The 53,394-nt window shown below is 37.1% G+C and overlaps 3 protein-coding genes and 1 pseudogene across 3 annotated transcripts; 2 read left to right on the top strand and 2 right to left on the bottom strand.

Annotated features, from left to right (window-relative positions):
* Positions 1-9,428: 9,428 nt before the first annotated feature.
* LOC135695960 (ras-related protein Rab-28) lies at positions 9,429-31,832 on the bottom strand. Its single transcript, XM_065215192.2, has 8 exons — positions 31,306-31,832; positions 24,465-24,561; positions 22,247-22,335; positions 20,852-20,981; positions 19,731-19,803; positions 17,453-17,483; positions 13,139-13,216; positions 9,429-11,402 (listed from the first exon to the last, which is right to left on the bottom strand). Exons 1-8 carry the CDS (start codon positions 31,384-31,386, stop codon positions 11,307-11,309), a joined length of 675 nt encoding a protein of 224 aa, XP_065071264.1. The 5' UTR covers positions 31,387-31,832; the 3' UTR covers positions 9,429-11,306.
* A 7,513-nt stretch (positions 31,833-39,345) lies between these two features.
* Positions 39,346-40,911, top strand: LOC135696361 (b(0,+)-type amino acid transporter 1). The gene has a single exon (XM_065215733.2). The coding sequence runs from the start codon at positions 39,346-39,348 to the stop codon at positions 40,909-40,911; it is 1,566 nt and encodes a 521-aa protein (XP_065071805.2).
* Positions 40,912-45,070: 4,159 nt separating this feature from the next.
* LOC148958538 (uncharacterized) lies at positions 45,071-45,663 on the top strand (annotated as a pseudogene).
* Positions 45,664-46,745: 1,082 nt separating this feature from the next.
* LOC148958537 (uncharacterized) lies at positions 46,746-47,633 on the bottom strand (the record flags this gene model as incomplete). Its single annotated transcript, XM_089112472.1, has 1 exon — positions 46,746-47,633. A coding segment is annotated over one exon (888 nt), but the record flags the coding sequence as incomplete, so codon positions are not given.
* Positions 47,634-53,394: the final 5,761 nt, after the last annotated feature.

The following is a 53,394-nucleotide window of genomic DNA, read 5'->3' as shown; positions in this document are numbered from 1 at the left end:
TTCTCCAAAAATAGTACCCCCAGTTCCGCATGTTTTTTCAAATGGTACAAACAATTACGCCTATATTTCAAAAACTGACACCGATAATTCCGCACTTTTCAGAAAAAGTAACCTTCAAATAACAGCACGTTACCGTACCTCAAACCTATTACGTTACCACCCCCCTCCCCCCACCCAGAACAGAACAAAAACACATCAGACTCTTCTTTAGACTGAGGTATTCAATCGTTCCATTAACATCAGCTCAGCTGACTTTCAGTCTTCAATGGTCGACACATAACGGTGGAAAGTTCTTAAGTGCAATCAAAGAGATGTACGCAACGAAGAAAACAAGTGACAAGAAATCTGGAAAATTCAAAGAAATGGTAAATTTTTGAGTTAACTGCAACCGTAAATCCTACTACAGCACAAGCTGGACCACAAAATTATGATAATGCTTCTAACCTGGATGTCGCTGACAGGTTTATCTGTCGGATTGAGAAGTATTTCTAAAAATCCGGAACTTCTTATCACAGAATTACGATAAAATGGGTCTGAAGTCTCCTCCCGTAAAACCAGAGTATTTAAAACAGCAGATGGAAGTATTCAAAAAAGGCCTCCACAAAACAGATAATACAGGAGACACGAAGAGGATTAACTACCACATTCTAAAGATCTGTAAATGCTGGCAAAATTCTTGATTCTTATATGACAGTTATCTTCATTGCCACTTCAACCGTTCATAATATAGAACAACTGGCAATTATGCTCTACAAGTACCGTAAAAGCTCTATCAAGCCCCCTTTCTCTATTAAACCCTCTCTCTCTATTAAGTCCCCTCTCTCTATTAAGCCCCCTCTCTAATAAGCCCCTCCTTATCAAGCAAAACTTAAAATAAGCCCCCACTCTCTTTCAAGCCCCCCTCATTAGTCTTTGTTGTCAAACAAGAAAAACATAGAAAAACATGCGCATTTAGTGGGTCTCTTAACGGGTGTGATGATAATAAGATCGAATGCATTAAATACGGCCCATGTAAAGACTTACTTGTGCGCCTAAAAATTCAGTCGAAATTTGCTTAGAAGATGTCCCAGGGTTATAAATTGATTCTGGCGATTCTGATGAAGATAAGGACTTATAATTGATAATTGATTAAGTAGGCTTTCGAAGTTTACTGAGAAGGAATTTTAAAAACATTTTTTGCTTCAAATTTTTAATAAGCCCCCTCTCTGTAATAAGCCCCCTCTCTTTTAAGCCCCCCTTTTAGGACTGAAAAAAATAAGCTCTTCATAGAGCTTTTACGGTAGTTTGGGTGCAAGAAGCTGGATGGATGTCGGAAGTGGTTCAAAGTTAGGGGGCGCAGGAGCGATGGGAAGCAGCGATGGGGGCAGCGATGGGGAGCAGCGATGGGGAGCAGCGATGGGGGGCAGTAATGCGGAGCAGTGATGGGGAACAGTGATGGGGAACAGTGATGGGGAGCAGTGATGCGGAGCACTGATTTGGGCAGTAATGTAGGCCTTAGGGAGGGGGGGGGGTATGTTGGCAGGAACCGCAGAGTAGGCATTCTTTACTAGTAGGCAAAATGTGAAAGAATTAGGAAATGGACCAACAGTCAAACCTTAATTGTTTAAACCCTTCACCATCAATTTCCCCAAAGCTCCGCCGTGCCGTTCAGAAATCAAAAGCAGCTCGTCTGGTTTTAGAAGTTACTTGAAACTTAAAGCAAAATTTGTGAAATGCCATAGGAAACAGTTTTAATACTACAGAACAGATTAGTATGAAAATAAAAAACGTACTTGCACATATTTCTCAAAAACCTTAAACAAAAACACAACATATAATATATCTCATTCATATGAAACAGAAGGTCTATTTTATTATTTTATTATTATTTTATTTTAAACAGAAGGTCTATTACCGCTAAAATATGCAGGATGTTTTGAAAGAGCACTCTATATTCTATATAAATTATTAGGGGAAAAATAAATGGTCTGTAAGACTTCATGTTATTACTCTAAATCTACTAATATAAAAAGACAGCATTTGGAATTTGAAGGCTCAAATTTGCACAAACAAATATTATCAAGGGTACAATTACGTTGACATGACAACATTTACAGATTTTTATCAAAGTTCTAACCAAACCATATCATAAAAATAGCTACAAAGTCTTGATAGTCGTTACTATCTAAAAAAGGCAGTTGAACAATTAATATTTTTAGAACTTTTCGGGTAAACTTATGTAATTTAGAACACGTTTTCAGCCTAGCTTTTTCAGGATGCCTATTAACTTATGTAGCATTGCAAATTCTTCCTTTCAATTTTAGCAATGAACTTGTATCAAACATCTTGGATTTGATTACTGTAGGGTTAAAACATGCCCTGCTTATACAGAGATAGGCAAAAACAAGCCCTAAAAAATGCGGCAAGCACTTTTTGTCAGTTGAAATATGATTGAAAGATTAAAAGTGAGAAAAAGCTTAAAAGACAGAAAAGTGAAGCATGAAAATTCTGAAACTCCTTTTAAAAAAGTCAGCCAAATTTCTTCAAAACCCTGAGACAAAAATCTGGCAGAATGCCCTTACAAAAGTCCCTTTAATCTTTAGCAGACCATTTTCAAAGACCATTTTCAGCCCGCAATGTTTAAGCATCAGGGTGAATATTAACTCGGAAACTACTAAAGTTGGAATTACTAGAATCTAAGGACGGCTTGGAGCCTTGGATCTGCGGTACCCTCAAGGCATAAAATTTGTTACAAAATTTCGAAAGTTTCATTACTTGCTTCCAGAATTTTTTCTAAAGCGTGTATAAAAGACCTAAAAAATTCTAACTTCTATTGCCCCTTGCGCGGCAAAGTTGTCATCAAACTTTAGATGTGAGATCAACAGATAAAGACATACGAGTATTTTTTTTGGAAAGACAATAGACGATGAAAAGAAATTCCACAAGGATACTTCCTAAGCTCATTTTTGTTCAAATTGCCTGTTGATCATTGTCAACGTATTATGCAGAAATTCTTTCGATTGACTTTCCTTGAAAAAGTACCCACCCTCGAATAAGCGCCCTCTACAATATTCGCTTCCCCTCAACGGTCCATAATATAGAAAAGCGCTCTCCTAGTTGATAGTTGATAGTTCCAGAGACCATAAGACACATTGTTTCAAGGCTGATCGACCTTGGATTGCCAGAGCGAAATGGGAGAAGGTCGTGCCAACTTGAAAATCCATTTCAAATTTTGATGAATTCAGACGTAGAAGATGCAACGTATAGTAGAATAAGATATGGACAATTACAACTTTATTACCAAAAAGTGAAGTATTGGCTGAAACTTTTAGGGACACTCGAATTTGTGTCAAATTGCTTTTATAACAATCATTCTTGAAAGTTGTAATAAACACCCTATCTGGAATATGTGTATTATGGAGGAAATACGGTATGCAGATGCTTTCCCCCAGGCTCCAAACGTTGCAGTTAGAATTCAGAAAATGTTATTCCTTCATTCGGAAAATTCCCTCAAGCCTTGAAAACCGTATGGTGGCAATCATGGGATGAGAGTAAAGGTTCTTGCCAAGTTTAGAGTCAAATTACGGTGGTTTACGGTTAGGGTTGGGGTTTTTGGGTTACATTTCTGGCTAGGATCAGGGTTTATTTAAGTCGTATAAGACTTACTGTCTCAAAAGAGAACCAAGACCTTCACATCGGTCAATTAAATCTTGTTTTGTGGCACCAGAAGGCTATCATTGCGACGCCTTAGTTTTACGATTGTGTTTGACATACACAAAATTTACCATGTTCTATCTTGCCAAGTATGATGTTCTTTGATAACAGCTCTTTGCTTCAGACTGGCCAATAAAAAATGTCCTAAACAAAGTCGTCTGTATTGTTACTATAACCAAGAAACATCCATTGCTGTAATTAATCCGAAGATTATGTGTGAGACTATTTGATATGAGTCATCAGTCTATTAATTACAGCACACTCTGGTCTAGCGAATCAAAATATATCTTTATAAATGTTATCAATGCGATGAAGATAAACCACGACGGGGGCGCATTCTGGTTATTTAGTAGCATTTGTATCAGACATTAAAGACAGCGCTCTTTGATGATTATGAATGGGACTTTATCGCCCAAGATAACACGAAAGACAAAAACGACACCATACATGAGGCGCGATAAAGGCTAGAAGCTTCCTGCTACCATCAGGTTATATTACGTGGATTTGGAAGGAAAAAGCCGGTGAACAGGCGTCGGTGCAATACTAATGAAAGTTGTTGGTTCATGTTCCTATATACCGGGATATCTATAACAAAAAGCGCTAGTAGTTATTGCAATATTGATTCATCTATTCTAAAAATTCACAAAGAACGGTGAGTGCATATTTAGTTGTTTTTGATTATATGCTACACAACATCAGACCAATATTGACCGAAAATCCTAAGTATTAGCATATTCATATCTTATTTTGCTTAAACAATTCATACTAGTGAAGCACCCTTGGTTTATGCGTAAGCGAATCCGGGTTAGGAGGACCATGTTTCGAGCACCTGTTGTTTATTATCACTGTTGTATACGCATATACGTATATGCCTCCCAGTTAAAGAGCACTTTTTCGACAGTAGCGTAGTTTGATCTTCCAGGCTAGATGTGTGGAGGGTCCTCAAAAGTAAAATTACCAACGAAGACACAGATGAAAAAATATTTTGGTGCCATTTCACCAACATATAGGCGTTTTTACCGACCAACTACGGACTTTGTTGGCCAACTGAAGGTTTACTGACCACCCCCTGTAAAACTGGGTGTGGCATTTGAAGACTTCTGGCAGGGATTTTAGATTCATTCCCACGATCGTCTACACTCTATAAAGCTTATAAACATGTTCACATTTTCTTATCTTGTATCAACTGCTTGCTGTAATTTGAGATTTATTGTTAATTTGTTATGAAGGTACTAGGTAGTTATGTTAACTTGCAAATGTGTTGGCGATGGGCCATTTCGGCCTACAAGCCTTATATATATAAAAAGATAAAGTGATTTTGTTGCACTGGTAAGTAGTTTTACACTGGTAAGTAGTTTTACACTTGTACACTAAATTATTTTTTATAAGAATAATGTTTATATGAAAATTCAGGTGCAGAACCATCAAATGTTTTAGTATATTAAAAGAATATTGATCAGTCTCAACTCGCAAATTTGCGTCGAATTTTTCAGCAGTTGCCTGTTTTGCAATGCTCATAACAGAGGATTTCAGAATTGACTTATCTTGTTTTCGAAAAGCGTGGTTTTTATTCAAAAACGGGCGCTTTTCCCCCTGAAACAATATCAGATTTGAAAAAAAAATAATACTTTAAGAATATATTCAGGCTCAAAATTAAAATTTCTCAAGAATATCGAAGGTGGACGAAATTGATAATATTCTAATAAAAAAAGTGTTTATGAAGCCTTGATTGCCAATATTAAATTTTGTCATAGTTGCAGAAATGTAACAGTAATCAATTGCAAAAGTTTTCCATTTACATGTGTTAATAGTTTGAAATCGAGCAGGTTTCCCATAACCGTCAGGTTACCCTCATCATATACAAATAGTTTTTTAAATTTTTATGAGTAGTTGTACAAATGTTGATTGGTAATCATTATAGACTATTCTAAGGACTTTCTCGTGGATCCTGTTAATTTGTTGTTATTTTTCCAACTACAAAATGTCCATTAAGGGGGCAGTAATTTAACAATGATGTGATAAACGTTTTCGTCGAAAGCAGGGGCATACCTACCGGGGTGTGCGTGTGTATGTGGGGGTATGTGGGTACCCCCACCCACTTTTGTAAAATTGGTCGGTCAATTTTACGGATGGTTGGTAAATGCTATAGATTGTCGGTAGATGCGTATCTTGATAGCACGTGGAAGGATCTCATTTGCTCATAATTGACAAAATCATATTGATAAAACAGTTAAAATTCACAATATGTAAATCAAAAATAGGTTTTACATTGACTAGCAAGAGTTGAATTTTGGTCGGTAAAATCACCTGTTTACACCCCCCCCCCAACATTCCAACTCGTCACGGTACGCCCCTGATCACAAGTAATGGTTAGAATCCACTCATGTAAGAGGTAATTCTTGCAAGAGCGTTTACCTTTTTATTTGCTTCTTTGCAGAGATTCTTAATGTGTTCGTCAAATTCTAATTGCTCATCCAGTGTTAAACCAAGTAACTTAGCGCTTTGACTTTCTTTAATTATAGTTTCATTGGTATTTACGTCAGCTGTTTTCGATTTAGAACAGTTAACGCATTGGTCTCATAATGCATTAGTCTCAATTTAGTACTAATACATTGTCACTGACCCGTTTGATGAGAAGTGTGAGTTCAGATTCCAAATCTTGATTTAGCTCATTTATATTACCATTTAGTATTTACCATTTAGTTATACATATATTACATTTTTTCACGCAGACGGTCATTGACGTATATACTAAAAAGCAATGGACCTAAAATGGATCCTTGTGGGACACCTTCTTCATTTTCATCTAATCACTATTAACAAAGATCATTTTTACTCTTTGCGTTCAATTTTCAAAGTAGCGATGCATAAATTTGATTGCATTATTACTAAAAAACCATATGATTTCAATCTAGCCAAAAGAAGTTTATGAGGTAGACACCCGCAACGCATATAAAATTTACTACGTTTTGCTAGTGTTAAACAAGCCATGTTTGCAATAATTTATATGTTACAGCATCTACGAAAAAGACACCGATCATCAGGTACGGAGACAAGTTGGCTGATTACTTGTATAGCCTCGATCCGGTTCTGCACGATCGTCGCATACTCGAGACACGCAATGTCATTTTAACAACGTCAGTAAAGAATTTCTATGTTTACATCTATATTTCGCTGATAAGTATAGGCGATTTTTTAACCAAAATCCACTTTGCTCCCTAAACAGGAAACTTGGATTGAATGGATGTGGTAAGATCAGGAAACGGCTCGCTGGGCTCTCTGAAACGTACATTCGCGTATCGATTTTCTGCAGTGATTGTGAAAGAATCTTATTCCTATATATTTCGCATGGTTTATATTAACAATATCAGACAAACATTTGCATGATATTCTAAAAAACGATTTGGTTTCACAGACTTTCGGATATATTCCTTTGCAGATGAAAAGAGGGGAATTATATCAAACGTGCGCAAACGAACATCGAGGTTGACTGGAGTAGTTTAAAATTTAAATACGGATGTCGCTACAACGGATGAATATTATAGAAAATACTGAGGTGCACTCCTGTAGATTGTAGAACTATGTATATATGTATATATATATGCAAGGCGCGGAACTGCATGGACAAAGTTCACATATGCAACTCTATCCGCTTGGGCAAAGATCCTATATATAGAGTTAGAGCTTGGTGCCTGGGGAGGTGAACACTTGCAGTATGGTTTTATAGGAGTGTGTTGCCACACCTTTCAAAGCCAGATAGATCAATAGAGCAAATTTTTCCTAAATTAAATCCATCCCCAGATTTGCATGGTTAGGCGAATAATATATACTTGTAGCTGATTGAAGAGACTAACTATTCCAAGACAGAATTCGTATGGAAATGACCCAATCGTAGGTTATTGGTGGCACAAATGTAACCATTCAAAAGTTTTTATTGAGTAATTTTGACCCATTCTTAGGTTTTTTCCTTGAGAACCCCAATTACTTCTGCCGTATATCCCTAGTATGTCCCGATAAGAGAGTATCCCTCTGGGGGCTTGCTTCCAAATAAACTTCATATCTACTATGTCCAAAAGGGCATCTTTTCCTTGGATTACTGGTACAAATTCGGTCAAAAACTGTCCTTTTCTTTATCAGTATCGCTCTGCAGAGGGAACACCTTTTTAGAGAACACCATGCACAAATGAATATGGGTGTGTTTTGCAGGCTTTACGTTCTCAAACACAGAGCCTTTGGTCCGTAGTTCCTCTTCATTTGTTTATCAGACTACAAAATCCGAGTGGATTCTTTGGTTTTAAAGTGATCTTATCATCATCACGGCTATGGATCATCATATAAAACAATCCTTCATTGACTTTGTCATCAAATAGAATTGATTTGGGTATTATAATCTCTTGACAGATGTAATTTTGGATTTTATTAAAATGTTCGACTTTTGAATTGCCTGGGCAACAGCTTACTGGAATGATTGTTTCCACCCACCGTTCATTCCTTTCGACATTTTTTACTTCTGGATGGCAAAAACCACCAGTTAAAACTTGCAAGTTTGGTTTTCGAAAGGTACAACTCCAGCAAAAGGTCCTCTGAACACAAAGTACTGTTTAAAAATGAAGGGTTTCTGAAAAAGTAGCAGATAGTAGTTACAACCACACAGATACATGCAACAGGAAGAAAATAGATAAAACTGAACGAAGAATATTTTGAAGAGAGTAGGGAGAATAATATACGAAATCTTGTGTAGCGCACGAGGCCTTCTTGCAGGCTACGACCCATGTGACTATGAACTTTCCGGTCCTCAGTATCAGAGCGAGGCAGTTGGGTAATGACAGACTTCCATGGATGACATAAAAGGGCTATCTCCCATTCAAATTATTTACCGGTACATGTGCGCACTTTCTTGATACCTAATCAGTGCATCAGTGCGATTAAAACCCCTCTTTCTTCTTCGAGCAATATAAGAACCTAAAGAGCAATGCGGGAGGTAACGACTGCAAAGTTTTGATAGAAATAAGCAAAGACCAGTAAGCTTTCTTTAACTAATTAAGTAATCACAGGTGTCTAAGGAAACATAAGCAATCACAAGTCGATTTTTAATGCTATTTACAGTGTTTCTTAAAACGACCAAAAGTGTACGAAAACGGAAACGAAATGAAAGTATCTCTGCTACCGTCGTTGAGCCTCCTACAGCACAAGCATAATGAGCATTAACAAAATGCTTGCTGGTTGATCAGAAGAACTGCATCCAGCTTCAGCTAAAAACAAGAATCTCTTTCCTCATTCAAAAAACTGTAGCTTTATAATAGCGCGTTGCCAAATTTCAGCTTTCAACTTCGTTTCGAAGTCTCTCTAAACCCCACCCAAATCAAATGCAAGGCCACACCTATAAGAGATTCGTTTTAAATAAAGGCAACGATAAATCTATGTTACTTGAAACGAAATGAGACAACTCGTTTCATCTTTTCACCAAGTCTCATTCTCTTGGAAAAACTTTCGATGTGTTTTATTGAACAGAAAACGTTACCATTAAAAAAACATCCTTGTAAACGCTGAACAAGATACGCAAAGCTGAGATTTTCTGGCATATCGTAGGGCTGGCATATCGGGAAGGGGAGTAGTTGTGCTTGAATGTCAAGATAACAAAACATCGTTTTTCCCTATTAGTTTTCTATGTTGTTTTGTTTTAAAAAAGCGGCGCAGAAGTGCAAAGATACAGCAGGAAAGAAATCAAATCGGAGTATTAATATTCTAATGAATAAAATCCATCGTGAGTCACCACAACGTGCACAATCATACTTTGCTAACAGACCTTTCAAGAACAAATACTTTATCAAATAAATACAAAAAGACGTTTAACATCAAAGTATCAATTTACAAATTAGTGGCGACCGTTAAAAATGCTTAGCTAATAACAAAAGTGGTTGGGCAATGGGTGATGACTTGAAATGGGTGATGATAGCGAAGGGGCAACGTCTGTGTTTGGTGTAAGAAGCAAGTTGTTTGGCTTCAAGAAAAGAACAACGGTTTGGGTGAAAGCCGTGTTTGCACAGCCTTTTTTGGGCACAATAGCAATGATGATAAGATTAAAAAGGGTGATAATTGAAATGTGAAGATCTCACAACATCAAAACCACTGAATTCTTAGAGAGGAAAAACTTACAACGTTTCTATTTGCATGTCAAAGATATTTCAAAACTACATGTTTTCTTTCTGCCTAAAGTGACCTAAAGGAATCTAGCTTTCTGCCTAAAGTATTTGAGTCGATAACGGTCAACTCAGGCCATATTCATACTGTGCCGTCCCAATTTATTCAGACAAATTTGTCCTATGGGCGGCCCTTTTACAATAGATTGAACAAATCCTATCCACCTTTGGCTTGGACCACACTTGTACTGTCGGGGCATGCACAAACGATTGTGTGACAAAAGCAACAACAACCTGGCCATGTCTCACTTCTTTTCAGTTAGCTGGAGGCCGTCTTATCAGAACTTCACTTTCTGCGCACAAACAAATTTTTGCTAGGTTCTTTGTCGTCACAAGATGATAAAGATGCTCGGATATACCAGGTCTAGTGTAAACGCACCGCCTATTAGGACAAATTCTATCGAGAAAAAATTTGCTCGGGTCAAGTGTAAACGGGGTCTAAGGATACTTAGGGTGTAAGGATATTTACGTTTTTACATTACATGATCTGAAAGACATTTCTGTCTTAAAGACAGTAGTTGTCTAGGGTTGACTTGTCATACACATCGTGTTACACCTCATTTGAAACAGGACATTTCTCCACTTGAAGAAGAAGATTGAGCTCTTTGTCTTATCAAATAAATTTGCTTCTACAAAACAGACAGAACGAAGCTAACTGTCCCTAGAGCAAGCTAGCCTTACTGGACTAAATGTCTCGCTGCTGCTTATTCTTGACATCAAAGGCTTCAGCTGTGTCTTTTGTGCCCTTGCTATACTTTCAGGCATCTCCTATGTTGCTTTTGATCGAGACTCGTAGCACTGGTCACTTGCGCATGAATTTTCAAGTATAGACGGACGCTCGTTGATGCCAGAGTACAATAGAGGAATGATGACTGGCGGATACTTCAAAATGACGTCATATGAACCAGACCCCAAAAACGAAAAAATACCGAGGAGCCAAATCCAGCCTGAATTTTAACGGTGGGAAAAGGCTTCCATTTTTGTTGCAAATCATACGAATGAACAGCCAAGAGACGAGCAGCTAATTTTTCAACGGCAGCTTGAAAATTACGTAAAATTCGCACAAGCCACTTCTCGTGAGCAATGCGATCAGTTTTGCGATACACCAATCAAATGCTTGAACCCACGCTTGAATAGGGCTTTTTTAAGAAAAAATGGAACTGAAAACGTTTCGAAAACAATTACATTCCTCATGAGGATCCGTTTCCTATCAGCAGTGAGCAGAGGAAGCCTATCCTTAGATACAGCACCCTGTTTTGTTTGTATCTGGTGATCCATTCGTCTTACGAAAGGAAGGTAGACACAAGTGCTTGCAAATTAGGTTAGCTTTGATGCAGTTTCGCATCCTGTTCGTTATAGTTAGAAAAACATCGAACAAGTCACTTACATTTTGAACTAATCAGCAACCAAGTGTTATTGCAGAACACAAAAAGAGCTCTTAGTCTGTGGCTGCACAGGCTTTGCTGGTTGAAGGTTATTGTAGTTCACAATTTCTGCTTTGATAACACGCTAAAATTCTGTTAAGAACACAAACAATCGCGTTTATAGGTTTACCAAGGTATATTTCTAGATCTATGATATAGTAACTACCGGTAAAAAAACACTAAAAAACATAAAAATGATCATCAGTTTCATTGCGGGTTGTCTAAGTAATACCAAAAACACGTAGATCAAAATTCGCTCGCACCAACATATCTGAGTAAGTCGTACAGCCAGAAAGCAGTTTTCAGTTAGAGGCAACAATTCTTTACAAAAATTCCTTAGAAATAAAACGATGGCAGTCAGCCAAAGCATAAAAAATTTATTCAAGAATCAGAAATGAAATGTAGTCCCAAATTAGAAAGGGTCTTTGGACACCTCATTGCATTTGGGCATTGCATATGGCTTTAACCTTTTACCTAAGTGAATCAAGGGTGGAAGTGATGTCATTTATAACCAATATTTTCTTTATTGGTACCAAGAGAGAACTGAATGCATTATTTAGGATACAATTAAACAATACTTGTATAATATACTGCATGAAACTTATGTAACATTTCATCATTTTTGATAAACAAAGAAAGCTTCATTTTAAGAATTTCCCTCTTCATATATTCAGATGTTCTGTGAATCGAAGTTAGCGAAGTAGGCATGTCTTGAAACTAAGTTATAAGCATCATGGGGGTAGTTAGGACTTTGAGGGGAGGGGCAACTTTTTTTCCAACATATAGAAATGGCATTATCAAAAATAATGACAGAGGTAATGCACAAACATGTACAAACCAACACAGTCATGGGAGAGAGGATCAAGAGGCAGCATGTGCATGTTTTCAAACTCAGTACGATCTGCAAACATTTTTGGGACCTTCTTAAATATTGAGGCCCCTCTGTTCCCTTCTTGCTACCCCCTGATAAGCATAAGCATAAGCATGAGCCTTTGAAAGAGAAGTCCCCGTTTTACAGGACAGTTTGTATTCAACAGTCAATATTCAACTGTGTACGTTAAAAGGTTTCAAAATATATATAACGAAATTACTTTTGAATACAGCATGAGACAGTCACCCATAATTTTGTGAACTTTTGCTTTTGCGTTTTAACAATTTTCATTTTGTGAATGTCAATCATACATTACAGTGATGTCAAAAATATGTATACGTCCTAATACGATTTGCAGATGAAAAGCGAATAGGGGGCCAGTTTTTTCATACTAGCCCAGACTCTTCCACCTCCATATACTTGCATCTTTAATAACCAAACATAAGATAAAAAATGCAAAAATCGTTACCTCTGACCTCAAGATAGTCCGCAAAAAACCTCCAAATGGCAAAAAAGCAGTTCCGGAAAACCATGTTTTTGGGGTACTACCTCATAATTCCCTACACCCCCAAACTCCCAGTTTTCGTATTCGATTATAAAATTTACAGATACAGTCCCTTGCAAAAAGAATGTTTCAAATATCTCCCCTTCTTCTCGAGTTATTAGAAGTTCACTTCTCATGAAAATCCAAGCAAAATGATTTACTTAAAAAATCGAAGCTTTCAAAAACTTATCTCATAAATATTTGTTATCACTGCCATCGTCTTATTTGCTCATAGCAGCAATAAGCATCCTTTCATCATTCTAAACCTTCTTATCCTTAAGCTTTCAGATTTTTGATTGCGTGCGTGTAGCCGAAAAGGATGCAGTGTAATTAAATCGACCCAATATTTCAGGATCGCAGATAATATCGTTTTAAACATTAATAATGTGACTTAATGAGAGGATACGGATGTTTTCTCCACTTCAGCTTTGGATAATTTCACTCCAAGAATTTCCGCAGCGATTTTCCTGAAGCAATAGTCGACCTAAGGGAAGGACGCGAATATCAGAATATATAACTAAAGCCAAGGTACATCCTTGACTATCGCAAAACGCTGTATAGGAATTATGGTATTTAATGAGATTTCAAACTAATGATAATGGTATGAAAACATTAAATGTCTAGACGTCAAAATCGTGTCAGCATGGAAAAGACGGCTATAGCAACTAAAAATAGGATCAAGTCAGCGATTGGATAAAACGGGAAATATTAGCATAGCACAGGAATAATGTGTAGGGATGAGTGTAAATACAGCGGGTATGTGGGCCAAAACGAAAAAGTTGATAAAATGAAAGGACGTTTGGAGCCTAAAGGCGGAATACAACACGAAACCTGGGAGCGGTTTACCAATAGAAAAGGCCAACAAAATTTCGACAACAACACGACCTTCAATATCAAAAGCTGTGTATTTTATGGGCGTTGCGCCTCTGTACTATTAATATATGGATTTTTTAAGATATGAAACAGTAACACGAAGTAAAGGAACATACAAAAAGAAGACTTCAAATTAGTTTGGACAGGATCACAATGGGGAATAAAGAGAATTGAAAATACGATGGAATCAATGCAATAGGAATGATGAATCATATATAAAGCTAAAACAAGTAAAAACTGAAAAATAACATAAGGGAATACAAGCAAGCCTAGATTCGGAAAAACAAGATCAATAATATTTCAGATGATTAGAGTGATTTTAAATGTTAAAAGCTTACATTATATTACTTAAGCTGAGAATAATTACTGGCTGGTTAATTTAGAATTTAAACAAAAAAGCAAACATAAAAAGGTAGAATTTGAATTTTTGTTGTACTAAAATCAAACTCAACAGCTACTAAAACTTGTCACTGCAGCTTTAAGAGGAAATTTCCAAAAGGTGTCTTCATTAGCAGCTTCTTCCCTAAATTAACATATCAAAGATTTGTTCAATAATCAATTCTACTCGCTGTTTACAAATTTTGTTTTACACTCGTTTTTATAACAAAATTGTTTATAAGAATATTCAAGCTCAGAATCATCCAAGTTTTAAGAATCTTGCAAATTTGTGTTTCCTTTTTCAGCAGTTGTCTGTTTTGCGATGGTCATAGCAGGGAATCTCAGAACTGACACATCTCGTTTTTAAAAATATGTCTAAGAGTGGGGGTTTTCCCCTTAAACCATATCAGATTTTAAAAACATGAGAATACTTTAAGAATATATTCAGGGTCAAAGAAAAAATTACTTAATAATATCCAGGCTGGAAAAAATGGCTAATCTCTCCCTAAAGTATTCAAATAAAAAGATAAATAGAAAAATAATAAAAAAATCTGTTCAAAAAACTTAAGAAGTTAGTGCCCTGCTTTATTTGGACTGATCGACGAAAGCAGAGATTCAAGGACCTAGCAAAGCTTGTCGGATTTCCTTCCTTTTCACAGGTGAAAAGATAAAGTCTTTTGCATTGAGCACTGAAACCACCCACCCAACCAGAAAGCTGGCACTTTATGACAGCAATAGCATGGGTTTTATGGGTTTGAAGTATGGCAAGATACCACTCCAAACTTTATTGTGGAAAGCTGCGAGGTTGCATGCGCCTAGCAACCAATTTACGGGTTATTGTTAATGCATAATTTTTTCTTTATTATGTCACTAACTAATTATGCTAATGTTATCATAACGGAGAGTTCATATTATTCACAGAGAGGTTATAACACAGTTATCTACGTTTCATGTATTATGTTTTTCGCGTCAGTAGTTACGAGTAGAGTTTGAACTAACATGAATGTAGATTGATTGCAAGGAAAATGTTTCAGATAAAATTTGACTTCTTCTTTGTCGTTGCCTAAGAGTGTAACCAGCTGGGTGTTGGGTTATGAAGTTCCCAACATCAATAAAGTGAATAAAGGAATGTGCTGGAAAGAGCCCACACATAAGCAACGAAGACTGGATAAATAAAAGAGATCACTTGGTTCTATTTGTGCATCAGATGACGGCGCTATTATGCACAATATAAGCAGCAACGGTTCTATTTTGAACAGTATGGTGATCTCGAAAGCAATACTGACTCACACATATCCCTACAGTGGTTAGAGAGAGATAAAGAGCTTTTCTGGTAGAAAACTCTAATTCAAAAAAGTAAACCTTGATAAGGAAGTAGGAAACACTGTCACCCTTCATGCACTCGATATCGAATAAGACTTGAAGCCACAGTTTCCGATGAGATTTCAACAGAAGCGCGAATGAACATCCCTATCTGTGGAGGTCAAACGGAACCTGGCTGGCATGTTTTACATTTACAGATGCCTGTGGCTCAATGTTGGTAAGACAACGGGACTCGTAATTAGAAAGCCAACAGAACAGTCCATTCTCTATTTCTGTACGTGAGCAGAGTGGATCTCTGATACAAATAATTAAGGATTGTGAGTTTCCAAAGGTCTAATTACGATTATTCGTAAATGATTCGCATGAATTCTGAAGATTATTATAGACTCGAAAACATTAATTTTTCTTGAACCTTTGAAAATAGCAGCTTAATTTGACCTCCCAACAAATTCTTGATTTAAATTGCCAAAACATTTTTAATTTTACTCGCCTTGCTATGAAAGAATAACGAAAGAATCATTTTTGAGTTTGATCATCGTTTTTACGTCTGTAATTCAATTACGGTATATCCTCTAAAAAACGGCGTTTATTACAAAATCAAACCTTTGGAGGCGGCGTTTTATAGAGTGTGGCGTTTTTAAGAGAGTGGCGTTAATTACAAAATGGAAAGTATGTCAAATGAAAAATGAAAAGAAAAGTGCGATAAAAATATAAGACAAACGCAGATTTGACAAGAAAAGACAAAAACAGACTAAGGTGAAAAATTCTCCTTAAGATATTCAGTTTTAATAAAAGTTTCCTTCAGGTATCAAAGACAACAAAATTACCCAAGAACAGGGAAAGGCTGTTCGACAAATCGTTACCAGCCAGTTCTTAATCATCTCTTTTCGCTCTTTTCACTTTTGCGCGAGATAGGAAAATTTGAAAGTCAGACACAAGGAGACTAACTTGAGACAAATGCACAGTGTGGGATCTTGAACAACATATCCATCCTGTTTTCTTCATAGACAGATAGATACAGTTCTCATTTGAATCTTTAATATTTGCACAGCATTATATTCAATAGGGTTACTTGCACTTGCAAAGAGGGTGACATAGTTGGTAGAGAGAACTATGGAAACATTGGTCTTCCTTGTCTGGCTTGCTTGTCAAAAGAAAACCAATAAGCCCAAGTTTTTTTCAGTTTAATATTTGACAGACACTATTTGAAGTCTCTAAAATTGACTGCCAAATGGCTCTAGTCAGTCAGAAGTGCTCGTGACATCACTTTGTGAGACAAATGCTTTGTGAGTGATCACAGGCAGGGTTTCAGGAAAACCAATAACCGACAGATCAACAAAGTGCTATTAGTAGAAGCATTATGAATAGCTTTTAAATCCAGATTTACTTCCATTGACCATTTTATAAGAAACAAGAATCAATTACAAGAAAAAAAAGAATTATAAGAAACACTTTTCCAAGAACGTTAAGTTGTGGTTGCTCATGAAGTCTTATGGTTTTCTGTGGTCTCTTACATGACTTGGTATGTAGCTCAGATCCCTGAAGCTGGTTGTCTGGTTTTATTATACACCACAATGATAAACGATTGAATCAAAGAGAAAAGGTACAATTAAATTAGGAGCCAAGGTGTGGATTCCAAGTAATCACGCACAACTGGAATTTGGCACAGCTGAGGCGCCTTCGTCTGATCTTGAGTTAGATGTGTTTTCCCTTATGTCATTGTGATCAACATGATAGTAAGCCTTGTATATGATAGCTATGAGAATCGATGTAGCGACAGCCAAAGATTTTGAAAACCACTTTATTGAATGACAATGAGTTTGAAAACCACTGTACCGTGAGGTAGAACAAGCAGAAATATAAATTTTTTATGTGAATGGTCAGTTTACTTAAAGATGACTTTTTTACCTGGCTGCTAAGTAACAAGAAATTAGGTCCCACAACATGAGTCATCTACGTTCTTTATATAAGAACCAATAAATTGGTCTTCAGGCTGTTCTTGATTTCTCTATCTTTAAAGCTAAATTGCTTATAATTTGGTCAGGTATTGTTCTCAATAACATATAATAATAAACAAATAATAATAAAAAAGAATGCAAAAAGAAAAAGAACAAACAAGAGAAAACAGCAAAGAATTCATATTTACCTGATCGCCCGTTTTTGCGGATATGAAAAAGCTAAAAAATAAAATCCAAATAATAATTACAAGTGGAAATATTGTTTCCCACAAGAACTTATGAAAATTCTTACAGCTGCTTGAAAATCAGCATAGCTACTTGAAAGTTGGCTCTTAAAATCTCAAAATTTCTAAAACTTTTCATGCCATACACTTGAATACTGAACATGCAGTCAACATGTCATATATCATTACTAAAATAATTAACATTCTTAATAATTAACATGTGATAACATTCTCGATATACTGGGGAAGGGGTTCACCTGCCATAAGTGGGGTAACTAGGTAAAGATTCGATCTCCTTAAAATTTAGGATATAATCTATGTGAATACACTATCTGCAAGTATCATCAACTCAAATATGTACCAGGTTACACATATACTACCTATTTTTAATCAACGCCAGTTCTTATAAGAGAAATATGAAACAATTATTCCATTGGATATTCCAAGGCTGAAAAAATGAGCAAAGGTACAAAAAAGGAAATCAAGCATAAAAATCAATCACAAAAAAAGGACCGCTATAGATTAAATCGGTATTGAAATTGCTGATTAACTGGTTAAAGCTTTGAAGAAATGATTTAGAATGTATTTGATATGTTCAATTGAAAAGAAACCTGTTTAATGAGCAAATACTTATGAAAAATTGAATTATTTTGTTTCTATATGTTTTGTTGGGTAAAGCTTACTTGAAACTTTTGACAACTTCTAAGAAACTCAAAAAGAGCAAGCTCTGTATGAAAGAGCATTTGAACTTCAAAAAATGTGTGCACATATACTGAAAATTTCTTGAAATATTTTTAACGATGGTTGGGGGAAAAAGTAAAGAAAAATTCATTTTTCAGACCGAAACAGGCTATAATAACTACACAATTCACTACACAGCACAAACTTAGAGTTAAATATCCAAAATGTTGATGTTAGCAGCACTTTGATAAGCACTAAATAATACATTTTTCCATTAAACGATGAGCATTTTGTTAGTCAAAAGCATTTTAAAATGTTCATGTGGTCGAAGAAATTTTCATGAAAAAGAAAAAAAAATAAAATGAATGTATTAGAAACAAAACTCGTCGCGAAAGAGAACAGCCACCTCGGTCTTGCAAATCTAAAATTACAACTAAAACCTGCGATTCTGCCATCGGGCAGCATTCACTGGAAAACCCAGATTGTGCAAAAAACTACAATGGCGACATGTTTCGGATTATTGGTAAAACCTGATCGTCGCTCATCTAGCAGGTTTTGGAATCTATCTACATAAGTACGAAAAACCGCTACTGTGTAGCCAAAAGGAGTTCGTTTTCACCTTTGGACTCCATTGGTAACATTCTCAATAGGCAAGCGGCACTGATTGGTCAACCTCAACAGTCATGTGCTCGTGTTTGTGATTGGCCTATTTCGATCCACAACTGGGTATACATATTTCCTAGCGTAGAGTTTGCGATCTATGTTCTGACGTTTTAGACTCTAAAGAGTGTCAGACGAAAAGCTTTAGTTTATTCAAATGTTTGCTTTTTTCAAAGCCATTTCAAAATGAATTTAGAAATAATTAGTACCACCGCACAATTTATTAAATAACACTTAACGGTATCGAATTTTACAATAAAGAAACAACAACGTGAAAACAAATAGAAAAAGTTCTGATTTGGTTTTTTCGAAATATTCAACTAGCGAAAAACGTGTCATAGCATATCTTAAAATTAGGCCAATCAGCAAAATCTAGCTTTGTTTGTTTCCTCTACAACTGATGAAAACGTCACTGAGCACGGCACTCTCTCACGGAAGCCTCGTTCTTTCCTTTAACGAAAGATTTTAACATTGAAACCCTATCTTATTAGGAAATGGCTGGTGAATGTTGCTCAGTTTTCTAGCACTGGTAGCTGAACGGAGTACAATATATTCTTGAAGGATGCTTTGAACTGTTGAATTCTTTGAAACCTCAATGCTACTTTATGACAAATATTTTATGATGTACTGTATCATCTACCATTCTAGTGCAACACAAAGTAGCGACCGTTTCATATAAATGTTCATTCACAAAAGCATTTGTCAAGATATTCAAAAAATGCCCAGCAAAATAATGATAAAAATGGAAATTTTTTTGTGAATCTATGACAAAAATTGGTTTGGTTGGTGCCTTAATTTAATGCTGTGTAGTCAAGTTCTTTGGAGAGCCGAGTAACATCTGGTTTAGGGAGCTATTGTGCATGATGTTTGTCAATACTACAGAACATTGCTAAACATTTACCTGTGCATGTTGTTAGTCAAGGCAAACTCTGCATGTTTCTCTGCCTTTACGATACGCATGTGCTCCAAATCAACTAGAAAGAAATTTAAGAACAGCTTACAAAACGAGAACTAAAAATGTATTCAAACTAACCCAAATAATTACCAAAAAAACTCCAGCAATCATTGCTGCCTAGCGTTTCGCTGAATATCCTAACCTTAATTTGGATCTTCCTAAACTGCAACTTTCTTGATTGTATTTTGAAAGTTCAAGAAACAACAATCAATTTTACTTGAATAGCATACACAGAATGATTCTAAGTCTCCTGAAAACATTTTCAACCATTTAAAGAGTTATCTTTATTGATGAATAATATTTAATCAGGCTTGCAGAACGCGTGACCCACGGGTCACATTGTGTGATGTCTGATGTGGCCTGCCCCGTGACCAAAGGTGTTGGAGAACTACAATGTATTTACTTAGATTGTAACAGAGAAATTTAATCGTATGATTCATGAGATCACATTAAAGTGCGCGCACTAACGCACACGCTCTTTAAGCGAGTTCCAGTTCAATGCAGTGAACCTATCTTTTCTGTGCCCAAACTATGAACACTTGCTTTAAATATTCAAGATAGGCACACCCCATATTTCAAAAATACGGAGAGAAGAGGCATATGGTGAACTTTGTGAACGAAATTTTAAATTATCGTAGACAGCCAATTTTTTCATAATTCAGCATAATGAATCTGTTTTATGTTTGATTTGTTTGGGTATAAATCGCAGTGCGGAAGGAAAACAAAATAGCTAGGCACAATAACACAAACAGTAATCTTAAGTTGGACGGCCAGTTACATCTTCAAGGGAAAATCTCTAGTCAACAATCCACGAGCAAATCAAATTTTTACAGTTCAGATTGCGCTACAAAGGCATACCATGGTTTACTTTTCATTTTGGGAGCACATTCAAATAAACAAATAAGAAGACTGATCACAGAAGCAGACTCAGGTTCACATGGGAGCGATTGCATATCGTTCCAATAGCGTTCTAAATTTTGCAAAAAAAAGAACTGTTGAGACGGGAACGGAACAATCACTAGTAGTTCTCTGCCAAAGAGCCAATATGGTACACGTAATGGACTCACCTTTGTTTCCCACAAGTGCCAGATAAGGTAGTTTAGCATCTGGACCCACTGTGCTCTTGATAACATCCACCCAGTCGCTGACGTTTTCAAAACTGCTGTGATTCGTAACATCATAGATCAAAAGCACGGCCTGAAAGAAGAAACAATCGTTAATACAAGAATCCATGTTAAAACGATCTTTCGACTGTCTTACAATTCTAAAAACATATTCTCCTTTCATAATCATCAGTATCTTAGCCACGTTAAGATAATTCGATGCAGACTGAGTGCTGATAATTAATTAGACTTCATAATAACTTGAATTTGTCTTGCTTTAAAAATTTTTTTCAGCATCGTTATTATTTTCAAGCCTTGGTTATTCCAAAAAATGTTCTACCTGTAAAAGGTTCGAGCAATGGGACTTTGCCTACAAGGACAAATTCAACTGAATTTAGCTTAAGATATTTTATTTCTTAAACGAAATTCGGGTTGAATGCTTTTAAAATATGTCATTGACGAACATTTGAAAAATTGCTATTGATGTCAAGCAAAACGAGGCAAAGGATTTCTTATCAACCGACCTCATTCTTCTTCATTGTTAAAGTTAAAGTTTATCTTTCTTCTAAGCGACGGGAGGAAAAATTGACAGTTAGAAAATCTTTTCAGAAAGAAATTAGAGAAATTCCTGATATGGAGATGAGCCACAGTAAGCTCAACATGGTTCATGACTTCTCATTACGGAAGCTGATTGGTTCTCTTTATAGTTATGAAGAAGAAGAGGAAAATTTTTTTTCTTCATGTTCTAAATTCTGTTGTACCAGGCAAATGGTTATTCATTTTATTATTTGCTGGACTGGGCAAAACTGTCATAAATACCGTATCAAAGATTGGAATAATTTAAAATAATACGATAATTTCTTCACTACTACTGTGCGAAAGACTTGGTCTTAATTCAGACAATGACGCTTTGGTTATTCAGGAAAATATTTTTGCTTGCTTGTGCTGTAGTCCTTTCTCCTGATTTCTGATCCTCTCTACCTGGCCTGATTCTAATAAATAGATAGAGGGTGGATTCCCAGAAAATAGATAGAGGGTGGATTCTGAAATGTTACGAAAACGCTGCAAGAACGGTTGGTTTTAATACTGTTTCGCAAAAACGATGTAGATTCGCTAAAACGACTCATTTACGCCAAGACGTGTTTTAACTATCAAACTAATTTATTTCATTCTGGTACTCAAATCATTAGCTAACTATATCATCCTGTTGCTGAAATGGTTCATAGTAATAGAAATTCGCCGCATTGCAAGCCTCTGCAAAGCTAGCCGAGTATAGGATCACCTGGCTATAACGAGTTATAAACTCGAGAACGACATACAGTATATAATGACAAATACGAAATATTTTCTTATAAATACCTGTGCTCCAAAAAGGTAGGTTTCCAGCATGTTGCCACCAAGCTGCTGTCCACCAATGTCCCAAACTTGCAATGTGACATTGATATGGCCTGAAAGAGCAAACACATTAAAAAGGGTTTCCGTCAGAAAGATATCTAAAAGAACTTCACCATGAAAATAAAACACATTTCTTTAATAAAAGGATATCTCACTTGAAACATATGCCGGGCAAAGGGCGGTGGAACAGATAATATTTGTGCTCTTACAGAAAAACATATCATCAACAGAGAAGTAACTGATAGAGAGAAAAATGGCATATTTTGTGAAATGGCAAATGGCGTGAATTAAAAGATACGTTTCAGTTTTCAGCTTCAGTTTCAGTTTATTTATATCTAAATTCACTACATACAATCTTATGAATAACAATACCAACAAGTAACAAAACTACAAGGAAATAAAACACTATTACAGAATATTAATACAATGATATGGAAAATTGATACAATATACGCTAACAAAGAGAAAAACATGATAGATTGTATGGAGGGAATTACTTAAAGGAGGAGCTCGTTATTGCTTTTCAATTACAAATTGGATTTCTGCAGTGCACCTTTTAAAGATAAGAGGCATAAAAAACCCCATATATCTAATATCTAAGAGATAGAATTTTTGCGTTGTTTTAGTCAGATTCAGAATTACAGGAGCTTTCATTTGATACCGAAATCTTTGTTGTAGCTAGTAAAAATCAGGAGCTAAGAGAATCTGGGTGTGGTCCAAATGCCCCCGGTTTTGGAAATTTTGCAATTTTTGACCTGTCATAACTCGAAAACGAATTGACCTAGAGCCCTAAAATTTTGGGTGTGAGCTTTTCTTATAGAGCCCTACACCTATGCAAATTATCAGCAAAATCTATGAGGGTCACTGTGCAAATGAGGTTTTTCTGGGTACACTTGACATTGAATGTCCCTAAGAACAACTTGGTGAAGTTTTATTAACAGAATCAAAAACAAAAGTTAAAAGTCAGAGTTCAAAAAGATCAGAAAGTTTGAGAAGTTTGAAGTTGTAAAAATTGGCAGAGAGGATGCCAAGGGTGGCTGGAATGATATGGCTCTGACAGCCTTTTTCTGCAGTTTAAAATTGGCTCAATGTAGGATGCATATTTTTGATCCCAGACGATTAAACCATATTGTAAAAAGGACAGAAACAAAGCATTGTACAAGCAGAGTAAAAAATCTAATGGCAGCAAGTTTCTTATCTTGAAAAAGATCCCACATGTTCTGGCTACTTTTTTTGAAAGTTCACTTAGATGGTATTTCCAACTTAGATGCTCTAAGAGGAGTCCTAAGAATTTAACAAACTTTACCCTTCAAAACGATTTTTCCCCATTTTTATGGAAGAGTCAGAAGGAACATTCACAGAAGAAGAATGAAAGATAATATAATTAGTTTTATCGATATTAATGATAACTTATAAGCATCAAGCCATTTCTTTATGGATATAAGTTCTTTGTTAACAGTTTTAACTAAATTAGGTAAATTTTTGGATTCACATTAGATGTATGTATCACCAGCAAAGAGATAAAAAGTAAGTGTATACGTATATTAAAAATGTAATGTGGGATCCGAAAAAGCGCAAATCAGACAAAAGGAAAATCATCTGTTCCAATATATGTAAAAATCATGTAAAAAATTACTCTATGTATGCTTTAAATTTGAAGGAGCAAATTCTCTACAAAGCAAATTGGGGTTGCTGGAAGCTATTGCTGGCCAGGATGAGTAATTAAAATGCTGAACAAAGAAAAATAACTGGAAAAATGAAGTATTTTATAATATCTCCGTTGCAATAATACTGTCCTGTCGTTATTGTATACCTTAGCTTTATCTTAACTAGAACAGAACAATAATTTTTCATCATTGCAACACAAATTAAACGCAATAACTTTGTAAATGTGTCTTTCTGTTGCAGTTGCAGTTGCAGAAATTGTATTTTGGACAATTAAAAATAAGGAATAGAATGAGAATATCTATGGTATTTTCTACGACTTAGCAGAGTTTTGTAACAAGAAGATCAATTTAAATTCTGGTGATCAGAAAATTTCCCAGTGATAATCTCAAGAGTTACACGAGGTATTTTGTTAAATTTTGAATCAGCCTGCATCACAAGAAAACTTCTGGCGATTACAGAAATCCCCTGTTATTGCAACTGTGCGTTCAATGTTTCAAAATAAAAAACATGGTACCTGGCAATGTCAGCCTTTTCAGGAAAAAATCCAAGCCAAGTGTCTGCTTGTAAGCCTTCCCAAATTGTTCCTTTGCAAGACGCATGCAAATGGATGTCTGCAAATAAAAGAAACTTCATTTTGCGTATGTATAACAACCAATAATGAAAGAATAATATTGAATTTGTCCCCAAACTGTTGATTATTCCAATTTGCGACGCAAAAATACTACATCGTTGATTCATATATTGGGCGCAGCATCCTTGAAGGTTGGAGCCTATGGAAACTCCAGTACAAAGATGTTTACCAATCATGGGTGTTGAAAGCAGAGTTAAAAACAAAAGATCGTAAAAACATTTTTAGGAAAAACGGGCTGAGTATCGACTGTATAAGGCAATAAGATTTACAAAAGCCTATGTAGATGAAACTGTTTATGGACAATCTTGTGGCTATTCCCTTCACGATTCGTTTCCCTTATTCTTCTTTTACTAGATCTAAACGTGATAGGCCTCAAATATCCGTGACTAGTTTGGCTTGCAATCATGGCACAGTTGTTGAGAAAAACGCCAGAAATCTTCGCCCGCCCGCCGCCTGCCCATCATAGAGTTCTTAAGAGATGTCGTTACGAAAAACTGTTTTTAGAATTTTTTTATTTGGGTCACATAAACTGAAAGAGCATCCAGAAATACCTATGCGAAATCAGTTAAATGCGTTTCGATTTCGCGTAGATATGGTCATATGAGTACCGGCTCTTTCTCCACAAAATCAATGTTATTTGGTGTCGTTCATAACTTTATGAACCATGCCAAAATAACAATAGTCCAAGATTAAATGTGATGCCACCCTTAAGAATTCCATTGTAGTATAACGGATCTGATTCCGGTCTGTATAAGATGGAATTATTTCGTTATCTTTATTAACTTTTTCTACTTTTACCAAGGATCTTGAAATAAACTGTTGTATAGCTCTTAAACTATTGTGAATTGACCTCAATAATTTGACAATTTACATAGTGGTGGAAATACCTGGTACTGTGGTGCAAATCAGTTGAGAGAAGGCAATCTTTTCAGTTTCCTTCTTTCTTAGATGTAAAAATATCTCATTTGACTATCTTTTTGTTATAGTTTTCCAGCAAGTCTAATCTTAATCTTTATGGTAGCTAAAGATAACAAGGACAAAACTAATAGTCGATGTCCAAAAAACTTCAATTGAAATAAAAAACACGTTTTGATAAAATTCATCATTAAATAATAAATTGTGCTTTTTTATCGTGTTTCGTTGTCTCCGCCTACGGCAGATTGCGTGTTTTTCAACGGTCACAATCTCTGCTAGTAACTTTCAACTCGGCGAGATCAAGTTGTTACCAAGTTAAGATGTTATCGCGCCACCGTTTCTTTAGTTTTCCTTTGTTTCTTTTTCCTTCAACAGCGCCTTCCAGGCAGATTTTTGAAAGGCCCACTTCAGAGCGTTTGATGTGTCCAAATAATTTCAATACTTTTATTCTGTGACTTTGCTCTTGATGGTTGATATGATAGGGTAAGATTGGTGGTTTTCAGCAGATCTTCAATTTTGATATGGTCGACAAGTCTATGATTGGTCGTAAATCTCATGATGTGATTCTGGAAAATTTCCATCGTTTGCTGGAGTTTCTTTGTCCAAATAACACATTCCATTCTATAAAGAACTACTGGAAGAATATATGTATTGAAATATTTTTTGTTTTATATGATAAGGGACTCTGGTAGATGTTAGAAGCAGTTTGTTCTTCTCAAAAGCGACCCATCCGAGACCGATTCTATGTTTAACAGCTGCAGTTCCATCATTTGTAGCAGATAATTATGGCCAAGATAAACAAATTCATTTACTTGTTTTATTTGCTTTCCGTTAATGGTGAGATGTAAGGTATCATTTTTAGCTGTTGTCATACATTCTGTCTTAGAAACATTTATGTAGAGCCCGACTTCAGAGGAGTATTTTACTAAACAATCAAGAAAAGTTTGAAGTTCTCGTTGTGATCTATTAATGGCTGCTATGTCATCAGCATATGTGAGATTAGAGAGGAGTTGACCATCAATAGAAAATCCTGGTTTACACTGAGATTCCGCTTCCATCAGGACATCTCCTTGTTTAACGCCTTTCAGGATCTTGACAGGTCTGGAAATACCAATATCGGTTTTAATAGATGCAGTGGAGTTGTCGTATGTTGATGTAATGAGCCTAATATATATCTTATTTATGTTGGTTTTCTCAAGATGTTTTCAGAGGCAATCGAGCTTAATGCTGTCAAATGCTTTTGTGAAATCAATAAAAGCAATGTATACAGGGTTGTTGAATTCGATGGACTTTTCGATGATTTGTTCCAATGCAATAACTTGTTCAATGGTACCATTTCCTGGTTGGTAAGCTGCTTGAGAGTCATGGAACGAAGCAAAGAGATCATTTTTAACTCTAGATGAAATGATGCTAATATAGACTTTGTAGATATGACTCAATAGGCTAATTGGGTAGTTACCACAATCTAGTCTGCTATTCTTCTTGTAAAGCACGACAATAGAGCTTATTTGAGTTTTTGTGGTACAGTGCCAATTATTTGAACCTGTAAGAATAGATGGAGTAGAGCTTTCATTAGTGGTTCTCCTCCTTCCTTTAAGTATTCGGCGTATTTGTTGTCTAATCCTGGGCTTTTGCCGATCTTCAATTTTTGTATGGCATTCTCAACTTCACTTCTTAGAATATGTGGTATGGAATCCTCATGAGTGTCATCAATGTCAAAAGAAAGGATATCATCTTTGTATAAGTCTTCATAGAATTCTGCCCAGCGTTCCAGAAGGCTTTTTTTATCAGTTAGGATGTCTCCATTTTTAGCCTTTATTCCCCAACTGTGAAGTCTTTCGGTTTGCTTTTAAGTGTTCTTACCATTCTATGGTCTGATATATCAGGGGAGTTGAGTACAGTGCTGTCGAGTATGCTCTGACGGACAGACGGTTTTCCAGCTAGAATGAAGTCAATTTGGTTCTTTGATTTGCCATCTGGTAACGTCCATGTGTAATGTTTGCGCTTTTTAAATCGTGTTTTGGTGAGACGACGAGGTTATTTCTTGTGCAAAATTTTGCCAGGAGTTCTCCTCTGTCGTTGGCAATACCAGTAGAGTGTTTGCCAATAGCATCTGGATAACTGATATGAAGGTTGCATACTATGCAGTTAATATCATCCATAAAGGTGATCTCTTCTAGGTATACTCTGAACATTTGTTTCGATTTGATCATACATGTCTGCAATATCTTCATCAGGATAAGAAGATGTCGGGAAGTAGCATTGGATAAAAATAATATTACAAAATTTGCCTTTCAATTTGAGGATAGCAAGTCTGTCAGATAAAGGTTGGTAATCATCTACTAATGAGCTAAAAGGTTTGTTCACTAGAAATCCAACTCTATTGGATCTGGAAGTGTCATTGCCAGAGAGAAACAATCTGAAGCCAAGTTTATCTAATGATTCTATCTTATTATCTTTAATCTTTGTTTCTGAGAGGCCAATCACATCCCAGTTTATATTTTCAATTTCAAAAAGCATTGTATCGAGTGCATGAGTATTAAGGTCATTAATTGTACGAGGATTGTAGGTGCAGATTGTTCATGACTTTGATTGATTTTCCTCTTCTGGTTGCTTGTCGCATGCCACTCCGAGGCTGCTGGCAATGAACCCCTGATCGTTTCTGTCACACCAGTCTGGGGCTGCTGATGTGCCCTCCTGGTTGCATGTTGAGGGTCCGGAGGTGGCCCCCTCTGATCTGGTAGACTTAGGTTGTACATTTTCATGTTAGTTTTAACAGCCTAATCTTTACATGCTTGCTTAAGGCAAATTGGAAGAGGCTGGAACAGGTGGTACCGGTTGTAGCTTTGTACGGTAGCAGCACAGATGATATCATGCCGACCTGACGTTATGTATGGATGGCAGTTGGCTCTTGTGATGAGCTCATCCGTCCTTTGGTGTTTTTCAATGCTTATATATTGCTTTCCTTTATTGCTTGGCACGTTTTGTTGATAACATGTTATTAATAATGTATGCAAAATGTGTTTCTGGCATTGTTTGGCTTATTGTAGAACAATTGATACTGTTTCTCTCATCACCACTTGCCATTTTCGCCCTTTTCTATCTAATGGGTTGTTTAATAATATCAATCTTTAACTTCAGTTATCATTTAAATACAAATTTAATTGCCATCATACACAAAGGTCTAACAAAGATACCACAAGACTTTGGCATGGTGATTAAATATTGGTAAATGTTTTCCCAGTTGGGCAAACACAATAATAAGACCGTGTATCACCAATATGGTAAGCAGAAAAAACAAGCTCAGCTGTAGATTAAAGCAGGTAACAATCCATTAAAAAGAACCACCTGTATACAAAGTTACACAAGACTCTTTGTTTTGACTCAAAACATTCAAGTGACAGGTTTACTTAAAGCAAGAAAGCAAGTTTGGATAAATTATTACCAAATGACCACCAAAGCTGAAACATAAAACATAATTCCAAGTACTTATCATTTATCATCAAAAAGCTTCGTAAAACAACAAAAATTCAGATCACTGTACAGATAAAAAGAATGTTAGCCATGATGGAGCATATCATTCATTCTTCTTTAATGACCAACACCTGCCTAGTCAAAGGCAGGGGCATCAAGAGGGGGGATTAGGAGGGGCAAAAGGTTGAGGGCCTGTGCGTCAATGGGGCCCCTAATAATGTAGTAAGATCTATTCACAATGAAAAAAAGCTACTATTTCAGCTACCATATAGAATCAATGCCTATAAGTTTATCACAGAGATGTCCACCAGTCCTTGCTTAATTCATGTAAAAGGTTTTTGCACATTCTTGTAAAAATCCTCAAAAAGCTTGGTTGACAATTGTAATTAAAAAGGGCATCTCTGGGAGACTAAAGGGCATGGCCACAGGAAATTTCCTTAAGTAGATCAAGTTTTGTGAATCACCCCTAGTCCCAAGCTGGCTCTCGATGGCCCTGGTCAAAGGTCACAGTCTCCAAACTTTGGCTTATGATCAGATCAACATACTTGATATACTTTAATTTTCATTTACAAAGGGCCCAAAACCTTTTTCAACAAAACCAATAGAATCAAATCAAGTTCAATTTAGATCTGGTTGAATCACAGAATTATTCAAGAAAGTGTTTTTAGTAATATCTTGAAAAACTTGAAAAATCAGCAAACATAAAATATATAAAAGAAGACATTTTTTAAAGTACAAAATAAAAAAATTAGTTTGAAAAAACAAAAATGTTTTAACATACTGAAGTCTTTCTTTTGAAATTTTTCAGAGTACAAAATGTCAGGGCATAGATAAAAAATCAATGAAATAAATATTGCCAGTTGCAGATTGAAATAGGGCAATCAAAAAGGCAAGCAGACATGACTGCAAAGGTTGAAAAATAAATGCCACTTGTGTTTATGGAGTGTCAGATGAAAAGCTCTAGTATGCTTTAAAATATTTGTCTTTTTAAAAGCAAGTTTAAAGTGAAGTAAAACAAAACTGTGTTTAGCAACACAGTACTATATGGCTTAATAAAAGTCTGCACACTGAAACAGTCCAACTTCATCAGTCTTTTCTTAACTCGCAAATGTTATAAATAACAGTATGCTAGACTTAAGCCCAGATTCTTTAACCTTGTTCAAAGAGAGTTACAAAAATGATGAAGTCAAAAAACATATAATAAATATGAGTCTTAAATTTGGAAAAATTCCCTGGCTAAAGATAAAGGTAATTGAAATAAGTTTAGTTATAAGAGGATCATTGTAGTTTAGCTAGAATTAAAGCCAAAACTCAATTTCAGCAGTTTTTAGGAGAAGGATGTAATATAAATAATATAATTATTATAATTTTTTATAGTGGCAGACTTCATAGTTCTACATTTCTATACATGAAAAATTTCTATACATGGTACCCTAATTAGAAAACGTTGATCAAACAATTTTCTTTATTCTTCACCAGGTGTAATGCTAGATTGGAAAGTCAGTTCTTCGGGGGAAAAATTTTGTCTCTGGAAAGTATATCATGAGCGCACCTGAGATTTGCCAGAGCTCACCTTAACTGTTTTTGCTTTCTTAATGAGTGAAATTCATCTTAAGTTGGAATATTTGAGCTTTAGCTGCTACCACTATCTTAGTCATGTTTCATTCTTTTGTACATTGGCCAATTTGTCATTTAGATATGCTTTTTAAAACTCATTCCATTTCAAATGTATTCTAAGTACTGTTTAGTGCACTTTTGCTTGCATTTTAAGAACATCTGGCCATTTTTTCTGCACACCATATTGCTGAAGTGCCTTTGGTGCACCCAAGATCTTGTGTCACACTTTTCCATGCTGCTTTTTCAACTTGGAATTTGCTAAATGACTTCATAGGGTAATTATTATAGAGCCAAGTCTGTAAAAGTGAGCAGAGAACTTCCCGAGCTATGTCTAACAAGTTACTTAGGTTCTGTCAACAGTTCTGTTATCTTTTCCTACGTCTTGTGAACATGCTTCTAGGTATTTATAATTCTACAATCTTGGTCATTTGATGAACAACCATGATGCTTTAAAATGTAATTATTATTATTGTTGTCTTGAGATTTGCCGTGGTAGTTTGGTATAACTGAAATAGAACGCTATTAAACTTGTTATTGTGGCTGTGGGAATCAGGCAGAGCGAACGAATTGTGTACATTGCTTCAGCTTGGATGATTAGCGGATAACTTAACCTCCCTGAGTTGATAAGTTGCAATTTATTAAGATTCAATGTGGATACCTTTGCTTGGACCGTGAATCTTTCCACAACACAAAAAATACCAGAAATCTTAATACTTACTTTCCCTGCTGTGCCATCCCCAACCAATGTTACTTTGATTTGACGATCTTTCGAAGTATCTTCTTCATCAGATTCTGACATTTTTACTAAGCTATGATTTCTTGAAAGTCTGCAGAGATAACCTGGCCAAGTCCAGACAACTGAGAAGAAGGCCTATGCAACACAAGCGAGCCTCAAACCAAATTTGTCTATACCATTTGACTTTGTTGCAGTCTTAGCAGCAGAAACTTTTCTAAATATATAAAGCATTAATATGCAAACTATTTAAACAAGTAGTCCTAACTTTGTACATTAATACTCCAGTGTGGAAAGCAGAAATTCAGCAACACTGCCAAGTATCTCGCAGTTCACATCTCCACTCCACTGCTGATAACAGCCTCCTTTCAGTGATGGGCAAACAGGTGTTTCTCCTTGACAACCGATTAATGATTAGGTCAACAAGAAAATTATTGATTCAATCAATTCAAATTTTATTAACAGTACCGGTTACTGATTACATCCAATAGCATGTTAAAAGTTCATTAAAAAATCAAGAAAGAAAGAAGTTACCAAATTTAATTTTAACGACAATTTATACGAATAAATGGGCTCCGACACAGACTAGAAGGGGAGGGGGGGGGGGGGGCAATTTAACACCTATAACAAAAGATTTTGAAAAAAAGCGCTATTGTTTCCCAAAGTGGGGAGACATGGTTCCCAGCCTCCCTTCGTTTGAGGCCTTGGAATACTTACAAATTTTTCTAGTCTCGAAATTTTTGTTTTTGAGCCTGAAAACATTCCTTTACATTTTCATTTAATTTTTAACTGGAGTCTTATTTTTCGAATCTGATATCGCTTCAGTGAAAGGTATCGTCCGTACCTGAATACAAACAAACACACTCGGCGGCCTTAAGGGTGCGATGATTGGGTGACCACTGATGAACAACCTTACACTTACGTGACTCTCACGTAAACCAGGGGCGTCACTTGAGGGGGTATGGGTGGTTCACCGCCCCCCCCCAACCACGAAAGTTTATGACCTTTTCGCAGGGCAAAACTAATTTTTGCAGGGCAAATGTTTTCTACCAACGGATCTGTTTTGTTGTTTCTCTTGTGTAACCGTAACAAAAAAGTAGGTTATGCTTGTAATGTGTCTACTTCAAAAGTAAAATGATACAGACTACCAGTGACACGAAGTAGAAATTGCCAGCGTCACCTTGGGCTGGATGGAATAGATTTCTAAATTGATTCTGATTTCCTTTCACCTTACGTGTTACACCATTTCTATGTTTACATCCTTGGTTGATATTTGTGTCAAATTTAAATCCACACTAAAAAGACAAGCACCGCTTGTCAAAAACCCAAGACACTGTAAATGTGGCTATTTGGGAGGAAATTTGATGGAATAGCTTTGCATATTTGGGTCTAAAATTGCTTTGACTGGGACCAGAAGCGTGATTTTAAGAAGTGCGTCGACCAAATACGGTTTTTATATCTATTTCCTGTGGGTGTATTGTATAAATTCCCGTAGGTTTTCAAGTTTGTGTTTGCCAGATGAAGATTATGTCATCGATAAATCTTTTCCAGAATATTTGAATAGGCCCTCATCGGGGCATTGCTCAAGATACGTTTGTTCTATTGATCTGTCATGAATATATGTTGGCATCATTTGGGGTGCCCTAAGGGAGGTTAATAAATTTACCATTACAATCTTCTTTATAAGAGACAGTAAATTGAAGTTCAGGCTGGTTGTTCTTAATTTCTTCGAAAATCTGAGGCTGACTTGTTCTTAATTTGTTCTTAAATATATAGGGTATGAGCAGTGCGATTGCTAGCTTTTCACTTTAGGGAGGTGTCTAGGCCTCATTTGCCAACAAAGTGCGTTAGAAAATCTTCATTTGCCGCCATGTTTGAATAATGTTTGAATATATGAATACATTCACTTTTTTATAAAAAACAAAGGTTGATGTTGAGTACTCCAGTTTCTTAATGTTCTGGAAATTTCAATACTCACTGTTTTTTAAGAGTTTCTTAATTATGATGTCATGAATGATGTTATGAAATGTTCATGACATTTTTTTCACATAATTTCTAGGTCGTCAGGGCAATCATGTTTTTGGATTTTAGAAAATTTCGTTGTTCTCAGTTTTATCACGATTTAATAGTTTCTTAATTTTTTGCTTCGACTTCTGAAGTTTCTTAACTTTTTCTGACTGTCCAGTACTCGTTTCTTGTAGCTAGTTTCTTATTAAAAAAATGATTGAATCCCAAGGTGGCAAAAAACTCCTCGTTTTTGAGATGAAACATTGTTCAAAGTTAGATTTTACGGTAGCTCAGCCTCAGCTTGTTCTTTATTTGTTCTCAACTTTTGAAAAATTTTGAAGCTCGTGTTCTTATAAAATTGTTCTTATAAAAAAAGAGTGTAAGGTAATATTGAGAATAAAAATCACCTGTTGTATTTTATATGCAGCAGAGTAGTTTCCCCATAATAATTTTTGATGGCATTGAGGGAAGTTTTGATACCCTCATCTTTTGAAATGCTAGTGTGTATATCGAAAATGTGTTGTAAAAAAAGAGCTCATGCTCTTTGAATCCAGGATGGGGGGTTGCCACACTCATTAAGAAACTTTCTCTTGCTCGTCTCCCCAAGGTTATGCAAACACATCGGTGAACTTGTGGACACACTGAGCAAGGACCTAAGCGGGAGCAACTTACCTTAAGAAGTATTTTAGTGTTACGGGAACTGAGGGCCAGATCTCGATTTCATTAGACGAACTTAGCCATAACAAATTATCATTTATTAATAAGATATAAACGAATTATGATACGTTATTGAATTTGTTCACTATCTTGGGGCATTTTGTTTTAAATAAAGTTGTCTACTTTCATTCTATTTTAAATTTCCCCGACAGATACATGCCAAGCCTCGTAAAAGTTAACGCATGCGCAAGTTTTTTCAGGCTTTATCTGATAGGCAGGAGCTCTCCTTCTGCCTAATTCCTATTCTATGGTAATGGCTTTTTTCAGATCAGTTGGTAAAAGCCACTTGCCATTGGAAACGAGGCTTGTAAGTAAATCTTCTTCATGGTGGCGGTGTGTTAGGTTCGTTGAAGTTGGAGCTGAGGAGCTGTCTAGTTTCCATACTGCTCGACCGACCTGATGACGTAATTAGTTTACCCTAACCCTAACCCTAAACCTAAACCTAAACCTAAACTTAAACCTAAACCTAACCCTAACCCTAACCCTAAACCTAACCCTAAATCCTAACCCTTACCCTAACCCTTTACTTGAAATAAATAATCATGCTAATTCATGACTATGAATCATGCTTATTTATGACTATCAGGTCGAAAAGAATGGAAACTAGACAATGCCGTTGATGTTATTCTGCGGTGGTCAGAGAGGCCACCGTGTCTGGCTCTGCATGGTTTTTTGTTGTTGTATATATTCTCATAAAATCGTTACAAAACACACACAAGTTTACCAGACGATACCACGGGAGCATTTATAAATAGCAACCCTTTATATAAATGGCAATCTACAATCAGCATATAAAACTAAATCAACTACAATAAGAAGATATTTCTAGAAAGAGGAGAGAGGAAATATATTGTTTGTATCACCAATCAATTAAAAACGTTTAGAGGACTGGATATATTTTAGCGATGCAGCAAGAATTTTCGAATTTGATTCGAGTGATAACTCTTCATTACCATAGAGGACGATATTTAAGCAGATTTTTGTTTGAAAAATTCATCAGACCACGAGGCAACAATATCGCATTTAGATCGTTGAGGAAATCGCATCTATCTACGACATAATTATTGCAGAGCAGAAAATAGTGCTCCGTGTCCTCAACACTGTCATTTTTCGGGCACTAAGGGTTCAAAGTGTCATTAAAGTTGTGCTTAAATTTGTGAAAATTTTGCTTCCTGAGTCCAACAAGTAGTTTTTTGTTTTTAGGGCCAATTGAGCCACAAGGAAATTCCTTTCCTTCCAAGAAAAATATTGTTATCGAATTCCTTGGTTGGAGTTATGAATAAGCGGGAACTTTTCATGTGTAAATAGAATTGTTAAATATATGGAATTAATGATGATGTGGTTTTTGTAACCACTTTCTTTGTCAGCTTTTTGTGTATATGCATGTGCTATATACTCAGCGTTTTTCCGGTGACATTCTGCTTTGATAGAGCGAATACATGTTGTTTTGCAATACAAGAAACTTTTTGTTATTTATTAAAAAGTAAGAAAAAGATATGACCCTATAAATGGCAACCCGCGGCCCGCAAGGTACTTTTGTGTGGCCCGGAAGGTCCCTGTGAATCTGTAAATAATGTGGCCCAATGCACGGGTGTCGGTTCGATATCGATTCAGTGATCCTAGATTCTTGTCTGGATTAGCATTCCTCGTTGACATTTCTAGTCACTCGAACAAGCTGGACAAGAAGCTTCAAGGCCATGGTCAATTTGTGAATGTGGTGTATGAACATGTTGTCACGTTCCTGCTTATGCTAAATCTTTGGAAAACTCAGCTGAATCAAGCGAACTTTGTTCATTTTCCATCTCCAAATGAAGTTTATCGAGCTGCAGGGTACCAGTGAATTGAAACAGAAATACAAGGAAACTCATATCATCCAGTTTTATATGGAGAATCTCCACGGTGGATGATAGTTCATATCCAGGTCTGGTGCAGCATGCCAAGAAGATGTGTTGCATGTTTGGAAGTACTTCTTACCTTTGCGAAAGTCTCTTCTCAAAGATGAAGTATGCGAAGAGTCGACTGCAGGCACCGCGGAGCGTTGAGAAAAGTGGGGGGTCTAAAAAATGTAGGGGGGCTAAAACCATATAAAAATAGGCTTTACTGGTAGTTTATTAGTTAATATTTGGCATTTTTGCAAAAAGTAGGGGTGGGGGGCTAAAGCCCCCTCAGCTCCCCAGCTTCGCGGTGCCTGGACTGCGATCTCAAATGACTGATCAGCAACTTGAAGGCAACTTGCGGCTGTCAACATCAACAATTCTGCCAAATATTGAGAAGTTGGCCTAGGACATGCCGCACCAAGATGCGCATTAGCTTCTTGTAATATACTGACCAGTGAACACCTACTTTACCTCTATGTTTTTATTTACGAACTGCTTCTGAGTTTGAGTTTGGTAGAAGCATCAAGCAACTTTCATGCGAATACAAATGTAACATTTTACAACTTAACTGAAACATGACTGTGACCTGAATATGAGATTCTTATGGTACTGTCTTTAAACTACATAACAAGTTTGAATAATAGAACAAAGAACGTGGGTAAAGGGTCCTCTAATATTTTCAACACATATATATTTTTGCAAAATTCGAATAAGCGAAAAATGTCTTTTTGTGTTGGAATATATAGCTATTGCAGGCCTGAGGTGACGCAACAATTTGGTCGTAGCTCTGTATGGATTACATAATTCTTTCCGGTATCCAAGCACAACTAAGGAGGTAGGGGGCTGAGATACCCGCTTATTTTGAAAATTTCAAAATTGCTTAGAAACATGTAAAGTCTGTGGTATCAATTTTATTTTCCTGACAAAGATGCAATCAAAATTTTAATTTCAATATCAAAATTTTGACATCAATCTCATTTACCTGGCAAAGATGCAACTAAAATTTTAATATCAATCTTGGTTACCTGACAAAGAGACAATTAAAAACCTGGCACAACTGCTCGTCGTCTAGCAACACCTATCTAGCTTCACAAGATACAAAAATATTTTTATAAGATTCGCAAAGCTCTTTGTCTATCTGTCAGTGGGCAAGGTTTAGCTCCAACAAAGAAACCTTTCAGAATAACTGCGATAATGTATCTTCAAGCTGAACACTGTGTACTAAAAATAAACCTTTTGAACGAGATTCAGACAGTGGGTTTGCTTGGCAATGATGTTTCGTTTTAAAACAAACGTAAAACTAGACTTTCCCCGCTAATGGGAAAAGAATCCCCGCTAGACTTTTCTTCCTAGAACAAAATAGTACAATTCTTACGGAACTGTTTAAATAGAAAAAGAAGCAACTGGGTGGGTCATGGCCACTGGTGCAACCCAACCGAGCGTCGCAGTGGCAAACTTCTTTTTTCAACTGTCTATCTTTGTGATACAAACAGGTATTAGGTATATGCATACCATCCATGCATAAAAAAGAAAGAGAGGTTAGAATGCCTTGCTGTTTAGACTGTGAATACCACATATTGACGATGGTATCATATGATTTGGTTTAAATAACACACGCAAAACTATGTATGATGTTAGGGATATTGGGCGTGGTACATTGAATTTCCACAACGTTACCGCTAATGGTTTGGTGCATCCTTGAATTGACCCTCCCCCCCCCCCCCCCCCATCAAATTGAATTGACGTGATAAGAAAGGTCGCGAACATTTCATAACATCATTCAAGGCATCATAATTAAGAAAATTTTAAGAAACAGTGAGTATTGAAATTTCCAGAACATTAAGAAACTAGAGTACTCAACATCGCCCTTTGCTTCTTACAATAAAAATTAGTGTAAGCCAAAAATTTGGCTTTTTTTAGGTTTATCTAAATAATTCTCTAATTTGACTGAAGATTTGTATTTTTGAAGCAGCTGTTTCGTTTGTTATTCCTCTGTTTTAATTGGCTTTTAGTAAGCACCTTTTTTTGGATCATTTCCTTTGAGACCTTTTGGTATCTTTTGTAAAGTAAAACGAAGAAATTGAGGTGTCAAAAATATTCAAAATCAAATGGTGTTACTTGCTTGATGCAGTTTGAATCGCTTTTCATAGTGCCATAAGACTCGTTAGATTGTCTAAATCCTACGAAGGGCGGGCAGGTTTTCTCGTTTGCCATTTCTTAAAACAAATTGCATTCGAGGCTGGCAACCTCGGGGGTGATATTGGCGTCATTTCGTTCTGGGAGTCACGCAGGATCTTTTTAAGGCTTAAAAATTTGCGACACTTTAAAAGAAGTTTGTTATTGCAGTGTAATGCACCGAAGAAGCAAAGTTTTCATAACAGTGTAATTGATGGCCTGACAGTCCAAACAACAGAAAGATTTTTTGAAACAGAATAAGAAGATTACAATTCTTGATTCATTTTTGGCAAATATGAAGATAAGAAATTGCCAAATAATATCTTTAGTTGCAAGCGATTTTGTTACCACAATATTGAAACGGATTTATGTGCCTTTCAATGCATATCTAAGGGCATGTTTACATGAAGTGGGCTAGCCCACTTAAGTGGACTGGTTAACTCAAGTGGGGTCCGTGCTTTTTCTATAAATTCCTTTGTTCTCTGTATTTGCATTTACAAGGAGAGTGGGCCAGCCCGCTCAAGTGAGATCCGCGAGAAGGATAGGTGGGATCCGCGTCAGGTGGGATGAAAATTAACCATGTAAACGCACTCAGGTGGGTTAGCCCACTCACTGAAAGCAAATGCGCCTACGTGAAGGAAGTTGGCGCCAAACTAAACCAAATCATACTGTCGTATGAATCGGCAGCAATAGTTTGGGCTCTTCTGCTAAAACCGTAGCAAACGCGTACAGAAATTCAGAGAATTCAAACGTTTCCTCAATCGAAATGACACTAACATGTCGATCGCATACTTTTGATAGATCGAACACAAAATCAGAATTCCGTCTATTGTTAAGGAAAACTGTTATTCAATACTGTGGCGCGAAAAACTAAAAAAACCTCATTTACAATTTTCAAATTAGAGGCCATCCCACCTAAGTGGGATAAATCGCGTCCTCATGTAAACCCTTGCGAATACGATCTCACCTGCGGAAACTAGCCCAGTTCATGTAAACAGGCCCTAAAGCGCGTTCGGGGAATTTTGATGTTCCTGCAGTGATATCTATTTAAAAGCAGTTTCTTTGTGGCCCCCCGACTCCGCGGTCATTCAAATTTTTTGCGGATATGCAATTGGCTAGATATGATAGTGACGTAATAAAAATTCCCGATGGGCTTTTGTGTGTCGCGCCTTTAAATAAAAGAGATGAGGTTAAATCTTGTTTGGTTTGCAACACTGGTGGAAAGCAAGCTTTATCGATAACTGAAATAATGGCGAATAACAATTTCGTGACGGAAAAGTCGAAACTGATTCCTTTAAAACAGGAATCGGGAAAATTTCAAGCATCAATTAATAGGTTTATAAAAAGTGGCAAAGAACTGGCAAGAAGCCTTGGTTTTCTACATATGTTTTCTTACATTGTTGGAATATTATTTGGCTCGGGTGTCTTCATATCTCCCAGCTTTGTGGCCAAGCAAACTACAAATATGGGAATGGCGTTGATTATATGGATAGGCGCTGGAGTGATATGTGTATTTGGAGCACTGTGCTTTTGTGAGCTAGCTGCTGCGATAAAAAAGAGTGGTGGTGAATACATTTTTATAAAGGAGACGTACGGAGATGCAGCGGCTTTTCTGACGTTGTGGGCACAAACCCTTGTAGTCACCCCATCTGCACTCTCAGTTTTAGCTGTGACAATTGCTGAATATTTGCTCGGACCATTTTATGACATAACATCTTCTAGTGGTATTTGGCTGGTAAAGCTGATCGCCTTGCTCTTCCTATTCATAGCGGCAATTATCAATTCTTTAAGCGTTTCATGTATAGCAAAATCGCAAGTCTTTTTTACAGTCATTCAAGTAATATCAGTGCTGTTTTTGATTGTGCTGGGAATATGGAAAGCTTCAACCGGGCATACTCAAAATTATGTTTCGATTTTTGACAACTTTGGCAGTTTTGAGCTGGGCAGCCTGAGCATCGCATTATACAATGGACTATGGGCATATGATGGATGGGGTCTTGTTTGCACAATCACAGAAGAATTACAAAACCCAGAGCGGAACCTTCGATTGGCAATTATTACTGGAATCCCATTTGTGATTGTGTGCTACCTTCTAGTAAATCTATCCTTTATGTCAGTATTAAGTCACGATGAAATTGCCAATTCCTCTACCGTCGCTACAAGTTTCGTCGAAAAGATTCTTGGAAAAAAAGTGGCCTTGTTAGTTCCTATTGCTGTGGCACTGTCTTGTTTCAGTGCTCTAAACGCGAGTTTACTCGTTTGTTCCAGAACACTTCTTTCTGCCTCTCGTGAGGGACATTGCCCAGAACCATTGTCCTATATACACGCCGACAGAAGAACGCCAGTACCAGCAGTCTTGCTTTTTTGTTTACTGGCACTGACTTGGATTATCTTTCTTGGGGCTGGTACTCAAAGTCTTCTTATTTATTTCTCATTTGCAATTTGGTTCACGTACGGTCTTGCGATATTCGGTGTCATTGTTCTCCGGGTGCGACAACCAGATTTGCCAAGACCTTTCAAAGTATGGATAATCAACCCGATATTCATGACATTGGTGTCCTTGTTTCTTATAATTGCTCCGTTCCTTAAAAATCCTTTGGAGAGCACAATCTGCCTTATCTGCATGTTACTTGCCATTCCGTTCTATTTCTTAGCCATACGAAAAAAGAACTTTGCACCAGCATGTTGCATAAAATTGAAGAAGAGGTTCTATAACTTTATATTGTTTCGGTTTAAACTTGTTCCTTGTGTATACAATAATAACAAAGAGCCTGCGTTAGATATTTCAATTCTGACAAATGATGCACAAGCTTAGATACCTATGCACGACTTTTTCAAGCGTCTATACAAACAGTCAACATTTTTACACTACAGATAAAAGCTAGATCAACGGTTTTGATAAAGCAAATTCCTAGGCTGCACCTTTAAAGCACTGCCATTATGTGCTGATAGCACTAAAGATTTATTAAGCTACTAAATTGGTAAAATATCTTATAAAAAGCAACTGCTTTCCCCTCTGGATACCCGAAAGACACAGGACAGGATTTGTTTCAAGCATTAAGGATGTTCAAGTTAGGCCTAGTAGCACACAACTTCATCTACACAATTGCAACATTTCGAATAAATATCATAACAAATCATTTTCACACACCTAGCCAAAGTTTTTTGATGTTCCCTCCCGCCTAAAATAATCTATGAATCGAAATAATGGTATCAAGACTTGCATGAAAAACAAAACACAAACCACTACCCATTTTCCTGACTATTTACCATAACACCGATACGCCCCACCCCCCCCCCTCTCCCTCAGAAAACTCTGGCCATAGACCTTGTTTTTCACTTTAGCTTAAACAATGGAGTAAGACATCAGGGAAAGGAAAAAATTTCTCTGAAATCGCTACTTTTTAAAGACGTTAGCAGTTGAAGAAGTTGCACTATTGGTTTCTCTTAGTGAACGAATTGCTTCACGCCCCCAACATTTTTAGAACGTAAGTAGCCACCAGATAAAATGGTTATGAATTTCTTTGCGCTTCTTATAATAAAATAATGACATGACAAGTTGAGAATGTCGTAGATTCTCTGTAAGATTATTTACTATCATTATTTGAAATGCATCTATGCAAATTAGAATTTGATGTAGATGTTTAATATAATTGCAGCTTTCGCATTAAATAAAATCATAAAGAAGTCTGTAACATGAACTCGATATTTATTTACCCAAAGACATACGATAAACGTATAATAAAAGATCGGTAAAGAGATATGAAGAACAAATATAACGCTCATGAAGATTTGGTTCTTAACAGGAATGTGGGGAAAATAATCAACTGTTTTATAAAAGTTTACGCTAATCAAGCTCTAGCTGTCTTAGTTTTGTGATTGAGAAATTGAGAAAGTTAGAGCATTGAGAAAAGTTTTGTGAGAGGTGCTTTTAATAACATCATTGTGATGGCAGAGCAAAGAAAACACACTTTTTACATTCTCACATCTTGATAAACATTCAAGATTCACTACGCAACTGTACGAGATTAAAAATATTACGGATCCACGGATTAACTGAACTAAGGATTAAATATACTGCCTGCCACGTGATTACGTTATGTAATGTGACCTGGAGAGCGTCATCTCCAGTGTGTCCACATCACATGACGTTACTGTCATGCGCTGTAGTGATGTCGCTTTCTCTTTCAGAAAAAATAAAAAAAGTGTAAACACATTGTTGTGAAGTGAGCAATATGTTGCATTTATAATTTTACAGCTATCATTTTTTTGTTAATTTACATCAAGAACCATAAAGGATCATTCTACAAATCAAGTTTAGTAAATGTTGCTTTTTTATGTGATCTTTAATTTTTTGCAAAAACACTTGCTCAAGCTTGGATATTCTTAGTGAAAAGGGTTAAAACATTTTGGCAAAAAACAGAGAAAAGGGTACATTTTACGTAACCCAGATACTTTTAAGAACACACATGATCTAAATTGAGCCGAGTGACTGAGCCTGCCAGGCGTCTGATCTATCCCTAGATATTGATACAACTAGAAATAGCTCTTGCTAGTGCTGCCCGCAAACAATTAGTTCCTTGATAATGATTTTTCTGAAAATTTAGGTCAGGACTTTTGAAGAAGACACCATCTTGGGTTTTCACAGTATTATAAAAACAGCTACTGTAGTTGATGCTAAACTATTCTTTTTATCAAGAATTTTTGGTGTTCAGTTTGCCTTTGATTTAAGTCCAACGCCCTTTTAAAAATCATGAAGATTTTCGAGGGTTTGACATTTATTTTTTGTTTTCGTGAAGTAAACAAAGACGTATGAAAATGGACACGTGATAGAACGGGTACAGCTAAAATCGATTGCGATAAAGGATTCGTACAGCGATGTACAGGCGATAATCACGACAATCATAACTTTTGCTCGTACGGTCTCGAGTTTTTGGGAGAAAGGTGTGGCATTCGACTGGTTTTGATTCCCAAAACTTCGAATCAAAACTTCCATCCATTGCGGAGAACCGAGCTGGGATGCAGCACCGTTTTCGTGCCAAAAAACCGAAGGCTTTTAGCAGAGTCTTCGCAGAGCAACGCTCCGAAGATAATTGCTTTCCGCAGAAAGAGGTGGCGGTTAACGACCTCCTCGACAAAGCCGATTGATTGACAATGAAATTGATTGACAGTTGTCATGGCAGCAGAAAAGTGACAAAATCTGCTGACAAAGTGCTGACAACATGAACTGAAGCTTCTATATGCTACTTATACGTGGGGTAGACTATAAGCCCTTCACTCGCGCGCTATCGCGCGCGAGTTGCGGGCAAAAAGGGAGCTTTTCCAATATGATATTGTTTTTCAATTAATTCTCAACGCCGTATCCCCAAGGAATTTCTACACCACTGGCCTTAAGTTATCTGGCAGCAGGTGAACTGATCAGCATTCTTAATTTAGATGCATGTATTTCGAGAATGAATGACCACGAGACACCAATGCGAGTGAATGACGTAATGTGATTTGGTAGACTATGATCTAGTGCCGACCTAAGACAGTTCGTTAAGCTGAATTCACACTGGACGCGTCACGGCGCGGCGCGTCATGACGCTGACCAAGTATTGTTAGCATTTTCGGCAGCTATGCGCACGCAGCGCGTTTTTTCAGCCACGCGTCACCGAGCGTCAAAGTTAAATAAATTTAACTTTGACGCTCGGCTCGGTGACGCTTCAGAACAATAGAAAACCTAGAGAATAATGACAGCCAGAAACGTAAACAAGGAGCTTCTGAAATAGGCCATTATAAAACTGTATTGCTTGTACGGTGAAGTATATTTTGATGAGTCTCTCTGATTAAAGCATCGGGGGGCCAAATTCTGAAAGTAACAAAAACAAATCACATTTATTAGTTTGTGATAAGTAACAGTATTATTCGTGTTTAGTGTCTTTGTCTATAAAGTTGCCTCGTTGATGTTCAATTCAACAATGATGTTGAGTCATTGTGTTCCGTTTTGGTAAAAAAATATTTCAATCACTCCCCGTTAAGCTTTCAATATCTTTCAAAGGTGTACTTCCTAAGGAATTTAATTCATGAAAATTTTCGGGAGTGTTGATGAAAATAAGCTGTTTAATTTTCCCTCGAATTTTGGCAGGAAGGGAAACCCCATGAATCTGTAAAGCCAAACATTTTGCTAATTGTAGTAGACCTTCAATATCAATAAAAATTTCAGTTCACTAATGGATGCTTGAAGAGAATCGTCTTCCTCTCAAAACATTGGCCAACCTCTCGGACCGAAACGTCGAAGAAACCGCACGAGACTAATTGAAGTACATAGAATACCTAATTTTTTGGCCAAGATGCTGTTTTTGATATATTAGCTTCAGATTACCGTTTCATCCGTTTCTGTAGCAAACTTAAGTGTCCAGCTTGACTTTGCAATGCAAGGAATACAGTACAACTTGTCAAGAATTTTGCAAGTTTGCTGTGAACAGCATTGGAAAACAGAAAACGCGCCGCTCCATGACGCATCGTGTGTGAATAGCATGAAAAAGTGCATGACGCGACGCTCGATGACGCTCAGTGACGCGCCTCGCCGTGACGCGTCCAGTGTGAATTTTCTGATCAATAAAATATTTTAATATTTTTTTCCCAAACCATTTATTTGTGTGAATGTGATTGAGTGTGATATTTATCATACCAATACATCAAATGTTTCAATTTCAGTACATTCTAGAAGCCCTAGTTACTGTTTATTCAATGTTTCAAACCAATAGGTAGACTTTTGAAACCGATTTAGTTCTTCTTGCCTGTAAATAATTATGATGATAATTAAATGTCAGCATTTCCTTTGTGCCTTTGATATATGATTACAACATTTGATTTGAAAAATGTACGTTTTTGTAATTTTGTATTATATTATACATGTTACTTGCAGAAATATGTCTATGTTTCTTGTTTTTTCTTATTTATTTTAAAGTTAAATTTCACTTAAGCCCAAGATGAGTTGGACAACTGCAAATGATGTTGCTTTATGCCGGGAGATTCTGGTTCTAGAACCATATAAATATAAAGTGGGTAGTAGAGAGAGGGGCCAGTGCTGGGATGCAGAAAACTTGAATTCCATATGTCACCGCAAATTTTCTGTAGACCAGAGGGCTGTTAGAGACTCAGAAAGAGATTGTCAAATTTAGAGAAATATTACAGGAAGAGAATGGCAAGTGAGGAAAGGGCAAGTGGGATATCCCCTGAAATGACAGAGCTTGATGAAGCTCTTGAAAATATTCTTGAATTAATGGAGGAGGCATCAAAAACAAGGAAAGGTATGGACAAGAATCAGGAGGTAAATCAGCAGCAAGTGGCAGAGGCTATTAGAAAACGATCCATGGAAACATTGGCAGAAACATTGGAAAGAGAGAAGGAAGGGACGGGAAAGAAGAAGAAAAGATGTTTTGTTGGCTCAGATATCATTGATTATCTGAAAGACAAAAATGAGAATGAGAAGCATTTAATGCTAGAACTAAAAGAAAGGCAAAATAATATGCTGCTGCAGCTTGAGGAAAGAGTCAATTGTTTAACTCAGCAACAACAATAGCAGCATATTATCTGCAGGAGATCAAAGAACAAACTTCTAAAATACTTGAACTTATTAACAAAAGCTTTTCAGACTGAAATGGCATGAGGTGGAACATAGAGGTTTATTTTTAAGTTAAATGTCTCATTATCACCTTCAGTTCTCTTCTTTTCCCCCCTCTACCATCAATGTTATGTATATACTGCTGGTCAGTTGCTTCTTTTGCTAGTACTTTTTGCTTATTTACCATATTTGCTTGGGTCAAAGCTGCAACTACATTATTTTATCCAAAAACAATTTTTATTTTATGAGTTGTTTCTATTCAAGAGAGGATCCTTATTTCTTAAAACATTTCAAAAATTTGAATATTCCAATATCACTAATTTTAACATTAAAATGATGGCTCAACATTGGTTAAAATTTACATGTCCATGAAATACCACTGATGTGTCTTTATTTCCTTACAACCTTAATGTATCACAATGTCTTGATGTATTTCTCTAAATACACTAAAAGTCGAAAAATATTTTGAATGCCAAGGGTCAAACCACTGTGGTTTCCAATTGAAGATTCCATTTCTCTATTCAAGGGGCTGTTGTTAATTGTTTCCCTTTTCAAATTGTAGCTTTTAATTGAGGGTAGCTTCAAAATTAGAAAATATATGATAAATAGCTTGAATTATGAATCTTTCCATGTCACAATTAGAAGCCTGTATATGTTTTTTTAGCTAATTCTTTACAATGAAAAACATCAAAATTTTTGAAAGCCATTTCCAAATATAAATGACAAATGACAAATACTGATTGTGGTATTTCTCAAAATTAAATTTTTGCACTGTTTTTTATCAAAATTACTGTTTACCAGTCTGCCATAGAGTGCTTGTTGTTGTATCAGCAGAGCTTTATATGCTTTTGCCTGAAATTGGGAATTGCAAGCTAGAGCTGTATTGTTCTGTACATTAAAGAAAATTGTTATTTGGATTAAATATAGCCATGAAAGTTGTCAGGGTATAGCCGTGTGCATAACTGAGTTTGAAATCATTGGCCAAGTGGTAGTTTTTAAAAAACTGTTTTTGGTTTAAAATTTGCTGGTCTTTGAGATATTTATATAAAATAATCTCCAAGTGCAGGAGGCTGGAGATTAAAAAACTTTGTGGTACTTGATCCATACAGACACGTATTGGCATTACGACAGAGAGCACTAACAATGTAGAACTGACCCACAGGACTCAACCCAATTTTCTGATTTTTGTTGAAGTCCATGAACTTAAAACTATTTATGATATCCCCAAAAATCCATTCAACTGACACCCTAACTCGGCTCATGGACTGATTGAATGCGTGCTCTTCTGGTGTCAGGCTAGGTCTTCTGGGAAATGGGCGTTGTAAATGAACCCAGTGGGGGTATGCAGGATCACTATACAAACATAGTGCTTGACCTACTGGGGAGAAGGAATACTCTGTCAGTTGAGGTAAAAGCCCAGACATTGCAAGCAAAGCACTGTCATGACGCCTTTCCTCTACAGAACCAAACAGGTTAGCAATCAAACCATTTGGTGCAACTACAGATTGGATTTTGATTGCATGAACCCATTTGTGACCGTTGTAAACAACCCTTTGATTGCGTTTCGGTCTGCATATGGGCCTAACTGTGCCGTCAATAAATCCCCAGCAGTTATCTAAAGCAGCACCTTTCTGGTGAATTGCATCTGCAAAAGCCTTTAAATTTGGCCTAGAAAGCCAAGGTTGGTCTAAGATCTGAAGAAGGTAACCAAACCGTGAGTGTAACATGCCTACAAGCATGTTGGAAATCATGCTCAACTGGGGAACTGGTCGTCCAAACCTTGGAATTAAATCGCCATATCTACAAGGATATGAAAGGCGACGAAGGAGGATGCAAAAAAAACACCATTGTAGACTCGCACATGGACATGCCAATACGGAAAGTACGGATTCCTTCGGACATTTCTCTCTGGGAGAAGTAACTCTTCGTCATCGATGAGACCAGCATCATGGTGGGCATAGAGAATTTCATTAACTCGCTGAACGTCGAGAAATTTCATGTTGACTTTGAGTCGTCGTAGTGAGATTTCGTGAAAACAACAAAATCAAATTGGGACACGACTGGGACGATGTGACCGCGCTAGTTTACAGGCCCCCCGTGGGTCGTCGTCTTGGAAAATCGTAAGCTCTATGTTATTCGGGACCTGTATTAGGGCCCTTCGGGGGGGGGGAGGGGCTGGAGTACGCAGCATGACCCGAGTTAGACATCTAGCGCCTTCGGGGTTTCTATATCATTGTACCACTGATCTATAGCATTGTACGACTTATACATATACACTCTTTTGGTGGTACAAAACTTAAAAATGACTTTGAAAAGAGCAAACATTTGAGTAAACTAAAGCTTTTTCTCTGACACTCTTTAGAGTTGAAGACATCAGAACATAGATCGAAAACTCTACGCTAGGAAATATGTTAGCCTGCGTTCCAGACCCCTAACTTGAAAGTAAAGGGTCTGTGTAACCGAGAGCAAAATCGCGTACGAGCGTTTCCTAGGATAGCCTGAGTTCCAGACCCCAAACTAGAACTATTTGGAGTCTAGGGCTCAGGCTATAACTAGGACTTCTGGGAAAATTAATTACGCAAAGAATTATGCGGCATTCACATGACAAAAGTGAGCAACAGCGTGGACAAAGCGTAATTTGCCGGGGCAGTTCACGAATTTAAGTAGCAAAATGAATGAACTTGCATTCATTCATTTTGCTACTTAAATTCGTGAACTGCCCCGGCAAATTACGCTTTGTCCACGCTGTTGCTCACTTTTCTCATGTGAATGCCGCATAATTCTTTGCGTAATTAATTTTCCCAGAAGTCCTAGTAAGGATGAATTTTTATCAAAGCACACCCTTGTTAGGCCTGGTTCAAACGTCGCATTTCTCATGTGCCGAACCTAACTCTGTTTGGAGCGACACTTGAGCATGTTTAGCGCGACTCCCGTTTCAAACGTCGAACTTAATTATGTCGCACCAAATGGGTTTTAGGATTGTTACATGAAGTATCTTGGTTAAGGCGCGCAATCTCAAATATTTGTTTAAAACGCATGCGCCCTCCAAGAAGGAAATGAATTCTGTGAAGGAAAATAAATTAAATATAATTATGCATTGAGTTCGGTACATGACAAGTTCGACGCTTGAAACCGTGCCGTGCTGGAGTCGTGCAGCTCGGCAAGCACTGCCGATCCAAACTAGTCTGCCGCTCCTAACTCAATCTGCCGTACCAAATTGATTCGTCGCGCCTCTCATGTACTTAATTCTCGAGTTAGGTTCGGCACATGAGAAGCGCGACGTTTGAACCAGGCCTTACGCTTGTTATTAATAACTCTTCTCTTATGTGTTAATGAACGTTAAAAATCATTTTAAACATCAGAGTTTCTAATTTCAAACAACAAACTTAGAGGACGTGTATATAGCAAAGCAATCACTATAATGATGAAAAGAATTGATGAAAAGTACAAGGAATGGGCCTAGGCCTACTGCCTCTCAGTTAGGTAGCCTTGTCCGGATCAATGATAAGTGTTTCACTAGTCTTCCACTGTCCGTAAACTTGCGTATATAAGCAGGGATCGTTTTTTACGGCTTGAAGGCAAAGCGTCTTTTTTACATTTCGGCTTCCATTTCTTATCGCTACTCCGAAAGTCATGCTTTTCGTTATCGAATTCACCAGATCTTGTCCCTAAAAATCATTCTTCCCTGAAAAGCCAAATTAATAAACAGCTATCTTCTACCATGCAAAACAAATGTCTACTCAAAGCAAATCGATTGCTTGCCAAGTCAATTTTACTTCGATTGCTGCGGTAGATACCATCAACCGCTGTAAAATGAGCAAGAATGGCCCACAGCCCCTTTAATACTCTGTTTTAGTCAGAACCAAAGTGTCACAACAAAGATTTTCAACATCAAATAGCTGAGCATCTAGATCATGCCGCCACGACCGATTAAAAAAATTAGCGATTTTTCTTGCATGATTACACAGATGTATGATAATTATGCAAATAATTCAATTCAATCCTCGTACGCGATTTTGCTCTCGGTTACACGGACCCTCTACTTTCGAGTTAGGGGTCTGGAGCACAGGCTAGGAAATATATATACCCAGCTGCAGATCGAATATATATTTCCTAGCGTAGAGTTTTCGATCTATGTTCTGATGTTTTAAATTCTGAAGAGTGTCAGACGAAAAGCTTTAGTTTACTCAAATGTTTGCATTTTTCAAAGCAATTTATACACATATGATTATGAGGTTAATCTATTAGGACGTTACAGCTACGTCGATCCTACTACACAGTTTAAAGGGGGTGCTAAATGCTTATGTTGGGTAGAGCTAATAAATACCCTTAACTTCATTTCGCTTAATTTCTTTAAATCTTTTTAGAAGTTCTTTTTAAATCTTTTTAAGCGCTCGATCGCACAGAACTGATTTGAAAAATTTGTCCGAGTTGTTCCCGCTTAGGTTCTTGCTCAGTGTGTCTACAAAAGTTCACCGATGTGTTTGCCTAACCTTGGGGAGACGAGCAAGAGAAAATTTTTTAATGAGCAAGGCAACCCCCCTCATCCTGGATTCAAAGAGCATGAGCTCATTTTTTACAACACATTTTCGATATACACACTAGCATTTTACAAGATAAGGGTATCAAAGCTTCCCTCAATGCCATCAAAAAATTATTATGGGGAAACTACTCTGCTGCATATAAAATACAACAGGTGATTTTTATTCTCAATATTACCTTACACTCTTTTTTTATAAGAACAATTTTATAAGAACACGAGCTTCAAAATTATTCAAAAGTTGAGAACAAATTAAAAACAAGCTGAGGCTGAGCTACCGTAAAATGTAACTTTGAACAATGTTTCATGTCAAAAACGAGGATTTTTAGCGATGTGTGGGGCTTTTTCGGTGAATATTCAAACCTGTCAGCAAATTAAGGCTGTCCAGTGGTGGCGCTAGGTTTCCTCCGACAAAGGGGCTAGCACTTCCGACGGAGGGGCTAATTTTTTTAGAGAACGATAGGGCTAGGGGGCGACAAGGAATTGTAAGGGTACTGGAGACCGAAGGCGAGCGTTGCGAGCCGAAAATTCGGGGGGTCCGGGGGTACTCCCCCGGGAAAATTTTGGTGGCTACACCCATTAGATTGGCTAAAAATGCTATCAAAATGGTGTAATCGTGTTTTTTACTACGTTTTTTGACATATTACTAAGGGCACGTTTGCCCCCTCCCTTGCCCCTCCTAGCAAAGGGCAGGAGGGGCGCTTGCCCCCCCGCGCCCCCCTTCTCCGGCGTCCCTGGAAATTTTTTTTGAAAGCTGCCTCTAGATAAGCTTAAAACTACTCTAAATCTTTACAACTCATCAAACGTTGCCAATTCAAGTAGGGCCTATCTTTGGAAAGTATGAATTTAAATAAAAAGCAACCAACTGAACTTAAGGATCTATTTCCGCCAAAACTTAAAAAATTCGCTCCGACAAAAAAAATTCAAGCATAATTTATCTTCCGACGGAGGGGCTAGCCTCCTCCGACGGGGGGGCTGTAGCCCCCCCTGCCCCCCCTCTGGCGCCACCACTGAGGCTGTCTCACTCAATTTGTTGGCAAAAGAACAATCTAGCCTCAGATTTTCGAAAAATTAACAACAGTCAGCCTGAACTTAAATTTACTGGTTCTCATAAAAAAGAATTTGTGATTGAACCGACCGAGTGAACAAGTCGAAACAGTTTAGTATGGTTATAAAATACGGTCTGATTTGGTAACTTGCTTCCAATCCAATGGCTTCGCATATAGTATTCTGAGCGATACACTCAAGACCATTGAATATCTTCAATTCAACAAGGGCAAGACGTTTTGCTATGACTGCTTTGGCTATGACATAAAAAAGCCAAATTTTATTTTAAACGTGATTCGGAAAGTTTATTTTGAAGTTTTATCTTCGCCCGCATTTTAATAATTGGAATGACCTACAACGAGGTTACCCTGTAAATATACGATTGAAATGTTATTTATCCACCATTTAGCGCAATGCAAAAGCAAATTCAATCGTTTTTCAAAAAGTCCAACGATTCTTCGTCTGGAAGCAGTCTTTCTGCGACTGCGAGTACTGCGTACACGGTAGATACTGTGAACAGGAGTGATGACAATGTGGCCCGGTTCGAGTGCAAATCAATTAGCTTCAAGTAATAAACACACAAAACATGACATAATTTTCAAACGCAAACCTTTATAAAAACCAAATACTCTTTACAACTCCTCAACGTGATTCGAACAGTCCTTCTCTCTAACAAACTAAAAGTCCTCTTCACGGGGGTAAGTCAGTTCTTGTAATATGGTTAAAATGGGGTCTTCCGACAGGTCCTCACACTCTCCCCCACAAAATGAATGTCTTCCGGACATTTCAGTCTCCGAGATCCAAAGTTCTTGGGGAGACACATTGATAACAACGTTCACTGTTCAATCTCTGATGCTCTGACAGAAAGTAGTGATCACTAGGACAATTCGACGTCTCGATGAGCCCTGAATTACATAATCAATGTCCTTTGAGCTGAATCCTAATTGAGTCCTGATTACATCCACAAGATCAGCAACAATGTATCATTGTTCGACTGGATATGAACTTTTTCTTTGCTGCGCAGCGAAACCTATCTTGCACTGTGATTGAACAGTAGTAGTGATTTTGAAAAATCATATTAGGCATAAAGGCCTTCTTATTCGCGTAGTTTGGATGTTTTTTTAGTTGTTAGTTACTTTTAATTTGATATCATAAACGATAGTAAACACAGTTTAAGTCTTACTGATAGTAATCAATAGGTCCGCATGGTGTGAAACACTGGACTGGTAGAAACATATTTTGTCTTTGTGGTGGTACAAGCGGTTGCCTCTGTCCAGCAAATAACGGATGCATAAACGGTACAAAGTTAGTTTGCGGTGTTAATGCAAGCGGATATAATGAGAAGATTCCTGCTTGCTTGTCCACCGGTGTTCCTAACCCAAAATACGACAATTTTGTTGGCGGGTTTCTAACTCTTCTTGGGCGATCTCGCTCAGTAGGCTGACTCACAGTAACTGATTGATCAGGTAACCGCACTTCACTGTCTGGTACTTTCCCTGGTCTGCCCTGATTACTTTCAGCCGTGGTGGTGGGCCCCTGCCCCACATCCTTGTGACTATCCCCGTCCTGGAGCTGTGATGTATCACCTTCATTGTTCCCTATCAAATCTCTATTCAATGGTTCCTCTAAATAATGGCTCGCTTGTTCCAACTGATTTGGTGAAAATGTTCCGCGTCGTCGTCTGGGATGTTGACCTCGGGGACTGATGACTCTGGGCTTTTAGATGGCACGTGTTCGATCTCTGCAGCATTATTTGCTTTTCTTTTTGTGTGACCTTTCCTTGTTTCATTTGGAGTTCCTACATGGGGAAGGAAGGGGCAAGGCATTAAAGATTTCTATGCAGAACACTTGTCCTTCCATCTTGATTCTGGACGCACCTCATAAACAGCAGCATTGGGACCTTTTCGGTTTAGAACGATATAAATATTTTCCTCCCAAAACAAACGCAACTTTCCAGGGCCTCCTCGTTCTATTACGTTTTTTACAAGTACTCGGTCCCCAGGCTTTAGGTCAGAGCTTCTTGCTTTTCTGTTATATTCCTCCCGACCATGTGCTGCACACTGTCCAGTTTTCTCTGCAGCAATACGGTAAGCATCTGTCAT

This window comes from Rhopilema esculentum, chromosome 14 (genome assembly GCF_057945365.1).
Source record: "Rhopilema esculentum isolate cy_ngs chromosome 14, ASM5794536v1, whole genome shotgun sequence".
NCBI classification, from domain to species: domain Eukaryota; kingdom Metazoa; phylum Cnidaria; class Scyphozoa; order Rhizostomeae; family Rhizostomatidae; genus Rhopilema; species Rhopilema esculentum.
Note: the sequence above shows the minus strand (reverse complement) of the source record. Positions and strands in the feature narration are given on the sequence as shown.

What these genes read in the sequence shown, in the direction of transcription:
- LOC135696361 (XM_065215733.2), top strand. Translation starts at nt 39,346, where the DNA reads ATGGCGAATAACAATTTCGTGACGGAAAAGTCGAAACTGATTCCTTTA.
- LOC135695960 (XM_065215192.2), bottom strand. Translation starts at nt 31,386, where the DNA reads ATGTCAGAATCTGATGAAGAAGATACTTCGAAAGATCGTCAAATCAAA. An exon ending in GGGATGGCACAGCAGGGAAA is followed by an intron (nt 24,562 to 31,305) that starts GTAAGTATTAAG and finishes TTTTATTTGCAG; the next exon opens with ACATCCATTTGCATGCGTCT. An exon ending in CCGCAAAAACGGGCGATCAG is followed by an intron (nt 13,217 to 17,452) that starts GTAAATATGAAT and finishes TCCTTCCCTTAG; the next exon opens with GTCGACTATTGCTTCAGGAA.